Source organism: Delphinus delphis, chromosome 1, assembly GCF_949987515.2.
Source record: "Delphinus delphis chromosome 1, mDelDel1.2, whole genome shotgun sequence".
In the NCBI taxonomy this organism is placed as follows: domain Eukaryota; kingdom Metazoa; phylum Chordata; class Mammalia; order Artiodactyla; family Delphinidae; genus Delphinus; species Delphinus delphis.
Window position 1 is genome coordinate 101,351,251 of NC_082683.1, and position 60,948 is coordinate 101,412,198.

At 47.7% G+C, this 60,948-nt stretch overlaps 1 protein-coding gene across 1 annotated transcript; it reads left to right on the forward strand.

Annotated features, from left to right (window-relative positions):
- Window positions 1–4,526: 4,526 nt before the first annotated feature.
- VANGL1 (VANGL planar cell polarity protein 1) lies at window positions 4,527–55,854 on the forward strand. Its single transcript, XM_060027723.1, has 8 exons — window positions 4,527–4,665; window positions 13,736–13,942; window positions 21,900–22,032; window positions 25,995–26,602; window positions 44,350–44,483; window positions 45,923–46,055; window positions 47,247–47,481; window positions 51,451–55,854. The coding sequence occupies exons 2-8, from the start codon at window positions 13,872–13,874 to the stop codon at window positions 51,709–51,711; spliced, it is 1,575 nt and encodes a 524-aa protein (XP_059883706.1). The 5' UTR covers window positions 4,527–4,665; window positions 13,736–13,871; the 3' UTR covers window positions 51,712–55,854.
- Window positions 55,855–60,948: the final 5,094 nt, after the last annotated feature.

Below are 60,948 nucleotides of genomic sequence, written 5' to 3' on the forward strand. Positions count from 1 at the left end.
AGCGCTCTCCTCTTCCTCTGTGAGGCTCTGTTGAAGCTGCAGTAAGACATCCTCCAGGACAGCGAGGGGCACACCCCAACCCCACCCCTGTCTCCCATCCCGCTTTGTTCTCTCCTGAGCACTTGTTAAACCATCTGACATGCTGCTCATTTGCCCATCTCCCCTCACTAGAATATAAACTCCATGAGGGCAGAAGCTTTTGTCTATTTTGATGTATCCCCAGAGCCTAGAATAGTGACTGGCACTAATAAGTGCTCAACAGGGACTTCCCTGGTGGTGCAGCGGTTAAGAATCCGCCTGCCAATGGAGGAGACACGGGTTCGATCCCTGGTCCAGGAAGATCCCACATGCCGTGGAGCAACTAAGCCCATGCACCACAACTACTGAGTCCACGTGCCACAGCTACTGAAGCCCGAGCGCGTAGAGCCCGTGCTCCGCAACAGGAGAAGCCACCACAGTGAGAAGCCCACGCACCAAAACAGAGTAGCTCCCTCTTGCTGCAACTAGAGAAAAGCCCACGTGCAGCAACAAAGAACCAATGTAGCCAAATATAAATTAATTAATTAATTTAAAAAAATAAGTGCTCAATAAATATTTGTTGACTAACTTGTCAAATCACGGATCAATATTACATTATCTACTTTTGTTTCTCCGTAGCTCATACATTGCCTGCCTCTAGTAGGTACTAAGTATGTGTTTTTGAATGAATGGCTGGGTGGATGAATACTTTACCACATTGCTAGCCCATTTTAAAAAGTTCAGATACTAATATTGGATTCCAAGTTCTCCATCTTCTAATCCTAGCCACTCAACTTGGAATCCTCTAGGTCTCAGCATGAGCCCTTTTCTCGAGCTTAACCACTCTGCTCACTGCCCTTGACTCTATCTCAGACACTGTTCTCTCCACACCCCCGCCCAGACTCCAAACAGACATACTATTTACCCATTTATTCAACTCATATTGATTAAGCAAGTACTTGAGATAAGCCAGTAACTGTTCCAGCCGCTGTCCTCCACCTGTGCCCATTCCACTTCTTTCTTTCCTCTTTTCCTTCTTTCCTTTTCTTGTCCTCATGGACAAGTTGACCTTGACCATTCAGACCCGTGTGACTCTCCCTGTGGGCACTAATAACCCATATTTTAGCACCTCATCACTGGCATTATTAACCTATAAGCAGATATTACACATACGTAGATTTTACAGAAAATGGACTTTTAAAGAACCAGCACTTAACATTTCAAACATTTTGGATGGAAATCTAATTTTTTTTTCAACATCTTCCCTGTCTTCTTAAATAGGGTACTATCTATAGAATATCCATCTGACTTTTATAACTCAGGGTCAGCAGTATTCTGTGATGTGATAATGTACCAAGAGGCGTAACTGGTAAAAGGAAAGGGCATGAGTTTTGGAGTTAAACAGTCTTTGCAATGATCCCCCTTTGTGGTCCCTGGGATCTCCTGAGGTCACCTCCTGCTCTCTTTTAATGTGTTTCTAACCTACAGTGGGCTTAGGAATCAGACGACAAAGTTTATAGAAATATTTGTAAACTATATGTAAACAGTGTCTTAAGTGAGGGCATGAGAGATTCTCCTATGTATAAAGTCTATTTGTTTTGGATTTTTTAAATTTTTATTTATTTATTTTTGGCCGCATTGGGTCTTCATTGCTGCGCGCAGGCTTTCTCTAGTTGCAGCGAGCTGGGGCTACTCTTCATTGCAGTGCATGGGCTTCTCATTGCAGTGGCTTCTCTTGTGGTGGAGCACGGGCACTAGGCGCTCAGGCTTCAGTAGCTATGGCACGTGGGCTCAGTAGTTGTGATTCGCGGGCTCTAGAGCGAAGGCTCAGTAGATGTGGCACACGGGCTTAGTTGCTCCGCAGCATGTGGGATCTTCCCGGGTTCAAACCCCTGTGCCCTGCATTGGCAGGTGGATTCTTAACCACTGCACCACCAGGGAAGTCCCAAAGTCTATCTGTTTTAAAGCATAAATTTATGCAATCTATTCAGTTGATCAGAGGCCTTTCTCACTTAACTCCTGTTTTTCAGGTGTATTCAGAATTCTTGAGGCTGGATAAGTGACTTCGTAAAAAGTGTGCCGATTTAGCATTTTATATATTCTTTTGTTGTTAACTATCTTTATGTGCACATGTCATAACTTGCCAATTAGATTACTTTCCAATTAGATTATTTCCTGATTAGATTATTAATTTCCCAGGACAAGTGGTATTTTATAGCCATTCATTCATTTGCTAAGTGGTTTTCAAAATGGCTACTATGTGGAAAGACCTGTGATAGAAAAGAGATAAAGATTTAGCATTTACACATTATTGAGGAGACAAAATAACCAATACACGGTAGAAGGTGAACATAAAAATCCAGAGAATTCAAATGAGGAGAAGAGAATGTTTTCTCGTTGGGAGAACTGGAGAAGGCTTTATAGAGACAGCATTTGTGTTGGACCTTGGTAGCAGGAAGAACTTTAGTGGGTAGCATTTCAGGGTTTGGGAAATCTGCAAGAATGGGCAGGAAGGGAGAGAGATATAGGCATGAATTTGTGGAATTACAGTCACGCTGTTGTCTTGAGAGCACCCAGTACATAGTACCCCCTTTCCCCAACTGACTTTGGCACAAATGATAAGACCAAGGAGTGGCAGATGGAGCCCCCAATATTACCCTTTTTACTGATTAAGGTTAAGCCAGAGTCTAGGCAAGAGTTTGGTAAGCCTGCTAACCGAACCCTAGGTTAAGGCTGACCCACTTTGTGACAGGTAACGGGAGCCGGGTTATACCATCATTCAGTTCCTGAGAAGTTTTCCAACTCATCTTTTAAACTCGAATACTTGAGATTGTCGGATAAAAACAAACAGTAGATGGCATTTAAAGTAGATGGAATTGATTATCTTAAAAAAAGGGTTTATTTTGCACTACCTCTCTTTCCCACAAAAGCACCACATGGTAAGGTAGACATAATACACTAATGGGTACTAAGATCACTTTTCATGGAAATCCACTGAGGATCTATAGATCTCATGGGAGCTATTCAGTAATATCATAACTACAATTGGAAAACCCTGGCCTGTTATAACTTTGAAGGGTCTACACTTTAAAGATGAAAGAGACATGTTTTTATAAAACTCTACATTTCTGCACCCGAGCACTGATTCAGGTGGACAGACAATGGGCTTTAACCTTAGGAAGCTGGCTGCCCTCAGGAGACAGGTAAGAGGCTGGCGAGGGGGAGGGTCAGACGCCTTACACGGCCAAGAGTGAGCAGTAAGCCTGGTGGCCAGATGGGGCTGCATGAAGATCACCTACATTGAACATATAATGTCCTCAAGAAATAATATATATGGGAGAGAGAATGGGGACTAGGGAGGATGGGGAAGAGGGGGTGAGGGAAGAGTGAGGGCTTTGGGGGCAAAACTTCCGTAACTAAGGCTAGTTCAGTGTGGGTATGTTTCCCCACCCCACTGCCCACACTACTTCATTATACACCACCTCTACTGGGCAGCGCTGCCATGTAAGCTGCTTTGGGTCCCAGCCAGACTCCAGACTCTCCACATGGACCCCTAACCCTATTCACCCACACCAGACAACGAAGTAAGAAGAGTGTAAATATTCATATGAATAGTTGGCAACTGTTCAGTGTCTACTGGGCACCAGCCACTTTTCATAATCCTCACCACTGTCCTGCAAAGGCTGGCTTTATCTTCCTCTCTGCTTTTCAGACAGGGAAACAAAGACTTAGAAGCAGACCTGGTTGAATCAGGATTGGAACCTGGGGCTGCCTGCCTTCAGGGGTGTGCTCTTCCAGTAGCTTGTAGGATACTGGGGTTGGGGGGCAGTGACCACGCTGTTAAAGGGAGGAGGAGGGGTAGGGTCAGCTTTGGGGGCCTATAGGGGGTCTGGGTGTGCATGGTTACATGTGGGGTCATTTCCTGAGCTGCATGTGAGTTTAAGTGTGTGTATGTGGGTTGAGGTATGGGTATATATGGACATTTGTGGGCTGGTTCTTGGAATATGTGTATTTGAGTGTGTTTGTGTGTGTGTGTGTGTGTGTGTGTGTGTGTGTGTGTGTAGGGGGTTAGTCCCTGGGCTGCTGGGCAACTGTGTTTTGGGGCTCCATTGGGGGCAGACAGGCTTGAATTTTGTGCATGATTGTGAGTCTGTGTGTGCATGAGTGTGTAAGTTTGAGCGTGCAAGTATGTTGGGGTGCTGGGGGGGGTTAATCCCTGACCATGTGTTTGTGATGTGTGGATGTGTGTGTGTGTGTGTGTGGTCAGCCCCTAGGGTCTGTGTGGGTACGAGTGTGCCTGAATGGGTGTGTGAGTCGGTGTGTGTGTTTGAGTGTGTGTGCGTGTGTGTCCGGGGCGCGTTGAGCCTGGGGGTTGGGGGGAGACGCCGGCGGGCCCCGCCCTGCGCTGCAGGTGGGCCGGGCCCTCGGCTGGGCCGGCCGCGCTCGCTGCTCTTGGCTCGCGGCCGCGCCGGGCTCGCAGGGCTGGGCTCGGGCTGCGGGGCGGCGCCGGGACAGGAAGCGGAAAGCAGCAGTGCAGCGGCGGCGGCGGCGGGGCTCTGCCTCTACAGGAGCCCAGTGCAGGCCGCAGAGTCGGGGCCGCTGCGAGCCGAGACCGCGGGCCGCGGAGCCCGCACGGCCGGCGCGGAGGTGAGTCCCGCCGCAGGCCGGGCGCGGCGGGGCGGCGGGCGCGGGGTGCAGACCTCCCGCGGGGAGACGCCCCCACCCGGACCCGCGACCCCGCGAGCCCCTGGGTCCTCCTCCCGCAGCCCCACCCCGGACTCAGACCCCGGTTCACTGCCCTTCTCCCGCCTCTGGCCGGGAGCCTCCTTCCCTCCCGCGGTCCATAGCCCGAGCCGTGCTTCCCGGGACCCCACTCCTCTCCCATCCCCGCGAGGTGCGCCCCTCCCGCCCCGGGGCCGCACTCCCCGCGCACCCCACTTCCTCGGTCCGGGCATTTCCTCCCCACGCCTCGGACGCTCGCTGCTACCGTGGCTGCACTTTGGGGTGCGCGCCCCGGCCGGCAGGGAGTGGCCGAGCGTTCCTGCAGGCACCCGCGCTGAGGCACCGGCCCTGCGGGGCTGGGGCCGGACCGCCCTGCGCACCCCGGGAGCCGGGCGAGCTCCGTGGTTCCCACCCCGCCGTGGGGCTCGACCCGGGAACAGCCCGCGCCCGGGGACCCGCCCGACCCTGGGCCAGAAACCGGCACAGAGCTGGCCTGTGTTCCCACCTCGCTTACAGAAGGGAGCTGGCCCTGGAGGCGGGCGGGGGGCGAGTCCGGTTGCGCATCGGAGAGCGCAACAGGCAGGTAGGAGTTTACTTTCAAAAACGCCGGGGTGGAGCAGCAGGCGTCCGGCTAGTCTCTGCCCGAGGCGTCCCGGTTGGAGGCAATCTCACCGCCTCGGGGCAGCCTTCGCCGCGGGCAGGACCTCATTTCCTCCTGCAGGCTTTAAACTGCCCCAAGCAAACGTGTCCGGGGAAGTGTGAAGCTTTATAAAAATTTAAACGCGTCGGTGGCGGAGGCAGGAGTGGGGCGGAGCCGCGGCCTGGCGGCCCGGAGATGAGCTAGTGAGACTTGGAGCCGAGAAACCTGTGGCTCAGTTTTCACAGCTTCAAACCAGGTATAAAGCCCACCCCGCGAAGGTGTTGTGAGCTCGTTTAGCCGCTTGTTAAGAGATGTTAGAGCTCTTTATTATGATGATTTTGTGGCTGGCACGTGCATTTTGTTAAACCCCTTTTGGGGGGCTGTGATTGGAAATACATGTATTTTTAGACATCTATTCCAAAAGCTAGCGAGCTGTAAAGAATCTGGCATTTTCACTGATGTGTTTATAAATTTTACAGGGTTGCTGGAAAAATATTATAACTTGTGTCACCAATCAACAATGCTAATTAGCGTTCTCCTTCCAGTGGGTGGGTTGTTTGATTACACAGCTCCTAGGCTCTTTAAGTGAGATGGCAGAAACTGTCTGAATCCAGGGAGATGTAATTAGTCATTTTATGTAACCACTAATTAGAGTTTTTAGAGTTGGATTAAATCAATGTGATATAGTTGGGGTTTGATTTCTGGGAGGAAACTGTTTATTCTCCAGTTCAAGTAAATAACACTCTTCACCTCTCCATAAGCATTTAGCATTCCCAGACTTTGGTGTCTCTCAATATAATTACTGAAACAGCTAGGGTGAAATTTTCACTGTTACAGTGTTGGCAGCGTGACTTGGTTGCAACTTAATTTGTAAGTAAAATGGGAGAATTTTGAGAACGGCATGTTTGTAAGGACTGCTTGCCAGGCAATACATTTTCATTGCCTTGTGTACTTGAGCAAAAGGATGAAACCGTAAAGGAAGGTTTCCTGACCAAGAAGCAATGCCAGGTCACCCTGGTCCACTGGAGAATAAACAGATGTTGAGTGAGGAAGGTATTCTCCCCTCCAGCCCCCAACGCACACAAACACACACCCTGTTTGCTATCCCAGACCTCAGCAGCATTTGGGTTGAGTGGGCACTTATCACATTGTATTTTAATAGGCAGGTTCTACCTTTAAGCTGTGAGCTCCTTGGAGTTAGAACTATTTCAGATTCATTTCTTTTCTTTTGGACTCCCCACAATGCTTGGGACACTGAACCTGTGAGTAGGAGTTGAAATTGCAGAATTCTTTGTGGGTTCTGTGTGGTTTGGGACAATTTGTGATGGTTGCCTCCCCTCCTCCCTGTAAATAAACGAGTTTGGTAATTGCTACATTGTTATATAGTTTCCATAGTCACGAGCACAGGTTCTGGAATTAGACTCTCAGAGTTCAAGGCCCAGCTCCAGCACTTACCAGGTTTGCCACCTTGGTTTTCTTAACTGTAGCATGAAATTCATATTTTTTCTCCCATATAAGGCGTGTTCTGAGGATTAAGTGAGATATTATATGCAAATGACTTAAAACAGTTCCTAATACATATGAAGCACTCGATTAACTGTGAGCCATTAGATTATTATGGTCCTTCTCTCTCTATAAAGTGAACTAGCTGTGGCTAGGGGACTAGCTGTGTATGGGCATCGTGCTGTGCCATTTTCCAGAAGGTGGACGAGGCAGGATTAGGTGGACGTGGGGTTGGACCATGTTTCTAGTAGTGGCTTTGGTCTCACCTGAAGCCTGATGAAAAGGTGCATGTATGTTCAGCTGAGGTCTGTCTCCATTGGTGTCCTTCTGAATACCACTTTATTGGACAGCAGTCATTGGACCCTGCATCATGGAATTTACAGGGGAGGTAGTATTTTCGAAATTACTTTTCCGAAGCTTAAAAATCTGGCAGGGGACAAGGGGCGGGGGTCACTTGAGAACAAATATACATCATAAGAACTCCAGACACATTAACCATTCACAGCTTTTGGAAATCTATACCCAGCTGTTAAGGGTGTTTCAGAGGTAATTGATGACTGGAACCAAGAGGAGATATTCTGGGAAGGTGAGTTGAAATCATTGGTAAAATGAGGTTGACATTTTCTTTTCTTGTGAATAGTGGCCCGGAATCACTCATTTAGAAGGGCACTGTTGAAAGAATCACTGGGTTTGTTGCAAATGCCACAATCCTTCTGATCCCCACATCAGTGGCCTGGATGATGTGTTATGGTTTATAGACCACAAGTTCAGCAAAATACTTCTTCCCATCCTCCCTTACAGCCCTGAGGTCCTCCAGATAAACCCAATAAAACACACAGAGCTTTCTCTGATACTCACTTCTAACCTGGGGACGGTAAAAGAAGGCCTGCAAGGAAACGAATGGAAATCAATAAATTAGTTAACTATAGCTAATGGGATTCATTAAAGTAGACTCACATAGACCCAAAAAAGTACATAAGTTTAATGAAAATGATACATAAGTCATGTGCCTTACAAAGGTATTCTTTCCAATGGAAGGAATTTAACTTTACTAAGTAGTAATAATGCTTACCGTGTGCTAGGCATTAGTCTGAATGATTATGAATGATCTCATTTAACCCACCTTGAGCCTATAAGGTAAGTAAAATATAATTCTGTTGTTATAATTAGGGAAACAGGCACAGAAGGGTTAAGTAATTAATCTGAGGTCACACAGCTGATAAGTAGCAGAGCCAGGATTTGAACAGTGACAATCTAACTTCAAAACCTGTGCTCATTGCTTGTCCCCTGTAGAAGAAAAGTTGACTAAACAAAATTATCTAAATTATCCTTTTCCCCTTGAGTGCCACGTAATTAATAAACGGGTACCTTGAGAAAAATGTTAGCTTGAAAACAATAAAAATAATGAATGGTGTAAACCCTTTAGAATTATATATATGATAAAAATCAAATATGCAAAGTGATGTGCTCAGTATATATAAACACAGTTGCTTCCCTTGGAAGTATATCCACTGCAGAAGGAGTAGAATGGCTCTTTAAATTCAGCGTGTGTCTCTGTACCCCTTGCAAGGTAACTTTCTACCCTCCAACCCAAGTTCACTTAATAGCTCTAGGCAGAGCTGTTGACATTTTTATAATTTCCTTTTCTGAGAAGGTTAGCTTACGTTTACCACTGTCATTACCATAACATATTATTTCCCTCATATGATTTTCTGAACACTGTGTTTTCCTTTCAAGTAGGAGTCAGGTATATTTTGTGAGTGATTGTGACTTTAGGGGCGGATTCTCTTCAAGGCCTCTGATCCCCACTTTGCTTTTAATAAAGGTGGGGGGGGGGGGAAGGAGGTTCTCTGACATTTTTGTTGGGGAATTCCAGATTTAAGATGCTGCCACTTGGTCAAAAGTGCTCTTGAACCTGTCTCAACACTGCCCTCTGACCTTCATGAGATGTGATTTGACAAGCTCTAGCCCTATCCTGGTGTTTGCTTGCAGCCCGGAAGGGATAAATGACAGGAGGACAGGGGGAGGCAGAGACTGATGCCAGTTCTTACTGTGTCTGGCATATAACCTTTGCCGCTGAGTAAGACTTGTGCAAGCAGCAGAGCAGCTCCACTCTTGGTGGTTCGGATGTCACTGTGGAATGTAATCTCTGCATCTTTTTCTTCGGTTGTAAAACCGAGGATTTAAAATAGACGACCTCTAAGGTTTCTTCCACAGTGAACCTATGGGCTCCACGTCCCGACATGTACCACCTAAACCCTTCCTTCATTCAGCACACATTTACAGAGAGCCTGTTGTGCTCCAGGAGCTGGAGAGAGAGTAATGAAAGAGGCCCCTGCCCTCGTGGAGCTTACTGTCTCTGCAGGAGCCAGTCCCTGTGTAATTGGAAATTGGGAGATCAAGAAGTACAGGGAGGTGGGAAAGGGCCAGGTGAGGCCGGAGGACCGGAAAGGCCCTTGAGAGAAGCTGTATTTCAGCTGAGAGGGATGAGTAGGAATTGGGCAAAATGAGGTGGGTGAAGAGTGAGTAGAGCAGATGTACTGAGGCTGCAGAGAGCCGGGTGCCTTAGAGAACCTCGGGTAGAGAAGGAAAGCCCAGCTGGAGAGGTGGGCAGGGCCTGGCAGACCAAGTGAAGGATTTTGAGTTTTATTTGAAGTGCAGCGGAACACCGTGGAGGGGTTTTAAGCAGGGAAGTGACGTCCACGTTGTGATTTGAAAGATCACTCTGGCAGCTGCCCAACCAGAGCCAGGCACAGTCTGGGTCATGTCAGGGGTCAGTGTGATAGACAGATAGTTCCAGATTCCAGGATCCACATTACACCTTTATGTGACCCTATCCTATTCAAGCCAGTGCAGCAGCCTATCACTTTATTACCCAGAGAACCTGATTCCTTTTCTTTACTTTATTATCTTCCTGATAAGGCCTCCCTCTGACCTTATCTGAGTTCTGCTAATTTCTTGTGCATACAAGGGAACTATCTTGTAAATGTACTGCTGCAATGATAAGCTTCAGGATGTGTTTTTCTGTTAATGATGTCGAAACCCTTCCATTGGCTTTTGAGATGAGTTCGCTCTGGATTTTGTCCGTCTGCCTCTGGTTGCTGCTTCTTAATCCTCACTGAGATCTGGGACAAGAATTGATAGCTCTGGTAGAGACAGTGTGACGCAGAAGGGGCCCGAACTCTCGAGAGACTGGATTCTGTGAGGAAACCTGCAGGCTTTGGAATAGTTTAGCCCTGTGTCTGTGGAGCCTGGAGGAAGTGGGTGGCCTGAGAACTGGGAGACTGAGGGGTGGATAACAGGGGACAGAGGGCACTTAGGGACAGTAGAATGTGTGGGCTGAAGCGGGGAGAGAGTTGTGAAAATGGTGCTGGGTTGGCTCTATAGGGTCAGTAGGATGTTTGCATGGTGCCAGTGGAGGAAATTGAAAAGAACAGTCCGGGGCACCGGAGAGCATCGCGGGGGTGATGGGAATCCCAAGCGGAGCAAGAGGCATCTGAGTAGGAAATGTGCATTGGGGATTTATCCTTTCAGTAAGTATTTGTTGGGTACCTCTTATGTTCCGTGTATCCTGGGGTAGGTAAACAGTAGCTTCTGTCTCCATGGAGCTTATCCTAGAGTAAATCCATGGACGGAGGAGAATAATGGGTGAGTTTTGAGTCTTAAAAGATAACTTGATGGGGGAGAGGGAGAGGACTGTTGGAGGAGGAGTAGCACAAACACCATCAAATCGGAGGAGGACAGACAGCAGAGAGCTCCGCGAGGGCAGCCGTGTGCTGTGTGCCATTGTCATTGCTGTAACCTAGCATCGCCTAGCAGGTCTCTCATAGCCCCACTAAACGTGGAGGCGGATGAATGCATACATGGGTTAAGAAGGTCTGGGGGGAAGGAGGACAAGGGTGGGACCTTTGGATTTGGCTCCTGGCAATCTCTGGCCAACTTAGCGCTGTTTCAGTGGAGCATCAAAGATGGAGGATTGGGGTGACAAGAGGGAGGGAATGGCAGCATATGCAAACCACCCCTTTGATAAATATAGTTAGGAATTGTGAGAGAGAAACCAGACAAGGGCAGCTGGAGAGTAGAGGTAAAGCTTTCCCCCAAACAGCACTTGGGAGCCCATGATTTCCTTTGAGGGGCATGCCTGGAGTTGCCTTAACGGATGGCCAGAGGTTTTAATGAGGACTAAGGATGACGTCCTCTTGCAGTAGGGGAATGAAATTTGCATTAGCATGTGCCAGAGGCTTTATTTTGGGAGCTTCCTTTAACGCTTAACAGCAACCCTAGGAAGAGATCATATTAAATGGCCTCATTTTACAGAGGTGTCGGGGGCGGTGGTGGGAGGGTGGGGAGATAAGCTCAGAGAGGTAAGTGTCTGCCCTGCGGTGTCACGGCCCCGGGAGCGTGAATAGGATCAACCCAGGTCTTCGGGGCCTGGGCCACCTGCCTCTGAGACACCCCAGCAGCATTTAGCCGGAAATAGCTAGAAGCTGGGATGGAAAAGAGAATCGAGAGTTAATGGGTTGGAGGGCAGAAAAAAGTATAGACATTGTGGTTGGTCAATTCTGGGTGTAGAAGACAGCAGTCAGGTTTCTGGGCCAGGCAGCCGGGTGTTGGAACCTGCAGGTCAGCAGAGAGCTGGGTGAAGGACCTTTGGGGAAAGAGGCTCATTAGGGGCAGGTCTGGAGATCTTGGCTCACCTCCTGAGGCTGGCGTCTGCCAGGTATGGAGAAGAACAAGCAGCATAGCCCAGCGCAGAAAGGAAGTGAGAGTCTAAGGTGCTGAAAGCTCATTGAAATTGCTAGTGAACATGCTGGGAGGAAGAGTAGGGAGAAAAAAAAAAAAGATGAGCTTGTTCTTAAAGTCTTCTAGAAAAGTGGGGGAAGGTCCAAGAGCAAAACTAACATGTTTTTAAAATGCCCACAGTGGGTTTTTTTCCACATTTGATGCTTTACAGTCACGCCACGAAATAGGCTGCCTTATTTCCATTTTACGGATGAGGACACCGGAGGCTCCAAGGGGAACGCAGCTAGTTAGCAAGCCCTGGACTGCACTGGGATGCAAGCCCAGCGCTGTCTGGCCGCAGGTGAGCCTCAGGTGGGAAGGTGAGCACGGGCACCCACTCTGTCTTGCTCCTTTCCGTGTCTTTCTCTTACTGAGAGAGACAAGGAGAGCCTCTAGGTTGGGGACTGGTCGCGGGAGTCTTGATAACCCCAAATGCCCCTTATCCAGCGTATCGGAGCCGGTGCTGGGAGTGGTCACGGTTGTAGCTTGTTTGTTTCTCGCATGAGCCCTTTTATTCACCTTTTACAGATGTGGGTTCAGAGAGGTTTAATAATTTGACTGAGGTCATATAGCTAACAGGTGAGTAAAGCCTGGGATTGGAAGCCAGCTCCTAATACTGTATCAGCTTATATCTACAGATCAACCCTGTGAAGTCCGTGGCTGGTGGGTTTATCCCCATTTGACAAATGAGGAAATCGAGGCTCAAGAAGGCAGGTGACTTATCCCAGGTTGTACTTGACAGTGAGCAGCCCTAGCTAGACCCCGGGTCTCCCCACTGCTCACCTTGGGTTCATGCAGGAGAGCAGACATGAAATAATGAGTCAGGACATCAGGAAAAGGGAGGCTAGCTAGCCCTAGGTGACAGACCCTAGGGAATGAATGATAAGGGCAAACAACCTAGGTGGTACTGAGGCTCGGACTGTGTTGGCCAGTGGTGGTTTGTGGGTGATTCCCTCCAGGCTGGCAGGTCATTCATTGCTCAGGAGCCTTGGCCTTCTCCCAGTGGGGGTAGAGGTATGGCATCTGCGGCTTCTTTGTTTTTTCTTCACACTGATCTCCCTGGCTCTGTTTGCAGTGTCAGCTTCCAGGGGCGCTGGAAGGAGGAGCCCTGTGGGGTGGAGACCAGCTCCGGGGTGAGGGGTGTAGAACTCCTTTCTCTCCAAGTAAAGGTTTAGCATGTGGGGCTCAGGAATGTACTTGGAAACATTTCCAATTTATTTTTATTGCATAGCAATATTTAATGAAAATGTGGGAAAAGACCCAGGAACCTGCAGCTAATAAATCACCTGCTTTCATTTTCTGATGTTCTGTCATCCTTGTCCTTACGTAAGTGATTGTAACTGGAATGTAGATTTCAGCGTCTATCTGCAGTGCTGTATGTAGCCTGCTTTTTAAATTTATCACTATATCATACAAATTTCTGTTCTTCGTAATTATCATTTTAAACAGCTCTATGATATTTCTTTGGGTGAATGAATCATGTTTCCCTGACCTAGTCCTCTGTTTGGGGGGCATTGAGAGTGTTTCTTGCTCTTCACTATTTTAGACAATGTGCTAATAGTAGTTTTTCGTTTAAAAAAGGAGATTAGTTCCCTGAGATAAATTCTCAGGAGTTTGGATTCCTGGATTAAAGAGATTGAGAACCTTTTTTTTTTTTTTTTCCCAGTGGTTTCGGAAACTCTGAGCAAATCCCTGAAAAGCTGCTTCCCTGGGTATTGTTTTGTAACCAGCACACTGGCAGTGGGAGCTGGGCACGGTGTCTAGGACTGGGATGCCAGGAAGGCCGGCTGTGTCTGGGAGATGGCCAAGGGCCAGGTCTCTCCCACCTCCGGTTTCCCCGCTGCTGCGGGGCGGGGGTTGGGCTTTGCCCGGCACCCACCCGTCCCCCTCCCAGACACCTGGGCAAGCTGGCTGCTGCCTGAGTGGAGCACTTAGCACTCAGGAGCCTCACCCTTGCTCACTTGTTCCATCATAGAGACCCCAGAGAGGAGGTTGCTACTGTCACTTATCTTCTCGCCCCTCGGGTTTGGCTTTGAAGGTTGATATCCTTTTTTTTTCCTGTTTTCCCAGAATTCGTTCCTGCCGAAGAGTAAGTCCTCGATTCCCAGGCCCTTTGAGGTCTGAGGAGGAGTCCAGTAGGTGAGATTCTCTACCTCTAAGGAGAAACAGTACCTGCTCCTTCAGCAAGAGCAAGCTCTCCGTTGCTATGGATACCGAATCCACGTATTCTGGATACTCTTACTATTCTAGTCATTCGAAAAAATCTCACAGACAAGGGTATGTAAGCTACTGCTTGTTCCACTTTTCCTTTGGGGGAAACTTGCAGGTTGCTCAGGCTGCCTGGGCTCACTTTCAAACAGTCCCCCTGCAGGGCAGTTGACGCCTGAGGTTCAGTCCAAGAGCATTTAACAGGCATTGGGAGGAACTACACCACCAATTTACATTTTATAGCCACCATTACAGTTGGTGACTTTAAGTTCTCACAACTGATTTTAAATTAAAGTTTCTCCCTTCAGTGGAAATGTTTTTCATTTCTAAGTACTTTTCATAGATGACAGTTCTCTCAAAGCTTTACCAAGAATGCAAGTGAAAGTTCCAAAATAAAAAAAGTGTTAATTTGTTGCTTCTCACCCAAAGCTGCTGACTCATCCATTATGCATTTGCCTGAGGCGTATCCACTGAAGTGGCAGGATTGGCCTAGTGCCTTATTTATTTCTCTCTGACTAGTCTTCCCAGTGCGCAGGCCTGGGTTTTGAAAACTCCGACCTCGGTGATGGGGCCAAATTTCCTCTCCTCTGTGAGGAATGAACAGGTCTGCACTGGTATTCATAAGGCCTGCCGTATTACAGACCTCCAGAACGGTCAGGAGAGAAACGAGGAAATGAATGAATGAAGAGGTGGTACTGTACTGGTGAAGAGTGCAGTTGATAAAATTGCAATGCTGCCTCTTCCTTAGAGCCCTCATTTGTAAAATGGGTATAGCAGGGCTGTTGAGAGGATTAAATGAGATTATGCTTGTGAAGCATTTAACACAGCACATAGTAGGTCACTAACCAGTGGCTGTATTAATGCTATCAATGGCCTTGGCATTTCAGCACCACACTCAAAGGCCCACCTGTGGTCACAGCCCTGCCATGGCTGGGAATGGTGATTATAGTGGTGTTTCCCTGACTGAGCAGTTCCCCATACAAGCAGCTGAATGCAGAGCAGGATTTTGTTTTGTAAAACAGCAGTAAGATACGGATATCTAATTGATTTATTCGTTTGTTAGCATGTACGGATGTACACACGCAGAAAGGGGTCTGGAAGGATAGTGTCGGAGCTGCCCAGAGCGGTCATCCACCGGGAAGGGGTCCACACAGGATGGTGACTGATGGGAACTTTCATTTGTGCTTTATCTTTCTGCACTTGTTCAGTCTTTTACAAGTGTATATTTTGTGATTAAAAGTAGAAATGGAATGAGTGTAAAAGAAGGACTTTCAAAGATTATTTAATGACATGAGAAAATACATATGATGCCATGTTACTAAAACACAAGATTCAAAACTTTGTACCTATAATGGTTATATATTCTTATGATACAATGAATGGTAACAGATGGACCGTGCCTATCTCTAGGTGTGCAGCTATTGGGATTATAGTTGTGTGTGTGTGTGTGTGTGTGTGTTTAACTTTCCTTATTTTCTAAATTTCATGTATTGCTCGTATAATCATAACAATCTGGGGGAAAGAGGTAAATGAGCTTGTGCTGGAGCCCAGGCAAGGCTTAGAAAGCCTTTCCCATGCTGACTAGAGTTAGCATGGGAAACAGCAAGGAGGGCTGCTGAGTGAGGCGTAAAGTGACATGCCAGAACCCAGATCCTGAGAAAGTCAGGAACCCTCTAGTGAGAAACATTTAATCACAAATTTCAATCAGTGGGTAAACATATCAGATTTGTTCTAAAATACTAGAAACAGCTGTGTAAAAATGTCCAATCTTTGAACTTAACTGGAAAAAGCAATTCCCTTGTCAGTGTGCCAAGCTTCCCCATCCTACACTGTGATGAGTGGAGTGGGAATTTGGGGGTTCTCTTGGTGCTTGGGGATGAGTAGAGAGGGACGCCTTGCAGTGTTCAGAGGAGGAACCATCTCTGGCCTCCTTTATCTAGACTCGTGTCCCGACTGTCATTGCTCTGCACTGCTGTTTCCTCAGGCCCCTTGGGGCCCCGAGAAATTGATACTGCAGTGCTCTCGTGGTAACTTTAGGAGACTGTAACTTTCAATGAAAACAGCAGGCAGAACTCTGAGGGCCTTCTTGGACCCCTGCGGAAAGTACTTGGCAAATAATACAAGCTGAGACCTTTAATAATTTAACCAAGGGTGTTGCTGAATGCCTACTCAGAAGAGCTCGGGGTGAGAGATTCAAGATTTATAGGTGAACTTCCTGGCATCTTTAGAAAAGTTGGATTCCGTGACAGGCAGCCCTCTAGGGCATAGTGACTGTGGGGCAGAGGTTGTAATCCATAGAGAGTAGGTGCCGGGAGTCCTTTGTCGGGGTGGGTGCCCTGGACCCAGCAGAGGGTCGCTATCACCGGGAGTGTCCCTGTGAGGGCTGCTTTGCTCAGGGATTTGTTGGGAATTTGAGTGGCAGAGTAGGAAAGGAGAGGGAGCTTGTTTGCTCTTTAGGAATCTTGGTAGAACTGTCAGCGGGGAATAATGAAGGGCAGCAAACTTGATATTCCTGATGACACCGAGATCATCTTTGGAGGACTGGCTGGGTTCTAAGCAGATGACAAGTGACTCTTTTCTAACAAAGAGGTTAGTGGTCTGGTTTTGTGATACCTGCCATCTCCAGAGGGTATCCAGTTAACTTGCTGGGAAAACGGCACAGACTCCAGCCGACCTCGCCTAGCCTTTGGGTTTTGGAGTACCAGTTCCCCGAGTTCAATACAGCGGCTGCCAGTACTGTTCATGACCAGTTTGAGAGTGCCTGTTAGGACCCTTGGTCATTATCCCCCATCCTCACAGCAGTCCCAGAACGGTGGGAGGTGGGACCCCCGTTCAACAGGTGATACAATTGAGACTCAGAGAGAGCACTATTTGCCTGAAGTTATGAGGTTGGTAGAGACCCTCAGGTTTAAGGCCCCATTTAGTCCTCCTCTGGAAGCCGTGCTTTCCTCCCTGGGCTGTGCTGGGTGGAGAGCGGCAGAGTAACTGATAGGGAAGAAAGGGAGTGGAGGGTAAGCCGTGTGACTAATGTACTATAAAATGCATTGTCCACAAGAGGCTGCCTGAGCGGTAGGTCGATCTGTGCTTTTGTTCCGAGGCCGCTTCCAAGTCAGTTTGTCCTGTGCCCAGCCCTCGCACCCGAGGCAGTGCCGAGAGGAAGCAGCCAGGCCCCGGCAGTCGCCGTTGGTGGAGAAAGGACAGGTGGTGGGTGGTGGTAGAGAAGGAAAGGGAAGAGTAACCGGTGGGGCTGGCTTTCCCCAAGTAGAAATAGACAAACAACAGAAAGAGGGCAAAATCATCTTCCCAGGAAATGCTGACTGTAAGTGGGAACGGTCTAGGAATCGACGGGGATTCTGGTCAGAGTGAGACGGGCTTTACAGCAGCACCCCCAGGGCTCAGCTCTGGAATCGGCTGAATACAAGCGTTTACACACTCATACACGTGCGGGTACAGACACGTGCCCAGGCCTCCAGCATGTTACTGCTTGCCCCGACCCCTGACTTATCTTTACTCATACGGGCACATGATGCATGGAGACAGGCTCAGAGATAAAGATACGAGGATTCCTGAGGCTGACACACCTGCCCAGCAAAGATGCCTAGGTGATCCAGACGACTCGGGTGGAGTTGGAGAAACACCAAGTGCGTGTGTGTTTGAAAAATCCTTTCAGTGGTTTGGTAGCCTACTCCCTGTCTCCTGTTTCTCTTAGACACCGTGGACTGGTGGTCTTCACCACTGGCGGGCCCTCTCCTGGAGGGTACTTAGCACGTCCTTGACATCACGGCAGTTGGAGCTCTGGGGATGAACGTTTGGGTACCGATGCAGTGAAGCGACAGCCATACTGGGCTCATAGCTCTGCATGCTGGAAAGCACTTGGAAGGCAGCCTTTTTTGTTGGACTTCTCTATGTAGTCCGGGCTCAGACAGTAATTCAGAGCAGTAATTCAGGACCAGTGATTTTTATAAAAGCTGTACAACAGGTCTTTCTCCCTTGACAAGGACCAGCACGACATGCAGCCCACGTTGAGTTGATAGGGTGAGCTTTCCTTCGGCCCCTTACTTGACAGTGAATGGAAAACTTTCCCCAATTGCTTATTGTTTCTCACAGTGAGTCCTTTTGAAGTGGTTGTCTTTGGCAGCCCAGAGTGTTGGGTGCACTGCTTTGTGTTCTCAAGGTCAGGGTCAAGTCATGACTTCTAGCAGTAGCTTCAAAGGCAGATCTGGGCCTGATGCACACTGTCCTGAGTCCTGCTCCCAGCCTCATGCACTTAATGCTGTTTTAGTATAGAAGCCACGCTGTACACTGCAACATTGTGTAGCTGAGCGCTGCACTCACAGCTCCCATTATCGAGCCCCCGCTGTATACAGGGCATTTTACAAATAGGGAAACGTCTGAGTAGTCGCTCCAACAACCTCCTCCCCCAGGAGCATTTGGGTGGGAGAGCCTTGGGCAGAGTTTCCTGGACCACCTGCCTTCGAATCACCTGGGGTGCTGATGAAAAGGGCGGATTCCTGGTGTCTCTCCTCTCCGGACTATTTCTCTGGGGATGGGGCCAGTGAATCTGTACTTCATCTGCACCCCAGGTGGCTTGTCTGCGCATTCACGTGTGAGAAGCAGTGGTTTAGGGTTTTGAGCTTGGAGGATGAGAAACCTTCCTGGAGTTGTCAGGTAATGGGCTCTTATCTGGTTTACCTCTGATGTTACCAGGGGAACTGTAGAGATCGCGTCTCCTTTGGGGACTGTCGGGCCCTTTAAGGGCCAGGCTGGGCCAGTTGGGGTCGGGTCGAGGAAGGGCTGGCCCCTGAGAGACTGTTTCCAGCCCTGGGTGGTTCCCTACCCGCTCCGGCCCTGGTAGTGTTCAGCCTGCAGGAATTGGCACTCGGTGGAAGAATTTTGATTTCCAGTGGAATTTGTGCTGTCACAGGATTTGACCCGTGGGACTAGTGAAGAGATTGATGGGTTAGGGGAGCACGTGACTTGGCAGATGGCAGGACAGTGATAGATGTGAGAGCAGTTGGGGAAAGTGGAAACACAGTAAGAGGAGCAGTGCCTCGGTCTGGCCTGGCCAAGGTGGGGGTCCTGGGGAACAGTGATTCCAGACATAGTCTAAACAGCTAAGACTGATCAGACACATGGGAAAACTTTCCCCCATTGCTTATTGTTTCTCACAGTGAGTCCTTTTGAAGTGGTTGTCTTTGGCAGCCCAGAGTGTTGGGTGCACTGCTTTGTGTTCTCCAAGGTCAGGGTCAAGTCATGACTTCTAGCAGTAGCTTCAAAGGCAGATTCCATAGCTCTGGTAAGTTCATCAAGTTCAGGGTGTGGGAATGAGCATAAGGAATACTTATGCTACAAAATCTTCCAGTTGCTCTTCAAATCAGTGCCGCAGAGCGGGTCTGAATCGAGGCAGTCGGTTCACATCCTGATCTGCCACTTGCTATGACTTTGGGGAGTCACTTAACTTCTGTGAGCCTCCGTTTCCTCATTTATAAAATGCAGACAATAATACCACATAGGGTTATTGTTAGGATTGAACAAGATTAATATAAGAAAGCACTTGGTAAAGTGCTCTTTAAATTGGGGTGGGCAGTGGAGTGATTGGCAGTGAGACACACCCCTGGATAAACAAACAACATCTCTTTGCTGTTTCCTTAGTTGCCCAGTTAAAATAAAACACCAGAGTTGACCCGAACACATCTATTTCTGGACTCTAATTTAACAGTAGATTGTAGTGATAAATTACGCTACAGGGATTAGAGATGGTATCACTGAAAGCGTCTTTGGGACAACTGAAGCCTCCCTGCCCTTTGAAGGAATTAACCAGGGCTTATCCTAGGGAGATATTGATAAAGCAGAAGTTTGACCACAGAAAGTCTGCATGTGGTTTTGTTAGCTAAGTAGTAGGTTAATAGGAGGGATGCTGTGCAGGGAGAGGGGGTTTGATTGTGTGTTAAAAGCTTCTTTTTCATCTGTCTCCGAGGAACACGTACTCTGCTTCACCAAGTCAAGCCACCATTCTTTGCCGTGTGTGGATAGTAATAGCAGTAATAGCCACAGTGTATTATTTCACATCCCTGTGTCTATGTGGTGAGATCGTTATCCCCATTGCATAGATGATGAAACTGAGGTTTTTCAGAGGTTTGTCAACTGAAATAAAACACAACATGAGAGCTGAGAGGTCACTTTTATTTGGGGCTTCCTGAAGACTAAAGCCTGGGAGACAGCCTCTCACATGGCTCTGAGGAACTGCTCTGAAGAGGTAGTGGGGGAGGTCAGCATATATACGACTTGACGAAAGGGGTACATGCAAGCAGGCACACATCTTGGTAGAAGGTTGCTGCTGGTCACGAGGAGCAGACGTCTCCTTTAATGATTTTAGTGCTTTTCTAGGTGTGAGAAGATGCGAGCAATTGGGTTCATAACATTTTCTCCTGAAAATGTCTAACTGTCTGAAAGGCTGTTCTGCCAGTGTTCCCAGAGCGCAGAGTGCCTCCTTCCTGATCTCTGCCCTGAACTCCTTTCAGGGTGTGTCGAAGGTCAGCAGCAGCAGGGGCTAGCAACTTCATCCTTTTAGAGCCACTGGTGAGCGACAGTCTTTAATTGGCAGGTTCAGTAACGTGTGCAGGCTCACACATCAGGTAGGGGCAGAACCCAAATCTGACCGTCTGTCTCTGCAGTGTGTGTGTGCGACGCTTCTGTCCTGCCTGGGAGACCTTGGGGAGGAGGGCGTGTGGGTGAAGGAAGGAGGACTGATGTCAGGGCGGCCTGCGGGACGGAGTTTGAGGGAACTTATTCTTGGCCACTGAGGGGCTCCTTTGGAGGGGCTCCTGGGTTGACTCTTCACAGTTGGGGGTAGGGGTGCCAGTCTCCATAGGTGGTTAAAGGCCAGGTCATGACCCCTGGGCTTTGCACAGTGGTTGATTCCTAATTTCAGCATTGACCCACAGCAGGGTGCGCTCATCGTCACCCTGGAAGACCACCCAGGAAGTTCATCTGGGGTAAAATGGTGCAACAGCCTGCTTTCCTTAGGGGGCCTGAAAACGTACACACATGCACACACACACACACCCATGTGTGTACCTCTTGGGGTCATTTGCTCTCACTTTTGCCTGTTTCTGTGGGTGCTTTAAGTTCATCTAGAATCTATGGGAATGACTTTTAGTTTTGAATTTGTAGTAATGGGAAGTAACTGATTCTCTGTATTGGTTTAGGGTTTCCTTTCTTCTCTTCTTGTCCAAAGGTGTAGGGTGACAGTGTGTCCCAGATTTTTTTGGACAGACCAAAGCTTAAGTATTTTGCTGTGTCGTCCCAATAGAAAAAAGTCCTAGAAAATAAGTTTAGGCGAATTATGATCAACTCAAGTCAGTGATTTTACAATGAAATGTGCCTTAGCTACAGAAATTCTAAAGTTCACAGTATTAGGCTTTGAAAAAATATGATCACTGTTGATAGAGAAGAAGTGACAGTCTTTTTTTGGGTCTTGGAGTGGCAGAAAGAAAATAGTAAGTAGGGAGTAAAGATCAGCTTACTCTTTGCCGGGGGGTGGGATGGGTGTGTGTGTGTGTGTGTGTGTGTGTGTGTGTGTGTAGAAGTTTCTTAAATTCAAAATGAAATTTATAACATGTTTTTTTTTAACAATATTTTTTTTAATTTAATTAATTTATTTTTGGCTGCGTTGGGTCTTTGTTGTTGCACACGGGCTTTCTCTACTTGCGGCGAGCAGGGGTACACTTTGTTGCAGTGCGCAGGCTTTTCATTGCGGTGGCTTCTCTTGTTGCAGAGCACAGGCTCTAGGTGCACGGGCTTCAGTAGTTGTGGCACGTAGTCTCAGTAGTTGTGGTGCACGGGCTTAGTTGCTCAGCGGTATGTGGGATCTTCCCAGACCAGGGCTTGAACCCGTGTCCCCTGTGTTGATGGGTGGATTCTTAACCACTGCACCACCAAGGAAGTCCTATAACATGTTTTGATGAGAGTTAATTAACATGGCATAAATGTGCTAGCGGATTTATCTTTTATTATTTTTTTTCAGGGAAAGAAATAGAGAGAGGCACAAATCACCCCGGAATAAAGATGGCAGAGGGTCAGAAAAATCTGTCACCATTCAAGCTCCCACCGGAGAGCCCTTGTTGGCAAATGATTCTACTCGGACGGAGGAAGCTCAGGTGAGGATCAAAGGCAGTCTGTAAGTACACTGGTACTTGATCAAGCCTCTTTTCTGTAAATGTTTTCCTAAGTCTTGTTGTAATAGGTTCTCTTGGGTTTTTATCTTTATTTTTCTAGCATGTTAATTAGTTTATCTATATCCTGTGGTTTCTTGTTGGTCTAAGGACAGCCTGACCTACCATTGGCTAGCTTGAGGATTCTTCTGAAGTGTGATTGGTTCGCCTCCTTTGAATGGTGTTGAAAAGAAGCCAGCAAGGCTGACGACAGAGCAGAGAAGGGAAAGTTGCAGGCTGCAGGCTCTGGAGACTCATTCCAAAGTAGAACAGTGTAAGAGAGAAGGAAACTCACTCTCCAGAGACCCTAAGTCATGTAGGGAAGAAGAGCTGAGAGGTTAGGACAGCCCAGACGAAGCCTCACTAAACCTGGAGCTGTACACTTAGATGCCTGCTAGGGAAACATAGGTGAGTGAAATAGACCCTGGGTTACACAGAAGAGGCAAAAATATATCAGGCTAGCTTGGGAGTAAATAGCAATCTGTGTGGCATGTCAGTGTCAGGGCTGTGGCATGGAGTGATGGAATCTGGCACCTGGAGAATGCATTTCCTCTGTCAAGGAAGCAACAGGAATGCAGGAATTAAGTGTTCCTGGGTCTTGCAATATTTAAGAAAAGCTGGAAGTTAGGATTTTATGTGAAATCACCCAATTTTAAAATATGGACTATTAATTTTTTTAAAATATCGTGTGTGTTCTTCTCTCTGGGTCCCAGCTGTCTCACAGTCTACTTGATTTGAATAAACATCTGAGCTATACTCAGAAACATGTTTGCACAGCCCCTTGAAGTATATGCATGTCTAGCCTTAGCCCCAAATAAACTGATGTGTGCCCACACAGCTGTAAAGATATAGATAAGCATGCATCTGTGTGTACCTATGGGTACAGACAGATGTGCATTTATAAGCAGACGTATGGACTGAAATTGGAATTCCTCAGAGCATGCAAGATGCTCGTAGAAGCCAAAGCTGCAGTTGTGGCTGAATGTGGGGTTTGTTCAGTGGTAAGTAAATGCCTTTAGTCCTTACTGTTGCACAGCCTGCCTTGGCTCTGGGGCAGTCATAGGGATGGAGAGCCAGAGGGCCAGAGGAATGGTTGGATGGATGGGGCCAGTCCTAAGACTGGGCCACCCTTAAGTGCTGCAGGGGTCAGTTTCCTCCTGGATATGAATTCAGAGGTGCTGGTGGCCCACTGTGAAGGCATTTCGTCTGTCATCTTCTCTACATCTTGTAGCTCACTAGGAAGCTACGTTAGGAAGCTGTTGGTGTTTACACCAGGGAAAAGCATTGAAGTGGGCATCTGGAGGCTGTACTTCTCAGCGGCTGTGTGACTTGACTTTGGGCATTCACAACCTTGGTGGGCCTCAGTTTCTTCATTGAAAATCCAGGGGATTGAGATAGAAGATCTAAGATCCTTTCTCTTCTAAGAACCTCAGTCTTGGGAAGATTGTTGGACATCTTCATTTTTTAGGCACAGATGTGCACATATTCTTAAAATGGACAGGGGATTTAGTTAGCAACTCTTTGGCAGGAAAAAGGGTGAGTAGCTATATCAGCTACATAACAAAATGACCATAATACTAGTGATCATTATTTCGACACTGCTCATCAACTGAATATCAGGCCCAATACAAAACATGGAATCCAATATTTGCCTTCACGAAGAGTGTTACAAAGTAACTTTACTGATCTGTAAACTCACCTTATGTTAAAGCAAGTTGTCCATCTTCGAATGTGTGGCTGTTTCTTCTTGTGCTTATGTTTTTTTCTTTTTCAAAATTGAAGTAAATTCGCACAGAGAAATGAACAGATCTTAAGTGTACAGTTTGAAAAGTTGTAATAGCTGAATAAACCCATATAACCCACACTCCTATCAAGATATATTTCTTTCACTCTAGAAAGTTCTCTTATGCTTTCCCAGTCAATCCCTGCCCCCAAACCCCTGCCCTCTAAGGCAAGCCCTGCTTTGATTTCTATCACTGTAGATTAGTTTTGCCTGTTTTAGAATTTAATATAATTGGAATCATATTCTTTTGTTTTGGACTTTTTTTCACTCAGCATAACAACGTTGAGATTCATCCATGTTTTGCTGTGTTTCAGCAATTCATTCTTTTTTATTTTTGCTGAGTAGTGTTCTAGTGTATGAATATACCACAATTTGTTATCCATTCTCCCGGTGGATAGACATTTGGGTTGCCTCGTTTTTGGCATGAAAATAAAGATGTTAAGAACATTCTGGTTCAAATCTTTTTGTGGACATATGTTTTCATTTATTTGGGGTAAAAATCTGGGAGTAGAATTGCTGGGCCATACAGTTAAGTGTAAATCTACATTTATATGAAACTACCAGACCAGTTTTCAAGAGTGATTGTACCATTTTAAACTTCTACCAGCAGTGAGAGTAGCGGTTGCTTCTGGCTGTTATCTTAACTAGTAACTTCCCTCATAGTACTTGATACTTGTAACTTTCCGAGTTGAAGACCTATTGTTCGCAGGTCGAGACCTTCCCTGCCGCCACCACTATTTCTTGCCGTAGCTTATACGTTTCATGAATCCTAATTTTTTTGATTGTTACTAGATTTGAGGTTATCGTTTGGCTGTGAGATCTCTATCTTGCTGATTCAGCTATTAACTTAGATTTTTCTAAATTGGTATCTTACGCATTAATTGCACCCAACTTACCACCGTGGCTGACTGTTTTTTCCGAGTTAAGTCATGTACACAAATTTCTGAGGCAAAAACCTCTTTGGACCCAATGTGGCTTTTCATTGTCTTCTCGGTCTGTTGTTGCTTTGGAACGACATCATAGTTGCTAGAGAAGTAGAGAAATTGTTTAACACACTGGCAACCGGATCATGTTAAATGAAGAGACAATCACTCCAAACTACCTCAGACTTTAAAAAGCAAGAGAAAGTGAGACAGTGAAAGTAAGAAAGTAAAAGGCACACATTTTAGTAATCTCAGTGGTTTTGTTTGTTTGTTTGAGGTACACGGGCCTCTCACTGTTGTGGCCTCTCCCGTTGCGGAGCACAGGCTCCGGACGCGCAGGCTCAGCGGCCATGGCTCACAGGCCCAGCCGCTCCGCGGCATGTGGGATCTTCCCGGACCGGGGCACGAACCCGTGTCCCCTGCATCGGCAGGCGGACTCTCAACCACTGCACCACCAGGGAAGTCCAATCTCAGTATTTTTATGCTCTTGATGTTTAGTTTGCCATGAGAACATGTGTTTAGGGAGGAATGTTTGAGCTGTCCTGGCCAGAGATACTTGCATCTTCTTAGCTTGTTCAATGAGAAATGTTGTCAGATTGCTTAATACTTATGGAAAACATCATGGAGTTTTACAAAATGTGCGTACCAACTACAGGTGGCTTTTGATATGTATGTAGCCATGTAAGTTTCCCTCCTGTGCAAGATCTTCCCTCCTCAGAGCTCCTGGAGGGCGTAGTAATGCTCCCCACTCAGGGGTTGGGCTTTAAAGTAAGCCTTTATCGCCCAGCCATGAATCAAGAAGGAAGTGCAGAGGGTTCTCTCCTTAGGCGGTAGGTGCGCTCGCACACGTTAGTCTGACAGCAGGATTTGTCTATCCCCGAGCCTCTCAGGGACGCCAACACAGTGGAGGATAATCACTGTTGTAGTCACGAATCACCCAAACACACAAACAGGTCAAATTATGTTTTCTCTGTTTGAAAAGGTAGATAATATAATACATTTTGAAAAATGTCAATGAAAATTGTTAAAGTTAAAAAATTCCTCTATTTGAAGAGCTAAGCCTCCATTTCCCAGGAAGCCCACTCATGTGGGTTGGTTGAAGGAGGTGGGCCCTCCCCGTCCCCCGTGCCCCCGCGGGCTTTGTGGCTTTTACACGTGACCTGCCATGTGGCTCTTCATCCTCACTGTTCTCTCCCTGTCAGGATGACAACTGGGGGGAGACCACCACGGCCATCACAGGCACATCGGAGCACAGCATCTCGCAGGAGGACATCGCCCGCATCAGCAAGGACATGGAGGACAGCGTGGGGCTGGACTGCAGGCGCTACCTGGGCCTCACCGTCGCCACGGTGCTCGGACTCCTGGTCTTCCTCACCCCCATCGCCTTCATCCTGCTGCCGCCCATCCTGTGGCGGGAGGAGCTGGAGCCTTGTGGCACCATCTGCGAGGGACTCTTCATCTCCATGGCGTTCAAGCTGCTGATTCTGCTCATCGGGACCTGGGCGCTGTTCTTCCGCAAGCAGAGAGCCGACGTGCCGCGGATCCTCGTGTTCCGTGCGCTCTTGCTGGTCCTCATCTTTCTCTTCGTGGTCTCCTATTGGCTTTTTTACGGGGTCCGCATTTTGGACTCTCGGGACCGAAATTACCAGGGCATCGTGCAATACGCCGTCTCCCTCGTGGACGCCCTCCTCTTCATCCACTACCTGGCCGTTGTCCTGCTGGAGCTCAGACAGCTGCAGCCCATGTTCACGCTGCAGGTGGTCCGCTCCACTGACGGCGAGTCCCGCTTCTACAGCTTTGGACACCTGAGGTGAGGGGGATTGTCTCGGGGCAGAAGGACCCCGGATGTCTTGCTAGAAGACAGCTAGTCTTCAACAAGTGAGGGGTGACGGCAGGTGCCAAGAGCCAGGACCGGGCTCTGAGTCTTTTTTTTCAGGTTTTGGGAGGGGTGTGTGTGTGTGTGTGTCTGTGTGTGTGTGTGTGTGTGTGTGTCTGTGTGTGTGTGTCTGTGTGTGTGTGTCTGTGTGTCTGTGTCTGTGTGTGGCTGTGTGTCTGTGTGTATGGCAGGGTGGAGGTGGGGTTGTTTGTGTGCATTGACTTTCCTGATGTTTAGATGGGGTGGCACAGGTACTGGCTCTCTTCCAGCTTGGAGTTTTGTTGGGCCTATTTCCAAAGTTGTTGGCAGCTCTTAAAAATGATGGAGAAAGGAAGCCTTAGTGACGGCTGCTGACCTTGCCCCGGAAATTGGCCTGTGAACGATAGAGTCATCAGCGGTTCCATTTTGTTCATAATGGTACATCTGGTTTACCCCATTGTCCCAGTGGAATTATTAATCGTTCCTTTTCTCCCCACTCTCAGAAGTGTCCTGGTTTGGGCAATAACTTACATGGTCACCTTAGTGATCCTCCAGGAAAGACTCAAAGTACAGATTTGGAAGAGTTGAGTGTTTTAAAAATGTATGCGTGTGAGAAGAAGTTAGAAATACGTTAAGATGTCATATTTTAAATCTGTGCATAAAATCAATTATTTTGTGGTTAACTAAAAGAGTGATCATCATTATTTATTTTATTTTGTTTTTATTTACCCCGAGGTAAGCACTTTGTATAGATTGTCTTCACAGAACTCTTTGGTGTGGGTACTATTAATCCCTATATTACAGATGAAGAGATGGGGGTTTAGGGAATTTAAGTCATTTATACAAAAGAACATGACTAGCTTTGTTCAGGATCCACTAGATGCCATGAAGCCAGACCTAAGTTAATGCCCCCATTATGGCATCTCTCACTTGGTGTCATTGGCCTATTTTTCTGTGTTTTCTTCCACAAACTGTGGGCTCCCTGAGGACAGGTGCTGTGTCTTACTCTTCTTTGCATCTTCAGTGCCTGGCCTAGAGCATAGCACATGGTGGGCACTCAGATGGTTACCGGATGAGAGAATGACCTGGGATGTGTGACATTGTCCTCTCCTAGGGCTCTCCTCCCTCCTCTGCATCAACATGTATGTCGACGCGTGTAACCTGCTTGGCGTATGGTAAGCACTTTGTTGGTTGTAGCTATTACTGCTGTGATACTGCAAAGCAGCCAGGATGGCAAGGGCACCTTAGTGGAGATCAGAACAGTGGGCTGTGTCATATTTTTGGCTGGGGCCCGGGGAGGTGGCCCAACCCCGGTTTGGAGTCAGTGGTACTGCCAAACCATCTCGGTGTTGGCACGAATCTTCTTTCGTTCCTCTGGCTCAGATGTACCGCCTGAGGACTGGGTGGTTTAGCATTCAAGGCCTGTGCCACTTTGACCGATCCTTGGAGGGAATCGGCATCTGATTCACAGGCTCTAGGCAGTACAGTCAGATGTATTGAGTCCTTTGCAGAGATGCCAGAGGGGCTGTGAAGGCAGGTAAGTCTCTGCTGCTTATTCATCTCTGGCAGCTTTCTTTCCCCATATTTGACATTGGAGAATGACCAGCAGACTTGTATTAAACGTCTGCTGCGTACAGAGCCCGGACCTGGGGGCTCCAGAGACACAGCGTGGCTGCCTCCAAAGCTGTATCCCAGAACTCCTTGCGGGGGGACCATTGCCACACTGTGCAGTGCACAGTTGCAGACACAGGCCTTGGAATGGGCGACGGGAACACAGGAGGACGGGGTAGACTTCAGGCAGTGACAGAGATAAAGCCCGGCCACACATCTATCTCAGGACTGGACAGGTTTTGCTAAAGGTCAGGAGGGTGGAGAGAAATCCAGCTCTGGTCACGGAGAGATGAGTGACATTTGGGACTCAGTAAATGTAAGTAGTTAATACACTGGCCCGTAGCGAGGCCTGCCGTGGTTTTGTGTTTTGGCTCAGCTCTAGTTGTGTGAATCCCACCTGCAGAGGTGGAAAAGGGAAGGGAGTCTTCCCACTTTAGGTAGTCCAGGCAGTGGGGCTGACTCCCTCCGTGGGCTCCCGTGTCCCTCCTCCCTCTAGGACTGCTTGCTCCGCGTGCTGGATCAGGGTGGAGGTGGGGAGGGGACACACAAAACAGCCCCAGGGCAGTGTGCCACGGTATGTTCAGAAAATTGTGGGTCATCCCGGTTCCTCACCATATGGCTGCACCAGCCAGGGGTAGACCTGGGCAGGAGACGCAGGGCCCACAGTGCCGTGTGGCCCAGGGCTTGCCGCGGACCCCTCGGGGTTGTCCTCACCGTGACCAAACAGCTGCGTAGTCCTTAACTTGCTGTCCCTGAAGCCACTCACCCTAGCTCCCCAGGGAGACAGAAGGCGGCCCGGGGGTGGCCCCATCTCTTCCTTCCAGCCCCTCTGCAGGACCATTTGTTTTCCTCCTCTCCTGCCTTCATAAGGCCCCTCTTGCCCCTCACATGGAGACCCTGGTTGTGGGATGGAAAGATGGCCAGGGAAGGAGAGGTGTCTTTACTCCCAGAGCCCTCGGGCAGGGCCAGCCACCCATGTGACAGCCAGGCTGCGAGATCTGGGACGGGCTCGGGATCCACCTCTCCCTGCTGGCCCCCGTAGGCCTGTCGCCCGCCGAGCCTTGGGCTAATTCTGGTCTAAATCCATCGGTGGCTGGAAGAGTCGCTGGATCGGAAATAGAACTTCTAAGCCCTTTTGTAAAATTGGAATAGACACAAAGCAGGTCCCGGGGATCAGAAGAGCAGGTCATCCCCAGACCCTCCCAGAATCAGGCCAGTCTACTCTCCCGTTATGTAAGGCCCTCCCCGGAGCAGCAGCCTACTGGGCTGAGATGCAGAGCGATGGCGAGTTCTTTTGTTGTTTTGTTTTCAAAGGTGATTTTATAAAGTCAACTGAGCTATTTTTGAGAATAGTCAGAAAAATATCTATTCTTTAGTGTCTTAAAATATGTTTTTCCTTAGCTCTCATAAAAGGTACTTGGAGGGACCTTGCTTGTTGGCAGGAATGGGAGTTTGGGCTTATTTGAAAACTTTCAGAAATGTAAAAGGTTCCAGTTGTACAAAGTGAGACCCCAAAGTAGATTAAGATACATCCTAACCTTTGCCCAGTGCCGTAGGGATTACCAGGGCTCTTAGGGATGTCTCCCTTTCCCCTCCTCGCTGCTGTCAGGGGTGGGGGCAGGTGCTGTAGTGGTGTCGCCCCTTTACCATTGAGGGCCCCGAGCCATAGGTTCAGGGACCTGCTTGAGACCGCAAGGAACCAGCGCCTTCCTGTGCATCACACTCCGTCCCTGTGTTCTCCGCAGCATCCTAGGGTCTCGGCACATTGGGTTCGTAATTCTCCACACATACCTCACGTGTCACTTTTCTTGGCCAAGTTCTCGCAATGAGTTGCTAACTTTTCCAGGATTTCACCAAGCACTAGGTTTTGATCTGATTGTATCTGGGGAGAAACCCAGAAGAAAAAAGAGACTTAAAATGACATTTAATGGTCCTCATTAATAATTTCTCAGTTTTGAAATCTTTAAAGGTAAATCCTGTAAATATTGGAGCATAGCAGCCAGTGTAATTGACTGACTGAATCCAAGATGCAGAACAAAGCAACAACAATGGAAACCTTACCAGTTAACGCTGACATAGACCTTAACGTGTGCCAGGCACCTTCTAAGCTCTTAATATGTAACTCATTGAATCATCGCAGCAATCCTGTGAGGTAGGCACTGTTACCTTCATTTTCAGGTGAGGAAACTGAGACTTGGAGGAGTTATGTAGGTTGTCTATGGCCACACAGTTTGTAATTGTGGGAGCCAGGATCTGAGCCCAGGCTGGTTCCAGAATGATCTTAACCGTTTCACCATGGTGCCCCTGAACAGATGTGTTCATGTTCATGTCACTGCTTTAAGAACGCATGAGTGGACTTGTGAGCAATTTTTGAGCACTTACCATGAACCAGGCTGGGTGCTAGATATTTTTGTACACTTTATTCTATCTCATTTAAATCATAGCTTCAGGGCTGGAAAGGAGTGTGTGAAGAGGATTTTCAGAGATGGCTGGCTCCCACTCTACGGTCGTTCCTTAGCTCCATTGGCTCTTTTATTCAGTCGCTCAGCAAACAAAGCCTGTGCCTTATAACCACAGTAGTAAGTAGGTTTGAGCCTTTGTCTGGTCAAACTTTTTTTTTCTTAATTTATTTTTGGCTGCGTTGGTTCTTCATTGCTGCACGCAGGCTTTCTCTAGTTGCGGCGAGCGGGGGCTAGTCTTTGTTGCGGTGCAGGGGCTTCCTGTTGCAGTGGCTTCTCTTGTGGAGCACGGACTCTAGGCACACAGGCTTCAGTAGTTGTGGCACGCGGGCTTAGTAGTTGTGGCTCACGGGCTCTAGAGCGCAGGCTCAGTAGTTGTGGCGCATGGGCTGAGTTGCTCTGTGGCATGTGGGATCTTCCCATACCAGGGCTTGAACCCGTGTCCCCTGCATTGGCAGGCGGATTCTTAACCACTGTGCCACCAGGGAAGTCCCCTGGTCAAACATTTTTAACTTTCTGTTTGTCACATGTCCTGAAGAATAGTGGTCCCCAACCTTTTTGGCACCAGGGACCAGTTTCATGGAAGACAATTTTTCCACGGATGTGAGCGGTGGTGGGGGCGGGGGTCAGGAGGTAATGCGAACAATGGGGAGCGATGGGGAGCGGCAGATGAAGCTTTGCTCGTTCGTCCGCTGCTCACCTCCTGCTGTGTGGCCCGGTTCCTAACAGGCCAAGGACCACTACTGGTCCGTGGCCTGGGGGTTGGGGGCCCCTGCCAAAGAAGACCTCTTTTAACTATGGCTGTTAAAACCACCCCAAAACTTAGTAGTCAGGGCAACATTATTATCATTTCTCATAGTTCTGTGGGCTGGGCTCAGCTGGGAGGTTCTTTGGCTGGTCTGGCCAGTGGTCCCTGTGCAGTCATGTGGTGAATCCACTGGGATTTCGCTGCTTTCTTGTCCAAGGTATTCTGTGGTTCTCTCCTTCCCCAGAGGGTCTTCCCTCTGGGGGAGTAGTGTCTTCATTAGTGTAGCTAGACAACTTCTCAGGACTCCTAAGAACACACAAGCAGAGCTCTCTAAGCTCTCTTTTAAGGCTTAGGCCTGCAACTCGCCCAGTACTGCTTGCACTGCATCCTCTTCTTAGAGCAAGTCAGAGCCCCAGCCCAGATTTAAGGGGCAAAGACTGCACCGGGGGGGATATTGGAAGCATTGGTTCATTGGGGTTCACTGTGTGGCAGGCTCCCACAACAACCTCAGGCCCTCATTCTCAGAGCCTGCATATTCTTATAGTTCTAAAAAATTTAATTATTGACTTTGAGATCTCCAAGAGTCCAGAAGTAACATATTTCAAGTCAGGGAAAGAGCTGCGATGAGGAGGTACATGAACATCAATGAAGGGTGATAGCTGGTAGTCATCAGCAAGGACACAAACCACAAAAGCAGATTTAACTCTCCTCTCAGTCCTCTGGGAAACTTGTCTATTCACAGTGACCCATTCTGTAAGATATTCATATTGCCGAAGCTCCACTGTACCTAAGTCAGCCAGCAGGTTTTTTAACTCAATGCTTCATTCATTGAGACTAAAAGTATCTTACAAATTGGCATTGACTGTGGACCATTTAATCAAAGTTCTGATTACTGATCACAGAACCACCCATGCTTTAGAAGAAATGATTCTTGGATTGCTTTTCAAACAGTGGAAATTTATGATCATGTATGATTGTAGCATTGTGTTGAAAAGGAACTAATACAGACTGAATGTGTTCCCTGAAAAATTCATAGCTAGAAATGAGGAAACAAGGAACATGTTATTGGATGATGGAGAAAAGGTGACCTTTGTAATAAAATGGCAAAGAACTTGGTGGGATTATGTTTTGCAGGAAGGACATGAATTTTGGGGGAACCAGAGTGGAATGTGACCCCCAAATTCATTGGTTGAAGCTCTAAACCCCAGTGTGGCGATGTTTGGATATAGGACCTCTAAAGAAGTAATTAAGGTTAAGGGAGTTCATAGATCTTCTAAAATTAGTGGCCTTTGAAGGAGAGACACCAGAGAGCTTGCCTGCACGCTCTCTCCCCTGGTGCACATGCACTGGGGAAATACCATGTGAGGGCACAGTGAGAAGGCAGCCGTCTGCAAGCCAGGGAGAGAGTCCTCAGCAGAAACTGAGTTGGCCAGACCTTGAGCTTGGACTTCTAGGCTCCAGAACTGTAGGAAAAGTCGCTTCTGTTGTTTAAACCACTCAGTCTCTGGTATTTTGTTATGGCAGCCCGAGCTAAGACAGGAACGTTAGGCACCCTGGTGACCTTTGACCCCGAAGCCCCAGGAAACCACGGATCAATGAGCGGAGCTTAACCCTATGAAACAGAGCTCCTATTGTCCTGTCTCCAGCTCTGGCCTGCACCTTCCCAGCTTGAGTGGGGGCCTTGTTTCTCTCAATGGCACTTTGGTTTCCTAGTTAGAAGTGAGAAAAGGAGAGTCTCCTGGGGAGGTTAAGGTTACTCCAGTAACGCCAAGATATATCCAGCTCCACTGGAAATCTTGCGTCTGTGATTCTGGGTCAAATGATATCAAAGCTGGTGATTACCCCACTGATCAGGCTTGGCTGTCACGCTGGGCTGTGGGCCCCTCCCTCCCACGTTCAAGACCGGCACCAACTGTCGCGGGAGGGCCTGGCTCCATCGCCTGTGAAGTGAGGGCGTGTTTTAAAATGACCGCCAAAGGTCTCGGTTCATGTTTTTTATGATCGTGGTTTCCCATGCAGTCTCAGCTTTGGAAATGTGCCTTCTTGCGTAGCTGCTTTTCAGTAAAGATATTAGCAGTCCCCACCCCCACTCCCTAAGGAAACAAAGGATGAAAATGAGTAAGAGCTAAAGAGGAGCGTGTGCAGAGTTTTGCTCAGGCTCTGCTCTCCTGTGGGAGAATTTCGAAGGTGGGCTCAGAGCTGCCGTTTGTGGTTTGGCCCCGTGGTGCCTGTTAAAAGTGGCTTTAATGAGAGTGGAAGGTGCCGGACACTGCGGGCCTGTGTTTGCTCAGCTGCCTACTGGCAGCAGCCACAGCTGGGAAGGCTGCCCTCGCACGGCGTCTGCCCACAGATCCTCTCTCCGAGGCGGAGAGTACGGGAGGGAGCCCTGGACGTGAACCTGGTTTCCATGGTGCCGTCCCCACACCCCCGCCCCTGGCGGCGGGCGGGTGGTGGATCCGCAAAGGAGTGGTGTGTGGTCTGTTTTCCCAAGGACTCGCCCCTCAGCCTGCCTGGCTTTCTGCACGCTCCCGCACGGATTGATGGGTGTGATTTGGTTCAGTGTGTGTGGTACACTAACACTCGAGGGCAAGTGAACAGGGTCCCCTTTCCCTGTCCTGCCCCGTATTGGCCTCACTTGGTCTCTGTGAGCAGAGATCCGTTGGCCAGACTGGTTGCCCTTGGCCTCCAGACCTTTCCATTTGGGTGCCTGCGGTTCCTCCCAGGGCCAGAGGTACCCGTGTCAAGAGGATGTGAGGCTGGATAAGAGCAGGTCAGCCGAGCATCTTGGGTGGGTCTGGGGCTGCTCTTGGTCCTGATCTAAATCTGCTTTTCAAGGCACCCAGAGCAGGTGGTCGTCTCTGATGTTCATCTGGTGTGATTTAGTTCAGTGATTTAAAGCTTGGAAGGCCGATTTCCCATTGCAGGCATGGCAGGTGCAGCCCAGGTTGGATCCTGTGGGAGGGGCCTGTGCCCTGGCCTGGAAGTGGGCTGCGAGCTCTCTGGGCAGATGTGGCCGTAGCCAAACCTGCCACTTGAGGGGAAGCACATCTCGTAGGTCCCCCCAGTGCAAGGGGTCTGCCAGCTATGACTGGATCATCCCCTAGGTGGGGGCTTTCTCATCAGTGTCGTCAGCACGCTCAGAACCACCCGGTGGTCTCTCCGTGTCGCAGCCTAGAGGAATGACACACCTCTCGTTGTTCAGTTGCTGCGACCAGGAGGACCAGGGCGTTGCATGTAGCTGCTGGCCACTTCTGTGCTCACAGACTCCTGGTGCTGGCAACGTGGTCTCCTCCCAGTGTGACTTCGCTTGTTTTATTAGAGAGGGTGTTTCCCAGGTTACACTTTCTTAGCAGGAACTTAAAGCGGGACAGCAAAGGGCTTGGCGAAGTGCCCTGTGTGCCCCGCCAGACAGCACATTTCACCTCCTTCCCCCGTAGGACTATGCGGCTTCTGGTCTCAGTTTGCTATCTTTCAATGGGGATCCCCTGCAGCGCTTGTCTGCAGCGGGTGTTCAAAGCCTCGTCCAGGGAGACCTGCCAGTTTTCGAATCTCGATTCAGAGAACTTGTTCGCTGAAGCTGAGGAGCCGGCACGCCTGGGTCCCTGGAGAATCCATGTGGCCTGGAGAAGGGCCTCCCCAGCAGGACAGGGACGCTGGCCACTGTCGCCTCTCAGGATGGGCGTCGCATCTCAAGATCTCAGGCAGCCACGTGTGTCCCCCCCCTCCCCGGTCTGTCAGGAGCAGGTCCCAGAACATCCTGCCTTCCTCCCAGATCTTCCTGCATCCTAACCAGACCTGTCAGTAAACAGGAGCCAGCCGATTCCAGTTTTTGCCACTCCCTGTCCTCAGGTTCCCAGGTGATCACTGCCTGTTATCTGTGCAGGACTTGTGTAAGCTACTGCCCCCAGTGCAGCTGTGAGACAAACATTTTGATTGAAGGACAGGAGGGCCAGGAGGTACGAACACTCGTGTGTCCGGTTCTCAGCAGAGGAGGTGGCAGCAACGTTCAGGGGCTAATGATATGTGCGTCTCTGGGACTCACACGAACGTTACTGCAAGTGCTCCTGACTCTCGGTCACAAAGTCAGTTTATCTCCAAGTCCAGGGAGCAGTGAAGCCCACACATTCAGGAAGATGTAACCCTTGTTGACTCTCCTGGGGAGAAGTAGCAGTCCGGTGAAACCTAGGGCATCGAGCTCTCTCCCAGGGTGGGAATTTTCCCAAGAAGCTGAGTCAACTTTCATTTTGGATCCTGCATTTTCAAGTTGTGTCAAAGACCTGGGTTCCAGCCTAAAATTCACCTACTGGGTAGGCATGCCTTAAAGAGCAAGAGATGCGGTGGCCGTGGTACCCCGGCTCCTTTACGGCCGTTGTCCTCTGGGTCTTCTCAGCTGGCTCACCCTCTCTGCTACCCCCCATGCCCCCACCGACCTTTCCCTCCCTCGTCCTCTCTCCTCACCCTCTCCCCTTTGCCATTCATGCAGTGCCTCAGCCACCTAACCTTAGCTCAGCCTTGCCCTCTACCTGCCTCCATCCTGCTTTCCCTAAATACAAGTGTATTCTCTTCCTGCAGCTGCTGGCAAAGGACCACAAACTGAGTGACTTTAACCAATTTTCTGAGTTTTGAAGGTTAGAAGTCCGAAATCTAGGGCTTCCCTGGTGGCGCAGTGGTTGAGAGTCCACCTGCCGATGCAGGGGACACGGGTTCATGCCCCGGTCCAGGAAGATCCCTCATGCGGCGGAGCAGCTGGGCCCATGAGCCATGGCCGCTGAGCCTGCGCGTCCGGAGCCTGTGCTCCGCAACGGGAGAGGCCGCAACAGCGAGAGGCCTGCGTACCGCCAAGAAGTCTGAAATCTAGGTGTTGGTAGGGCCGTGTTCCCTCTGCACCAGGGAAGAGCCCTCCCGTGCTCCTCCTTGCTTCTGGCCACTGCCTGCAATCCTTGGGGCTCCTTGGCTTGTAGCCAGTCTCAGCTCCGTCATCACACGGCCTTCTCTGTGTGTCCTATTTTCTTCTTATATAGACACCAGTATGACCTTATCTTATTAACTAATTGTAATTACATCTGCAAAGACCAATAAGGTCACATTCTGAGTTTCTGGGTAGATGCGGATTTTGGGGAGATGCTCTTCAACCCACCCCATCAGGGTTCTCAGAGCTGTCCTGGGACTCAGCACTGTGACCCCATTGCTCTTGTTGTAACCATTTAGGTGGATTGTTGAACACCAGCCTGTGTCTGCCTACGTTGCTTCCTCTGCCTGGAATTGGCTTTATAGGCTGTCGTCCACATGGTGTGACCATCATTCCATCTTTTGAGACTCAGCTTTGCCTCCTCTTTGGGTGTTCCCCACCCCCACTCACATGCTCTGTCTTGGCCCCCAGGTCACTCAGCTGTACTTCCCTGTTTGGGTGGTTGTCACCGACGGGAGTCTGAGCCCCTTGAGGTGTCGTTCACTTCCATCCCAGCACTTGGGACTTAGCAGGTGCTCCTTATTCCTACTTGCCTTTGGATGGAGTGGTCAAGGCTGGTCATTAGAATCTTTCTGAATGTTGGCATCCTTAGTTGACTGGCAGGATGATGAACACTAACCCTGAAGGGGGGCCTTTGCAGATTTCATTCTGTGACCAGCACACGGTCTCTCCAGAGCTTTCCTGTCAGCACATACCCAGGCCGTCAGAATAAAGGCAGCTAGCTAGTGTTTCTGTGGGGCTTGGGTATGTAGGAAATGCTCGCTCATTTTTCACACAGTGGGAAAGCTGTTTTTGTTGACAGAGCTCAAGGGCTCAATTAACATTTGAAAAGAAGTGGCTAAAACCTGAACGAGGCTTCCCCACCTGGCCCTATCTCACCTTTTCTCCCTGCTCTGGGAGAACTTAAAGCTGCAGAGTGTGAGGCCTCTGACTGGGTGAGCTCTTACAGCCTTAATATTTCTGATTTTAATAGCATGTGCTAGTTTAATTGCAGAAGCCACAATCAGATCCGAGGAAAGTGAATGAATAGGAAATAAACAACTCTGTATGGGGGGGCGGGGTGGTGTGCACATACTTTTTTAGGCCTCGGGGCTCTTATCTGCAAAATAGGAAGGTTAAAAGGGAGGAGGTTTATGTCCACAGTTGTTTTCTTCAAGTATATGATGGGCTTTCACAAGAAAGAGGGGCTTGGTGCGGAAGGAAGCTGTGGGTGGACCAATGGGTAGAACTTAAAATAAGGTCATTTCAGTACAAAGTGAGAGCATATTTTCTTTTCAAGCAGAGGCTGAATGATTTCTGGGGTGTTTTAAAGAGTTGGTGCTTGGATTGCGAGTTGAGACCAGATGGACTCTGATTTCTTCTTGAGTCTATGCTTGGGAGAACCCTAAAACTGTCTTCATTTCAAGAATTTTCTGATTTAATATAAGTGAAGGGACTTCCCTGGTGGCACAGTGGTTAAGAATCCGCCTGCCGATGCAGGGGACTCGGGTTCGAGCCCTGGTCCGGGAAGATCCCACATGCCGCGGGGCAGCCAAGCCCGTGCGCCACAACTACTGAGCCTGCGCTGTAGAGCCCGCAAGCCACAGCTACTGAGCCTGTGTGCCACAACTACTGAAGCCTGCACGCCTAGAGCCCATGCTCTGCAACAAGAGAAGCCACCCAGTGAGGAGCCTGCACATCGCAACGAAGAGTAGCCCCTGCTTTCCGCAACCAGAGAAGAGCCCGTGCGCAGCAACGAAGACCCAACGCAGCCAAAAATAAAATAAATTAATTAAAAAAAATATATATATATATAAGTGGAGATTGGGTCATGCTTTTATGTTCAGGAACTGTGTGAATATCTTAGCCAGCAACCAACCCCATCCCTTGCTACAAAATGCTCAGACGCGTTAGTAATGTGATACTATTTTATATTTGTATAATCCTGTAAGTTTATAAATGTTTTCACTGGCAGTATTTCATTTGCTCTTCTCGACAACCAAATGCAGTAATTGGTATTCCCTCTCTATCATCAACCAAGAGACAGGGCCCAGAAAGGGGAAGTAACTTACATGGTTTACAGAGTAGCAGGAATCCAGGCCTTATGACTCCAAGGCAGTGCTTTTTCTACTTTTTGTACCACAGATGCCTCTAGGTAGCTACAGGTTTGATTTTTCAGGAGGCTGAGAGTTGGCAGCAAATACTGCATAAAAACAGAGAGTAGCATGACTTTATGGTCTAAGTCCCTAAGGAAAGCAATGATCCTGGCTCATTTCCTGTAGTTCCCTCGTGGTAGCCCTTGGTGGGGAGGGCAGTACAGGTACACATAGGGGACAGATTGGCCTCCCCAACAAACACAGATGCGTAAGCTCACGGTGCTGCCATTCATAAGCCATTTGCTTTGGGTCAGGCACTTTAAAATATATTACCTCATTTAATCTTTAACAAAAACCTAAACCAGGCAGGCAGCTTCTCCTTGGGAAATAGGAAAGTGGAGGGTGGACTCCTGAGTCTCCAGTATTTTTCCTGGCTTCAGTGCCAACTGTTGAAGTCTCAGAACGTCATTGAATTTGGAATTGTCCCCATTAACATTTAAGCTCATGAGACAACTACCACGGGTGACTCCAGACCTCAGCCCAAACCTGTATATTTGGGTCTTGCAGTCTGTCACTAGATTTTCTGACCAGCTACGTGCACCGGGCTGGCCCAAGTCACTTCATTAACCTTTTAGTAATACATTTATACAGTTGACTCTTTTGAAGCCCACTTACCGTGTTATAGCAGGGTTTTCTGCGTTGTTATATTCTCATCTTACAGATGAAGAATCTGAGCTTTGGAGAAATGAGTTAACTCATTCAAGGTCAGAGAATAAATGGAAGAGTCAAGGGTCATGCTCTCTGAGCCCTGAGCCTGCACCATTTACAGTGTGCATCCTAAACCCACAGTCAGAGAGAGTGGAGAGGCTGTGGGGGTCCAGATACGTAGGGCATTAGTTTGGTTTTGTTTTTCAGAATTTATTTTTCAAAGACATGTCTTTCAGAGTTTTATGAACTAAAATTTGAACTGTGTTCAGAGGTGCTTCTCTCCAAATGTGTTTTAGAAATGTAGCACGAGCTCATTGCCATGGCAGTTTTGTGTGACAGTTGTCACTGACCCTGGAAGATGTTTTGTAGCTGATTAGACGAAGCATTTCACATTGCACCCTCTTTGTCCTGAAAAGAAAATAGACCAGTAAGGCAACATGGTCAAGGGTGAGTTTCAGATTCAGCAGTGGCTGTTGAATTCCCTCAGACATTTGTGCTGATCCGTTGCTGCCCTGTCTCATCCACGAGCTCAAGTTTGGACCAAGTAGAGTTGAGGGGGTTACTTTCCCACTGGGAACAGCATCAACTTCTTCTGGTCCTGATCGTGGCTAGTCCATCATCCATGTTGTCCTTTTCTAGGCGTATCTGGGATTCCTATACTTGTGTTTTTATGTGCAGGTCTCAAGGGAATTTCTGTTATGAGCTATGCGTATCCGTGCGCTGTTTTCCACAAATATATGTGGTCTGTGAAAAGGGCTATTTCCCTGGGAGGGTGTAATTATTGAGCTCAGAGTTCCGTATCTTGGGAAAGTGCTCCTCGCATGGGTTTTTGGTGTGGCCATGTCCACAATCGGTCTGGACATCAGGCTCCGCCTGCCTGTATACGGGGTTTCTGCGTGAGGATCGTTTAGTCAGGTTACTGTCTTTTGTCTATGACTGTGGTAGTCATAAGAGAGGCAGCAACTGTCTCACCAGCTCAGTTTTTCTTGCCTCCCTCCTTCCCCAGAGGCAGTCTGGTCCGGAGACTGGGGCTAGTTGAAGGGTTTGCTTTTGTTCATCTCTGAGGCCCTTCTGCCTCTGAAACTCCATGGTTTTAGGAAATACATGCTCAGAACTGATCCTATACCTGTGACAATTACTAGGGTTTCCTAAATGTGCAGGTTGAGCCAACGAGTACCGTGCACCGTGGGAAGCCACCGCAGGTGTCCCCGTGCGTGGGGGACTTTCCCGGGGCTTGTTAGAGAGCGAGCCTCGCCCGTGTGACTCCCCTGACAGGTCAGTGGGGACCGGAGGGTTGGAAAAGGCTTCCTGAAAGAAATCAGCCCTGCTTTGGCCCTGTGAGATGCCATATTTGGAAGATGCCAAGGAGCAGAGGCAGGGGGCTTCTGAACCCCAACACTGGCTGAGGACAGGGGTGCTCCTGCGTCCTGGCATTGTGGAGGCATAACTTAGGCTGATGCTAGGGTGCCCTGCAGGGTGGGGTCCCCTCAGTAGATGCCAAATGATATAGTAGTTGTAGATTTCTTTTATCCTGAAGTTATCTAACAAACTCAGCCAGTCCAGAGCCAGAGTCCAGAGCCAGAACAGAAATGAGAAAGCCCTTAGACTTGGGATTGAAATCGACATCGGACTGCCGTACTGGAGCGGATATCACTTAGCCCGAGCAGAGCGCCTCACTCCGGTGCCGCAAAGCCCATTTTCTCTATTTATACCAAGGTTGAAGATGTACAAGAACAGAGGATCATTGCCTGAGGCAGCGAGGTTGACAGCAGCTAGGAATGACTTCGGTAGCCAGTAGTGAGAGAGAACATGGTGAAGAATGAGAAGAAACGGCTGTGAGTACCCAAGGTGACTGCAGCACGGGCACCAGGAGGAAGCCCGGCCGCCTAAGGGCTCTGACACCCCCCTCTGATGCATGCGAAGCACAGCGCAGTACCTCATTGGGGCTGGTGATCACCCTGACTCACCAACAAGACTTACGTCATATATTACAGTCTGCTGTCTTCCAAAAGGAGAAGAGGGGCTTCCCTGGTGGCGCAGTGGTTGAGAGTCCGCCTGCCGATGCAGGGGACACGGGTTCGTGCCCCGGTCCGGGAGGATCCCACGTGCCGCGGAGCAGCTGGGCCCGTGAGCCATGGCCGCTGAGCCTGCGCGTCTGGAGCCTGTGCTCCGCAACGGGAGAGGCCACAGCAGTGAGAGGCCCGCGTACCGCAAAAAAAAAAAAAGGTGAAGAAAGGCAGATTGGATTTTAATCCAAATCTCAACCTTTTTTTTTTTTTTTTTAGCTCCTGTGTTAGCTTGTCAGCCTGTGGAGGCGGGCAGGTCCACAGCTGATTCTGGGGCTTTCTGGTGCCTCTCTGTTGAGACGGGGCTGAAGGAAGAAAACATCACCCGAGCCCTGCCCCTTGTTTGGTTTTCTGAGCAAAGGCTCCTGAGCCTGGGGAGGCTCCTGTCCAGTCCTTGAGCCCTCCCCAGGCCGCCCAGGGCTCTGGCGTAATGCTGACTGTGGACTTGCCCAGTTTGGAGAGCAAGGCTCCTGCCAGAGCTGGGTGTGGACAGACACCCCTTCTCTGGGCAGCATGGTGGCTTTGGGGGTAGAGAGGTTGGGAAACAGGGCCGCCAGGCTCCGGTCCAGCCGTTCCCTCTCTGCCTTGCAGGCCCCGGCCGAGGTAGTGTGGTGCCCTGGGCCCCCTCCTTGCGGGCTGGCTGAACAGAAAAGCCAAACCCCACAACCACAAGAGGGTTTGCTTTGAAGATGGGCCTGAGCATAACCTCTGAGTTGCCTTTTTAAGTTTTAAATCTTGATCAGGGAAATACTTCTCTGCTGGAATCCAGGCCCCTTGAGATGTGTCCATGTCAGCACAGGAGCCTGGGATGAAGTAGCCTGCGTGCGGCAAGTCTGTGCACATGAACAGACCTCCTTCTGTGTAGAGGGGCTTCTCATCTCCAAGAAGCCCAGAGACTTTGGAAAAGCAGTGCCTGGGCAGGCGCGTGGAGGTGCGTAGGAGGGAGTGTTCGTGTGTGATCAGCGAGCAGGCAGAGGCCGCCGTCAGCCTCAGGATGGAGCAGGAGGTGGAGAAGCAGCACGTGCCCCGCCCGTGCGAGAATGTCGCGGACACAGGGATAGAGCCGAGGCTGGCCATGCTGAGCCGGGGATCCGCCGGGCAGGGTGTCTGTGGAAGCCAAGAGGACTTCTGCACAAAGATCTGTGACACACAGACCTCAACTCAAGGGCCACTTCACTTCCTCAGGAAGCTGCTCTTATGCCTAGCCAAGTCCTAGATGCTTAGAAGCCCCCCTCTGCGCTTCCTCAGCCCGTGTATTCCAATTCGTGGTCACAGAGCTTCTGTTCCACATAACGCCGGCAAGGAGAAGCTCCTCCCACCCTGTCTTTGCATTCCCAGAGCTTGGCTGACATAGGTTCTTAAATATGAGAGTGGTGAGTGGGCGACTGGAAGACTAAATGACTAGGGCTTTTGAATGTGAATTTGCTCTTAGGAATCTTATACTTCTGTTATTGGAAGTTGGTCTTCCCAGATTTCCCCAGCCCCGCATGAGTGTGCATATCTAGGTTGATACTAAGCCCCAACTGAATGCGGATCACGGATCGAGGCACTGCGGGGATATGAGTAAGAAAGCATTGCCATGACTCTGCTCTCAAGGAGATGAGCTGATTGACTTCTAGATTGTTTTTCGACTCCATGTTAAACTCTGGGGGCACAGCTGCAAGGGGAGCTGAGGACTGGGTTGGCAGAGTGTCAAGCTGATGGGTTAGGGGCTGTCTTGTCTTGGTGTGAAGAACCCTGAGCCACTCGGAGAGCTGTAGAAGGCAGTGTGGTCATCCAGGAATTGAAGGCAGCCCTATCCTGGTGCCCAGGCTATTGTAAATAATCCATATAAGCTCACCTACTTAGCAGGAAACAGGAAGAAAACTATAAAGGGCAAGATACAAATAACTATGTGGAGTTTAGCCCACTGGTGGTTGGTAAACATCTTAGAGACCTGGAGAGGTCGGTGCGTACGTACACTGTCCTACAGTGGCCACATATCTGGGAGGAGGAACAGATTGGAGTTCCAGCTCTTCCAAATATGGCATTTGGTAGATGTGTCCTGTTTGCAGGTCATAGATTTTTCAGCCTTGGTTTTCTTCCCTTGAACGATTGTGAGGGTCAGATGAGATGAGGTATGTAAAATCCCTGGCTGTGTTATGACAGGTCCCTCTTTGAAGTGGTGAGTGTCCCGTATCTGTGCCCAAGAGCATGTTCTTTTGCGACCAATACTGAGTATGGGTGCCCCCTTCACCCACCCTGCTACCTCTTCTCTGCTCCTCTGCTGCTCTCAGAGGGGCCAAGCTGGTGACAGGTTAAAGATCGTAGGACACTGGCAAGTGGAGTCCTCTTCACACACCCCTGCGGAGGACTGGAAACAGCAACCCACGGAGCAGGAGGCCTTGTAGACCGAGAAAGAGTGAGGTCTCAGCTGAGGCCTCAGGGGGCTCAGGGAAAAGGATCTTGTTTCCTCTGAAAGAGGGAGCTCTCGCTGGCCTGGGATGGATGGGATGAAGAGTAGGAATCAGGATTAACTAGTGTTTGCAGCCAGTATTTTTCCAGTGCACTTTGCCCCGTGTGGGTGTTGTTTTGACCTACAGAAAACTGAAAACCCTACATTCCTTCCATCAGGGGCAATGAGGTGTAGGTAGAAACTCTGCTCTAGGACCTGACAAACCTGAATCTACACTTCGTTGTTTCACTCAGTAGCTCTGCAGCCATCTGTTAGTCCTTGACCTTTTGGGGGTCCTCAATTTGCTCTTCCGTAAACTGAGAAAACGAGGAACGTTCTGTGTAGCCTAAGCAAATCTAAATTAGAAGGTATAACATTCCTTTCTCGCGTATTGGCTAGATGGGATGTGGCTAATGATGTAGCCTGGGAGAAGGCACAGAAGCCACTGAACGATGGGACCTGAGTTTCATCTTTAAATTCTTGTTCTGGAGACAGAAGATGTGGTGAAACCCAGGAGCCTTCTATGTGCGGTTATCCTTGGTGACCCGTTATTTTACCTGACTCCAAAAGAGGATTTTTTTCACATAGAACCTGCTTGGAAAAACTGCATTAATTTTGCCTTCTTTTCTCAGTATCCAGCGAGCAGCATTGGTGGTTCTGGAAAATTACTATAAAGATTTCACCATCTATAACCCCAACCTCCTAACAGCCTCCAAATTCCGAGCAGCCAAGCACATGGCCGGGCTGAAAGTCTACAACGTAGATGGTACGTGCCTTGAAGTGGTGTCTCTGGTGGGTGCAGGGAGCAGTTGGCCAACCCAGTACTTAGATTAAACTGTATGTTCCATTTGGTTCTGCCCCTCTCAGGGTCTGCCTTTATGGTACATTCTCATTTCAGAACAATTTTTCCTTTTTTCTTTTGTCTTTTCTTCCTTTCTTTCCTTTCCTTTTTTTTTTTTTTCCTGACAAAGGTATTTTTAGAGAAATGTTGATTGATCGTCTGCATATGTAGGAGACTCATTCATTTGAGGATTTTATGAAAACTACATGAAACAGGAGTGATGTGGGTTTCCTGCCTCCTGTTGTGAACATCTTACATTGAAAGCTCATAGGAAAAGGCTGCTTTTCAAAATTTGGATAAATTACCGAAGATTCAGCTACCCCAATCCATTAAGTCTATAATTCAGGCCTCTGGTGAGATTCTTACAGGCATTTGTCAGTCCTGGCTGAGAACCAGAGTTGAGTGGGTGGCTGGAGGCCGGAGGCCAGGCTGGGGACATCAGAGCTGTGTTTCGGGCTATCAGATGGTTAAGTGCAAGAAACAGGACACGGTGTCATTTCTTGCCAGGTACCTTGGGTCAGGGCAAGAGCTTTGCAAAGCCTAGAAGAGGATCATATTGTTAACAAGTCGAGTGATTTATAGGCGGTGTCAGTTTTAGTGACAATATCCTCCCCCTTTTTTTGGTTTTTGGCTCTATGAGATGTGCAGTCGCTTGTGAATCCTAAAGGATTGGTAAATTTCACAAACCTAGTGCAGAATCCCACTAGCAAGCCAGGCCATTAAGTAGATGCTACGTAAGAAAGCGTACAGTCCGCCTCGTCCTTCTAAAAAGTTAAGGCAGTCATGGTCAGGGGAACGAGACCAGGAGTTCTAGGTATGTATTAATAAACATGACATTTTGCAAGACCCCAAGCATGGGTATTTTCTGTAAAAGTTGTGGCTACCGTGACCCTCCAGCACGTGTGTGGTTAATGTCTCCGTGGCCATTGACTCTCTTTTTCCTCTGTCCCGTTCCCCCCATCCCTCTCATTCTCTCCCATTGTCTTGTCGCTGAAATGAATGTTCCAGCTGCCCTTATGGCCAAAATGGAACTTTATGTAACAGATGGTAAGTAACATCTTCAGCACAGTCTGTGCTATTTTGGGCCAGCATTTTAATTGTCAAGCATTCTTCATCTCCTTCGGAGTTCTTTTTCCATTTCCACTCATCAAGTTGGGGTTTTGGGAGATTTCCCTCTTCTTGTGAGCATTTTGAACGCAGAGCAGGGGTCCTGTTCACCCTTCTGGGAAGTTACTTTTGGGATTTGTGTATGTGCTTCACAGGGGATGGGCAGACGGTACTGACAGACTGTGGACTAGTTTTCTGCTGTTTCGCAGCCCCAAGGCATTAAAACTGTCCTTCCTCCATCGTCCTTTCCCCCAAAGGCCCCAGTAATAACGCCACTGGTCAGTCCCGGGCAATGATCGCCGCAGCTGCTCGGCGCAGGGACTCGAGCCACAACGAGTTGTATTATGAGGAGGCGGAACATGAACGGCGGGTGAAGAAGCGGAGAGCAAGGTACACTGCCCACCCCCCAACACTAGCATGCCTGTAACACACTTTTCTTTTGAATGGCATACTAACACTCTTTTTCAAAAATTTATTTTATCGAAGTGTAGTCGATTTACAATGTGTTCATTTCTACTATACAGCAAAGTGACTCAGTTATACATATACATACATTCTTTTTCGTATTCTTTTCCATTATGGTTTATTACAGGATATTGAATACAGTTCCCTGTGCTATACAGTAGGATCTTGTTGTTTATCCATCTTATGTATATAACAGCTTGCATCTGCTAATCCCAAACTCCCACTCCTTCCCTCCCCCAACCCCCTCCCCCTTGGCAACCCACAGTCTGTTCTCTGTAAGACTTTTTTTTTAACCAGAATGAAATTTCAGTTTATAAACATGACCTGCTTGGGCCTTTGGAGGGAATCTTGCTCCAGTGTTTCTCAAACTTTAGCATTCAAAAGCATCACCAGGAGGACTTGTTAAAACACAGATCTCAGCTTCTGGGCCCTACCGGCAACGATACTTAACTTTTCAGAAGGTCTAGAGTGGGGCCCACCCAAGAATTTGCATTTCTTTAAAATTCCCAACTGATGATGAAGCTGCTGGCCGGCAGCCCGCACTTTGAGTGGCCTGCCCTATAGCCCCAGGCTCTTGCTGATTTTCAAGATCGGATCACATTAGCCGGAGTGGACAGAGATGGTTTTCATCATGTGTGCTGCGCCCCTTCCTTCTTTTCTCCCAGGGGCTGCTGCTATGGGCGGCTGGATCCGGGGATACAGCTCTGGCTCTCTGTAAGGCTGCTTCCGCACCACCAGCCACCTCTCAGTGCAAGCAGAGCCTTTTGTAGCCAGAGTCTGAGGGGCCTTAAAACTCTTTTCATCTAACCCTTCATTGTAAAGATGAAAGGGACTGAACTGAGTCTCCCGAGTAAATTAGTGGCAGAATTGAGAACAGAAGTCATCTCCGACCCCCAGCCTCCTTCCTCCTCACCCTGGAGCCCCCATTCCACGTATTATTTTTGCCTTTGCCTTCCTTTCCCCTTTCCCTCCTCTCCCAACCATCTGGAGTGTCAGCTAAGGACTGGAGCCTTGGGTGAGCTGGTGGCAGACTGGGAGGAGTCATCCCACATTCAGTGTGACTCTGTTCTCAAGCCCTGCACCACGGTCCTGACTGCTGCGTTTCATCGCCTGCAGGCTGGTGGTTGCAGTGGAGGAGGCCTTCGTCCACATCCAGCGTCTCCAGGCTGAGGAGCAGCAGAAAGCCCCAGGGGAGGTGATGGACCCCAGGGAGGCCGCCCAGGCCATCTTCCCCTCCATGGCCCGGGCTCTGCAGAAGTACCTGCGCACCACCCGGCAGCAGCACTACCACAGCATGGAGAGCATCCTGCAGCACCTGGCCTTCTGCATCACCAACAGCATGACCCCAAAGGTGCGACTTGTCACCGAGCTTGGAAAGTCCCATTTTAGGGTATTACCGGGAATGATAAAATCAAAGGCTTCTCTAAAGCACCAACTAATAAGAATTAATGATTCTCACTTATTTTATGTTGTTTTGATACCGTCGTTTTTAAAAAGTGCCTTTGAAGGCCTCTAGATTCAAGCAGAGGAAAGACTTTCACTTAGAGACAGTCCAGGTAGTAGTTCAGGTTACTCTGCGGATTCTGGGGCCAAGTTGACTTACTCTAACCTGGCACCTCCACCGACTAGTGGGAAACCTTGGGCCAAGAGCCTAATGGCTCTGTGCCTCAGTTTGCTAGTCTGTAAATTGGGGCTAATACTAATATCTACCTCATTGGGTTGTCTTGAGAACTAAGAGAGTCCATTCTTATGAAGTGCTTAAAACAGCGTCTGTCATAATATAAGGACCAAATAAATAGCCATTATTATCAACCACAGAAAACGTGCCATCACTTTGGTGTTTTGGCTCTTAGGGGGTTAGTTTTACTGAATGCTCTCTGGGATTATGACATGAGCACACTTTTGGGGCTGTTACAAGAAACAACCATGCATCTAATAGAGGGGCTGTGGCCAAGGAGGCAAAGTAGAGGAAGGGTTCAGCAAAGGACCTCTCTTCAAACAGAAGTGGGTTCAGATCCTGGCTCCACCACCTAATTGGTTTGTGACTTGGCCTAAGTTACTCTTCACTTGGTTCCTCTTTTATAAAATGGGGATAATAGTAGTATCTACCTGATAGGATTGTTGTATGAGAATTCTATTAAATATGGCAGCATGACATGTAAATCATGAGGTAGAAAGTAAATGAGCTTGCATATAGCACACATATAACACACGGTAGTGATACTATTAGTATAAGGACCTGTGTTCATACATTGCCTTGTAATATACAACTGCTGGTTGCATTGTCACTAACCAGTAACGATCCTTAGAAAAGCAATATGGAAATATTCATTAAGAAGCCATAATGTTTCCCATATTCTTTGACTCACTAATCCCTCTCCTAGAAAAAGTACTCAGCACAGTCAGCTATACTCATGAATATATATGCACGTGATTTTTGCAAAATAATCTGTATTAACTCCAAACTGGAGTTAAAAATAGGACAGTGGCTTACATAGTACAGTATCTCACCTGTTAAAACATGGAAGAATCTTTGTTAGAATATTAAGTTACAAAAAACAGAATGCAAAAAGCTTTGAACACTGTGGTTACAAGTGAGTACAATATGTCTGCATGTGCAAACTGATAGCTCGTACCACATAGAATGGAAGTGGTGGTTTTCCTTTTTCAAGGTTTTTTTCTTTTTTTTTAAGTTTCCCGGTTGCTTTCTTTTTCATTTAAAAAAAGTATACTTTTCTGAATTAAAACTAATAATCTTTGTATAAAAATCCGAACATTAAAGTATAATGTACAAAGCGAAGTTTTCATTCCCCTAACCCAGACAGTTCTTACTGATATAAAGAGTAGGGGTATATTCTTTCAGGTGTTTGTGGGTGTGTGTTTTTAAAGCAGAAATGGATAAAAAAAAGAAAAACAGAAATGGGATCTCATACCATATAAGTAAAGTTTGGACACTTGCTTTTTTCACTTAAAGCTGTCTCTTGGCTATATTTCCATGTCAGTACTTCGCAATCTCCGTTATACAGATCTGACTCATTCCCTGTAATAGCTGCGTCTTATTCCACTGAATACCATGGTTTGTTTAATGGATTGCCTACTGAGGCACATAGATTAAGATCTTTCATTAGTCTAAACCAGGGCTTGGTGGTTTTTGTTAATCGAGTTTTATTGGGACACAGCTACACCCTTTTGTTTACAGATTGTCTACGGCTGCTTTCTCTCTACTACAGCAGAGTTGAGTAGTTGTGACAGTGTGTGCCTTTGCAACACCAAAACTATTTATATTTAAAGAAAAGTTTGCCAATCCCTGGTCTAAACAGTGTTGCAGTGAATATCTCTTTTTTACATATGTGTTTGTACGTTTATGCAAGTATTTCTGAAGGATAAATTTCTAGTAGAGGAACAGCTGGATCAAAGGTACAGATCCTGCCAAATTGTCCTTCTAAGGGGTGTTACTGTTTTACACTTTTGCCTTTAGGATATGAGACCGTTTATTTCCCCCTTACCCTTGCCAGCATTGGGTGTTATCATTCTTTTTGATCATTGCCCATCTAAGAGGAGGGAAATAGATTTTTATTATTTGAAGTCATATTTAACTATTAATGTGATAGAACATCTTTTCATATCTTAATTTTCTATTCTTTTATAAATTGTCTTATTAATTTCATTTATCTAACTATTGAGCTGTTTCTTTTCCTTATGATTCATAAGAGTTGTATTTTTTTTTTTTTTTTTTTTTTTGGCCATGCCTCGTGGCTTGCAGGGTCTTAATTCCCCAATCAGGGATTGAACCTGGGCCCCAGCAGTGAAAGCGCTGAGTCCTAACCATTGGGCCGCCAGGAATTGCCCACATAAGAGTTATTTTTATATGAGTGAGTGGTAGAGGCACAACTCTCCCTTCTGCCTTAGAATATATGCTTATAGATGAGAAATAATGTACCTGGCAGCAGCAGTGAGGTGTGGTTGGAGGATACCACTTAGAGGTTTATCTGTGACCTGTGTTTAGGACCAGGATGTTTTATCCTAATATTTTCTATCTGGATCCCTGGTTCATTCTTTCTTCTTCTTTCTCAAAGCTAAATCGATGTATTTATTGATGTAACACACACGCTGTTGAGCCCCCCAGCATATGCCAGGCACATGGAAAATCCGAATTTAAAAAGTAGTTCCTGGGCTCCCCTGGTGGCGCAGTGATTGAGAGTCCGCCTGCCGATGCAGGGGACACACGGGTTCGTGCCCCGGTCCGGGAAGATCCCACATGCCGCGGAGCGGCTGGGCCCGTGAGCCATGCGCATCCAGAGCCTGTGCTCCGCAACGGGAGAGGCCACAACAGTGAGAGGCCTGCATACCGCAAAAAAAAAAAAAAAAAAAAAAAAAGTAGTTCCTGCCTTCCAGGAGAGTATAGTGTAGTATAGGCCTCAGACAAGCAAGTTGGCAGTAATTGTTCAGAAAGTAAAATGTCACACGGGAGTCATGCCATGATTAGAGGCCCTTAAAGGAGGACATGTTCGCCTGTCTGAGAGGTTCAGGGAGTGGTGTGAGAAGATTTAAAGGGCCAGGAGGAGTTTGCTGAAGGACGACATCCAGCAGGAGGAACAGCACATGTCGAGGGGAATGTCGAGGAACCCACGGAGCTTAGCCCTGCTAGAGCCGAGAGAGAGGGAGGTGGACATGGGCCCCGGCTATCCCCTGGACTTGCCACGCGCACACCCCATCCCCTCACAGCCTTGCACCGTGAGACGGTTAGAGTCAACCACTTCGTCCTTACAGCAGCCCTGTGCTTTAGCGCTGTCATCTCCTCCACCCGCAGAGAGGTTAAGCGGCTCATCCAGAGGCACACAGCAGCAAGGGCAGAGCATGCGTTTTTGTGTGTGCAGGTATATCCCTGTGTTTCTTCTGCTCACATTCCCAGAGTGCTTTTCCATGCTTGGCACTTGCCCCGAGGAGCTCTCGGGATGGGAGGAGGCCGACCTATGAACAGGTACAAGCCGTGGCCTGGGCCATGGAACCCAGGCCCTTAGAGGCGGCTGGTGCCTCAGCCATGGCTTCTGGGCAGACGTGGGTACCAGCCACCCTGCCTTCCTCGCCTCTCTGCTTACCACCGTTGGCACCCTCTGGTTGGAGAGTGAGAAAGTAGGGGAGCCTTCCCTCCCCAGCAGGGACTCCGTGGGGCAGTCCTGATGGAATTGGGTGTGATCTGCGGGCCCATCCTGGTTTGTTGGGAGGACATGTTTTCCCAGGAGTGAGAGCAGGCAGCCCCCAGCAGCACCGCGTGGAGCAGGTGCTCCCTCCCTAATAGCATCTCCGCTTGTCCTTGCAGGCCTTCCTCGAGCGGTACCTCAGCACGGGTCCCACGCTGCAGTACGACCGGGAGCGCTGGCTCGCCATGCAGTGGCGGCTCGTCAGTGATGAGGCCGTGACCAGCGGGCTGCGGGATGGACTCGTTTTTGTCCTCAAATGCTTGGACTTCAGCCTCGTAGTCAATGTGAAGAAAATTCCGTTCATCATGCTCTCGGAAGAGTTCATAGACCCCAAGTCTCACAAATTTGTCCTTCGCTTACAGTCTGAGACGTCAGTTTAAAAGTTCTATGCTTTATTAAAAAAAAAAAGAATATATAGAGAGATATATATGTATACCAGAGGGGCATCTTTGTTTTTATTATTCTTCATTGCTGACTGAACTGGCAGATGAGAGTCCAGGGTCCTTTGACCATCTGCACTTTATTTGGAAGGAAGCAGAAGATGTCCGTCCTGGAAAAAAGTGACTGATGACATCTGACTTGGGGATGGGACGTCTCTCGAGAAGCCGTTCCCTGGCGTTTCTGTGACAGCTGCAAACCAAAGCGGAGCTGGAGGTTCTTGGGAACCTCGCCTTACGACTCGTCCCTGCCTTTCGTCCAGCACCCAGCCCTGCCCTGGCTTCTGGCCATCCCACTCGTGGGCCTCTGGGGACACGTCTTTGTCCTGTTTCAGGGAACCAGACAGGACATGTCCACACGTGTTTGTATATGTAAACATCCGGCACCATGGGAGCCACGGGCCATTCACGAAACGCCTGCCTTCGTCTTTGTTCTCTGTTGCCTTAGGTTCTGCAGAGAAAGATCACAACGACAAACGTGCACTGTCAGTTTACAGCTCTTAATGATTTTATTTTTTTCCCCAAAGAGAGAATCTACCTGCCCCGGTTTTGACCTGCTTGCCTACCAGCTTGAGCAGGTAGCTCTTTCCTAACCCAGTGATGGCCTACCTGACCCCGCTCCATCCCACCCCCACCCTCCCAAAACACACCACACCCTACCTGGCTGGCAGCCCCGGCCAGGGAGCCCAGCCTTCAGAGCCTCCCAGGACCTGGCTCTTCACGTGTGCCCTCGGGCTCCATGCACAGCCTCAGGTCCGCCCCACGGATTGTTTGTTTACGTAGGGAAGGGTGAAGTACCCCCCAGGGAGGTCCCAGGGAGGGCATGTCCCTTTCAGGCTGCGGCAGGAGCCCCTCCCCCCACTGCTCCACACCCACCAGGGGGAGACCCACGCTGTGACTCAGGGACTGGCAAGTTCAGCTCGGAGCCTCCATTTCCCTGGAGGTACGTCCTCACAAAGCTCTATAGCAAGCTGTCCTGCCAAGGGACAACTGCGGCGTCCAGCCCCTGACTCTGACCACCGTCACTGTGCGCTCATCACCTCCGCCCCTTACCACCCGTGCAGGGGCTCCTTTAGGCCCTGGTGCTAAATCACTCGTAGTTGGCAGTAAAGTGAGGAGAGGGAATGGGCAAGCTGCAGCATCTGGGGAAAGGAAAGTAGGGAGCCGAGCTTGCGATCCAGAATGATGCCAGCCTGGTCTGTTTCTTAGATGGTTTCAGTGGGCTTGCCTGGGCCCGGGCCCAGGGGAGCAGCCGGGCCGGGCGAGCGGAGGCGCCAACGGGCAGAACCCTGCAGCGGCCTTCAGTTCCTCCATCTGCCTTCCTGTATCCACAGCAAACCTTTGCAAAGTGTTCACTCTCGCTTTTCCCCAGTGTTTAGGGTAACCAGTCACCTTGCTATAGCCGAGGATGACACTGTCACATGCTCTTTGTGTATGTGTTCGCATGTACCCTTTCTGGCTTATGCATTCCACATGTGGTGCAGTGTTTTTTATTACTGTCTTAAACCAAAATTGGCTTTTGATGTTTGTCACACACCTGTACCTGAAAAGGTAAACAGCGTCCTTGAATCCACAGCCTTCAGGTCAACAAGAAGATGTGTTGGAAAAGCAGGAAGGAGAAACCAGTCGGTATGGTGTGAAGCCAAGACATACTATTTAACTACATGGTTTCCGTTTATGAAAAACACATACCATGTAACCATGGTGCTTTTGTTCTTCTTAGTTTTTGCCTTTAGGTCCCTTCAAGCCGGACATTCCTTTTGATGTCTTTCTCAGGAATATATTTTGGGAGACTGGGCAAGGGATGGTGAATGTATAAGAGACTTTGGCTGCATAAAGGTTATACAGTCCCAGACTAAATGTATCAGAGGCTGCTGCATCAGAAACGCAGCAACAGAAGTACCACACGTGTATATTCATATGGTTAATCATGACACTATCCATCAGCATTCTAAGAAACTGTGCTTACAACCCTGTCTTCAATTACCAGTCCAGAAGGGGTTAAGTTGGATTCATGGCTTTGGTGCCTGCCTTCCCAGCAGGGTGAAGAAAGGTTTAAATTAAGGAATTTCTTTTCTCTCTCTCCCAGTCTTTGCATAGGAGAATGTCAGACTTTGTGAAATTATTGTTTCTGTTTTAAATTGAATATTGATTTTTTTACACTGACTTTGTATTGAGTCCTTTTCGAAAGAACAACGTAATAAAATGCAGGATCTTTGTATCAAGGCTTTGCACTTGCAAACTCTTAATAGCTTGAGTTACTGGTGCAGTGGGAACAATGTAAATGGCATTTTTTGAAAAATGTAAGTTTTCAGAAAAGCTGTATCATACAATCGAACACAGTCCTTTTCAGTTCTTGCGGTCAATAAGCTCTTCTTTTGAAAAGGAGTAAACTGTGCCCTGGGCTAGTAGAATTAGAAGATAAGTTCACATTACAGGATACAATATTTTGTTTGCCTGAAATGTTTATAGATTTTCTATAACTTTCAACCTGTTATTAAAATGTGAACGTTAAACAGTAAGGAGTAGAAAAACTTAATGAGGAGTATATGTCTGAGGTTGTTCTCTTCCCTGGTGATGTTTTAACCAGTAGATAGTTTCTGTTCTTAAGTGTGTACTTTTGAAGATAATGACCATTTTTAATCGTCCATGAACTAAACATTGAAGTCTGCATTCTTAGAGCTGGAAGGGATTTTAAGGTTTTGTGATCGATCCATCCTTTGCATTATCAGTTAAGTCAAAACGTGTAACGGTTTTGCGAAAGTTTTTAAAGTAAGCCCTGGAGAAAATGCTTGACCATTTTTTGCCCAGCTGTCATCATCTCCCTTCCTTCCTCTCTGTCCTCTGTCTACGCACAGGACAAATTCTGTACAGCCAATGGATAGAGGAAAGTGGCCGCAGTATATGTGTATGTGTGTGCTGTGCTGCGGCTCATTGCCAGAGCTCGGACCTCCTTTGCAGTGGGGAGATGGTGGCTGTCCGGGTGTGTGTTGGGTGGGCATGAGGTGCTCCGCTGTCTTCACCATAGTTGGTGGTAGTCGAGTACTCTCTTTCTTGTGTCTCCTGGTCACTTTGGTGTGCATGTATATAGATAAGGCTGTAGCCCTGTGGGAAGCCATGAGCCTGTTAGGCTGACAGAAACTGATGACCCTGCCCCTCCTTACTTTTTCCCGGGAGAGTGAGTGTAGCAGCCGCTCAATGAAATCAGCAAAATCAAGTCCTTGTTTACTCTCGTCTCTGTGAACCCTGCTATGGAAGGCTCCGTACACTGGGACGCACATTTGTTTGTGGGTGTGTGTTTCTATATATGTGAGCATTTCTCTGAGTGTAATTACCAGATGGACGGCATGTTTATGTTAGCCATCTGAACATCTGTGTTATCTGTAACAGATGGGTGTGTATCTCAGCAAATAACTTGTGGATGTGTTTATATAGATGAGTGTGTGAAAGTCCATGTGTTTCTACGTATGCCCTGTGTTTGAGAGATACCCTAACAGCACCCATCTTCTGGGAGGTTACTCTAAAGCCAGATACTTCTCCCTCCTCTCCTTTACTCCTTCCCCTGGGTTACACTGGCTTCTCCCCAGGAGTAAACGGCTTTAGCACAGCAGTGTCTTCTGGAGAGCCTGCTGTCCTGTAGGCAAGTCCATTAGACTTTCTTGCTTCAGGACCTTATGACCTGAAAACAGCAAGAAACAAAGAAAGAAAGGTCAAGCTCCATGATAATGACTGCTCCAACTTCACTACCCCGGAAGCCTTACCATAGATTTCTCAATATAACTTAAAAATTGAGCTTCATTTTAAAAAAAAGATTGATTACCAAAAGCAGCACAGAAATGGTGCCGTGATATTCAAAGAGTCCAGCAGAGACCCTGCAGTTGTAAAGTGGTGTAAGTATTTCTGGGTAGTGTTTGTGCTTTGCGAGTCTTGTTTTACAAAAAATAAATCACTACTGTGAATTTACTGCTATGTAACCTTGTGGTCATAATCCATTATAAATAAAGTAAGAGTTATTCTTAAGCCCATAGCACAGTTTTTGAATGGTATTCAGTGCAGTAGTGAATAAGGTACCTTAGGCACTACATTGAAATCATACTGAGCTTTAACCAAGTGGATGCCTAGAAAATGAGATTTGGGGTCACATTTTTGACAAAATATATTTTGGTCAAAGAAGGAAGAGAAGGGTAATAAGATGTATCTATCAGGTATCGAATGTTAGGCGTTGTCTTAGAATGTGAATTCCTTTAAGGTAGGCGCTATCTGAATTTTACAGGTAAGAAAAGGGATGAGCAGAGAGGGAGGAACTTGCTTCAAGTCTCATGGCTAATAAATGAAATTTCAAATCTAATGTTTGATTCCAATCCCTCAGTCGCTACCTTGAAGTATTACCTAAATAATCGGGCATTTTCTGGATGTGGAGGAGAGACCTGAGGATACTTAACCTTGAATCAAAAGCTGGGATTGGGGGTTCGTTGGAGGTGGAATCACATCTGTTCTTTGACCTCGGGTTTGCATCGGAGCTGTGGCTCCAGGGAAGGCTGCTCTGCCGTGCTAGCAGATTTCTCAGGAATTTTGATGGAAAGAACTTGAGGATCCTCCTTCCCTTAGGAAAACCAGCCCTGCTAGCGCTGCACCTGCTGTAGGACTCAGGTGCTATTGTTCTGGTAGCCACCCTTTGCTTCTGTCCCCTCCCCCTCCACTCCCACCCTGCTGGCTTGGGCGGGTGTGCACCTTGGGGAAGTGTGCAGGGGCTGACCTGGCCTCCCTCTGATCTGAGGAGGCCTCTTCCTGGTGCTTTGTCAACATTATGCCCCAACAGCTTCCACTGGTTGGGGTGGGAGAGGGACTGCCTGCAGCCCAGCCTAGGGAGGTTTGGGACTGGAGCCCCTGACCTCCATCCTTGACTTCATGTTCTCAGCAAGCACTTTGCATCCCACTGTTTTCCCCACATTTGCCCTCTAGAGTTTTAATCACTAGACATAAAACAGGACTCTGAGCACACTGTTTTTCTCTATTCCGATGTCTTGAGGTTTTGGTTTAGTTGTGCATAAACTACCTTCTCTCCTGCTGTTTGCTTCAGTAGAGGATAGGAAAGGAAAGATAACACACCTCTCAGCATTGCTGCTTATTAGGAACGAGTAGGATACATTTTCAGAGGGTAAATAGGGAATGTATAACTACTGAATAAAATTAGATTTTAGTACTCTGTGTCCCTCTTACCAGGCCTGTCCCATTTCTACTTAGATAACCCAATTTGTTTTGTTTCACCTGTAACATAAATCTCTTCAGTGGGTTGTTTTAGAGTCTCCCCAACACAACAACAGGTTTCCGACACCTGAAGCAACACAGTGAAAAGTTACTCCCAATATGGTACCAGGAATCTACAATTGATATGTCTCTCAGCTTGAAAACATCAGTGTTTTGTCCTTGTTTTAGTGGGATAAAAACACTCTTAAGCCTTGGGGACAAATGTGACCAATTCCCAGGCTTTTATCTTGAGTGTCTTTGGCACTTCTTTTGGCACTGAAATAATACTTGGATAAAAATATTTGTGCAGTGTCTGGTTTTGTATTTGCTTGTATTTATCTCAGCTTTCCCTTGTGCACATGAGCTTTCATTCTGAAGGAGGTCATCCTTTAGGAGTTTTTAAACCCCCCAAAGCCCTCACCTTGGGAAAGCTTCATGCCTGAGGCCAGAGACTCTTGCTCAGGGAATTAGTAGTAGGACCCGGGCATCTGATCTGCGGGTGTCAAGTCTAGTTCAATTCATGTTGTAGTGAATTTAAACAGTTAATACACCATCACCATTCCAGGGGCCAGGTGGAGAGAGGTGGTGGTCGCTTTCCATTGGCCAGCGCCCCTCAGTTATAGAAATAATGGAATATTCACTTAGTGTTGATCATCATTCTAAAAAAAAATCCAAACTTTGCTGATAAGTCCTTATTTTTATAATGGAGTCACGGTAGGCTTTAACTAAATAGCAAAGTCCTCTGGGACTCCTAAATTATGACATGTTTAAAAAACTTGATTTCCAAGCAGTTGTTTATGACAACTATTGCATAGAGTGCAGGACACCAGCCAGGATGAGGGCAGTGGTGGATACTGGCTCACTGGGGTGGTGAATTAACTCACGTTTTGATGACCACTTCCTCAACAAAGATGCTTGGGAGAAGACCAGAGAGGCTGGGGCCAGGTCTTACTCAAGGGAAGTTTACTTGACCATCGCTTTTGTGTTGAAAGGACTTCACATTTCTGGATTTAGAATCCAGTATCAACCCAGCAACTTCAGTGACAAAACCATCTGTCTATCTGATGGGGCCATAACTGTTTGTGCAAAGATGTGGCCAGGGGTCTTTTTCATTCTCCCTTATTAGTTAATACTGCACTTTGTAACCAGAAGGGGAAGTTTTGCTGGTTAGCAAAATGCACAATCACTAGATATGTATGACAAAGTCTGAGTGTGACTTCCTGCATAAACTGGGTGGTGGGCTCTATTGAGACATTGCAAACATTTGAATGAATGAATTACACTACCAGCAACCATCTGCCCAAGTACATTTACATATATTCATAAGATGTATGCAGTGAAGCCTCTTTTCATTGTAACATCAGTAACAATGTTAGAGTCTATGAGGGGCATAGTGTACCTGGCATCCAAGTTATTTTGTTCTCTTTTGGGTCCCCTATTCCAATTAATTGTAAAACATTTTACATGTTACATTTTTTATACTGTAAAACTCAGAAAATAAACTGAAATCCCAAATTACATTTTGTTACTTTTTTTTCACGTGATTACTTCAATCTAAAAAGTTTTATTTTATTTATTTTTTTTAATTGAGGTATAGTTGATGTACAATGTTGTGTTAGTTTCAGGTGTACAGCAAAGTGATTCAGTTATACATATTATTTTTTTTTCAGGTTACTTTCCCTTATAAGTTATTACATAATACTGAGTATAGTGCCCTGTGCTATACAGTAGGTCCTTGTTGGCTATCTATATATTTCATATATAGTAGTGTATATATGTTAATCCCAAACCCCTAATTTATCCCTCCCCCCTTCCCCTTTGGTAACCATAAGTGTTTTCTACTTTTTAAGGAACACTTTCACTCTTGAATAATTTTGATACCTTCTTAAATATAACCTGTCAAGTTTCTCTGAAAACCAAGATAATTGTAATGATAGATTGAACGGGAAAGTGGAATTGCCATTGTAAGAAAAACTACAGGTTGCAATCATTTTATGGTCAAGAGAATGTTTTAAATGAATAGATTACTGAAAATTAAATCCTTAGGCTCTAAAACTTGGAGGTGAAACAGGCCTTTTGAGTAAATCAGCAAGTGAAAAAAGATCTTTGAGTCAAGTAAGGAGGGAGGAAAATGTCAGACCCTGGAATTGTGAGGAGGGTGAATGAATCTTGGATTGTTTTTGCAAATGGCTTGCTAATTCAGTTTAAATTATTGACTTATTTTCGATAGGTCTATTTAAAGGGAACTTGATTATTTGACAAAGAAATATTGGAGCTTGCCTTCTGCTACTCTCAGCTATCTTACTGAATGCTGGTAGCACATAGTCAGATTCTTACCTGTTGCATGGATAAGGATCAGAGAAAGTAATTGATTTGATGATATTCATTGTATAGATTATTGATAAACTCTGTTTCTCTGGGCCAAGATGGGCACAATTTACACCTGCACAAGCAAAACCTACTAGAGAAAAGATTAAAAGTGTATGCAAACATAAACCAAAGACTTCTCTTTTTCATTCATTACCCATAATACAGATACAGAATTTTGGAAGAGTTTCGAGAATGTCAGATGATAAACTGAGATTATGGAAGTGGAATGAGGGATATCAGGATGGCATCAGCTACAGCCACTGCCTGCTTGCCCAGTGCAAGAGACAAGACCCACCAGTAGTAGTGTGGGAATGGGCAGTATCCCTGCACAAGAGAGACTTGGTAATTCCCTACTGGTGTCATGCAGCATCTTCTAGTTATGCAGGCTAATGCTGACATGGAAAATCAAAACTGTATTTGCCTTCTGGGTGTGTTTTCTATATTTACATCTGAACGTGTTTCTGCGGTTCTGAGAATTCATAATGTCTCAGACAAAACGATGATGCATTTGTAGAACTGACACGGGGGCTTTAAACATGTTTCCTTGCTCAACTCTCCCATCTTACCCACTCAGTTTTGCCTTCTGTGATCCACATGTGGTAACCAGCTTTATGGGTCCATTGAATGAATATTGGAATGAGTGAATGAATGAATGAGAACATGGCAGCACACTCAATGCTAAAACTACTGGGTGTAACCTAATCATCAGTGACTAGGGTGATCATTAAGAATTCTGGTCATCACTGCTCCAAAGAGTTCTGATCAATGAAATACCAGGTTAATTTGAAAAAGGTCCTTAATTCACCTTGCAACCATTTGGGTCTGAAGGTGCATTAAAATAAATGCATGGACACTTAGGTGGCTGTGGGCATTCCATGCCCAGAGAATGGGGCCTGGGACCACTGCTATCATCCCCATGCTGCTTTGCTTCCCATCATGATGGCTATATTGCTGGGGGACTTTGCTAACCTGAGGAAAGAGAACATCCCCCATTGGAAACCTTCTTATTGAGCCAAGGAGATAGTTTTCCTATTTCTTCAGCAATTGGCTATCCTCAGCAAACCTGAACAGATGACACCGTGTTGCCAAAAACTTCTTGGGATAAGATAGACTTTCGAGAATCAATAGCACATTCTTAATGGTGCTAATAGTTGTTAAATTAGCTTTGCATTGGGGCTTAGAGAATATTTAGTCAAACAAGATTAAGTACCAAGATCACTGAGATTGGTTCAAGATGGCAGAGCAGAAGGACATGCTCTCACTCTCTCTTGCAAAAACACCAGGATCACAACTAACTGCTGAAAAATCATTGACAGGAAGACACTGGAACTCACCAAAATGATACCCCACATCCAAAGACAAAGGAGAAGCCACAATGAGATGGTACGAGGGGCACAACCACAATAAAATCAAATCCCATAACTGCTGGGTGGGTGACTCACAAACTGGAGAACACTTATACCACAGAAGTCCACCCACTGGAGTGAAGGTTCTAAGCCCCATGTCAGTCTTCCAAATCTGGGGGTCTGGCAATGGGAGGAGGAATTCCTAGAGAATAAGACT

Bases quoted from the DNA above. Each gene is read 5' to 3' on its own strand.
- VANGL1 (XM_060027723.1), top strand. From the start codon at position 13,872: ATGGATACCGAATCCACGTATTCTGGATACTCTTACTATTCTAGTCAT. The intron at 13,943-21,899 runs GTATGTAAGCTA...ATTTTTTTTCAG, and splicing joins AAAAAATCTCACAGACAAGG to GGAAAGAAATAGAGAGAGGC. The intron at 22,033-25,994 runs GTGAGGATCAAA...TCTCCCTGTCAG, and splicing joins CTCGGACGGAGGAAGCTCAG to GATGACAACTGGGGGGAGAC.